This window comes from Battus philenor, unplaced genomic scaffold (assembly GCF_028537555.1).
Source record: "Battus philenor isolate CCGP_79_NKW_IND1 unplaced genomic scaffold, ilBatPhil1.0.hap1 SCAF_29, whole genome shotgun sequence".
Taxonomy (NCBI): domain Eukaryota; kingdom Metazoa; phylum Arthropoda; class Insecta; order Lepidoptera; family Papilionidae; genus Battus; species Battus philenor.
This window is the reverse complement of record NW_027181692.1, coordinates 7,249,685-7,321,773: the sequence shown is the minus strand read 5'-3', so window position 1 is coordinate 7,321,773 and position 72,089 is coordinate 7,249,685. Positions and strand designations below refer to the sequence as shown.

The 72,089-nt window shown below is 35.0% G+C and overlaps 3 protein-coding genes and 1 long non-coding RNA gene across 4 annotated transcripts in view; 3 read left to right on the top strand and 1 right to left on the bottom strand.

Annotated features, from left to right (window-relative positions):
- Positions 1-7,939, top strand: part of LOC137926320 (serine hydrolase-like protein) — an 8,585-nt gene extending 646 nt beyond the window's left edge. Inside the window, exons 2-7 of the mRNA XM_068769922.1 lie at positions 2,526-2,642; positions 3,681-3,833; positions 4,935-5,037; positions 5,864-5,951; positions 7,387-7,484; positions 7,576-7,939. Coding sequence (XP_068626023.1) covers positions 2,526-2,642; positions 3,681-3,833; positions 4,935-5,037; positions 5,864-5,951; positions 7,387-7,484; positions 7,576-7,885 — 869 coding nt within the window. The 3' untranslated portion in view covers positions 7,886-7,939. The remainder of the gene's footprint in view (positions 1-2,525; positions 2,643-3,680; positions 3,834-4,934; positions 5,038-5,863; positions 5,952-7,386; positions 7,485-7,575) is intronic.
- Positions 7,940-16,573: 8,634 nt separating this feature from the next.
- LOC137926397 (uncharacterized) lies at positions 16,574-21,225 on the top strand. Its single transcript, XR_011107708.1, has 3 exons — positions 16,574-16,658; positions 17,978-18,203; positions 21,111-21,225. It is a non-coding gene; the product is annotated as an uncharacterized lncRNA (long non-coding RNA).
- A 12,205-nt stretch (positions 21,226-33,430) lies between these two features.
- LOC137926138 (putative beta-carotene-binding protein) lies at positions 33,431-37,702 on the top strand. Its single transcript, XM_068769667.1, has 5 exons — positions 33,431-33,440; positions 33,793-34,018; positions 35,382-35,515; positions 36,378-36,527; positions 37,554-37,702. The coding sequence occupies exons 1-5, from the start codon at positions 33,431-33,433 to the stop codon at positions 37,700-37,702; spliced, it is 669 nt and encodes a 222-aa protein (XP_068625768.1).
- Positions 37,703-39,830: 2,128 nt separating this feature from the next.
- LOC137926181 (UDP-glucosyltransferase 2-like) lies at positions 39,831-69,742 on the bottom strand. The gene is made up of 10 exons (XM_068769745.1): positions 69,647-69,742; positions 56,762-56,921; positions 55,734-55,821; positions 53,545-53,710; positions 49,307-49,501; positions 47,896-48,115; positions 45,645-45,864; positions 42,904-43,123; positions 40,620-40,723; positions 39,831-40,043 (listed from the first exon to the last, which is right to left on the bottom strand). Exons 2-10 carry the CDS (start codon positions 56,912-56,914, stop codon positions 39,856-39,858), a joined length of 1,554 nt encoding a protein of 517 aa, XP_068625846.1. The 5' UTR covers positions 56,915-56,921; positions 69,647-69,742; the 3' UTR covers positions 39,831-39,855.
- Between the last annotated feature and the right edge of the window lie 2,347 nt (positions 69,743-72,089).

Below are 72,089 nucleotides of genomic sequence, written 5' to 3'. Positions count from 1 at the left end.
ATACCATTGACTTTTAAGACCCAAGGATGCCAACAGAAAAAAACTGAACAAGCGTTTGAAAATTAAGAAATTACCTAAACATTCACATACAAATGATTACTTTGCGTTTAAAATTGATGCCACTTTTTTTTAATTCTGATGTATCTCTACAGATACATTATAACGAAAAGGGTTAAAATATTAGGGGAGCGAAAGTAATTTCACTTTTTTAAGTTGAATTCACATGACTACATCTTTAACAAGTTTTTATTTCTGATCAATAGTATATGCACCTTTGTTATCAATAACCTTTTGTTATCTAGTATACAAATTTTCAATGCCGGAGCGATAAATATAAATTGGTTTTTCTGTAAAATATGTTGATAGAAACAACATTACTTTCTGGTCCTTCTAATATAAAATAATATTCAAGTCTGTATAGATTTATGGGATTGGCCAGTTGGCACAGGCGATTGGCCAGTTACTCCAAATATCTTTATTAACAAGGCATACAGAACATAATGCTTAGAATAATATTCTCCACAAACATCTAAAGATGGCAACAGTCAAAGAGATCAGAGCATTGACTAAGTCCTATTGACTACGGCTTGTTAAACATCAAAGTCAGTAAGGTGTTTAAATTCTTAAATTCGCAAATTATGGCAAACACATTCCTCATATGCTATTTTACATGTTTTATTTTTTTAATGTTTACTTCTAATATGATCCGTTTTCTTGGTGACTTACTCGACCTGTATTAAATTTATTAATTTTCATGACATTCTTCATTATACTTCTGCACAACTTGGTGAACACTGGCTTGTCATTGTTCTCTCACATTAGTAAGGCGTTCATCACTTACCTTTTTAGGCATTTGGAGTCTTATCAAATTCCTGACGGTCTTTATTTAGGTGGTGGTGACAAAGGAATAGGTGGATGTGGGCAATGATCAGTTATCATAGTGACTTTTGGAGGAACCTTATGTCTTACAGTGGTCATATATTACCTGATATGAAGAAGTCTTCTCTATAGATTTTTCTATATAGATCTCTATAGATCTTTTGTGTAAGCACAGTAAGAAGTATATATTGCATTAAATTGAATCATCACTACTCCATGTAAATAGATTGGTTAAGGAATGTGTATAATTGCCTTTTACTGCTTCGTCATAGAACATATAAACATCCTTCTTATTATCATTCCATTTCTTTGTTTGAAAAAGTTGAATTTTAATGATATATGGTCTTGAAACTAAGTTATGCAATATAAGTAATTTAAAAATATTATGACATTGAACTAAAGGTTATTTAAGTAAGGCTTTTATGGTGTAATATTGCTATATAAGTGAGTTGAAACACCTAGAAAAAGGTGATGTGAAGAAAAAATAACATTATGCAGTTGATATATGGTTATAGTGAGTAAGCTAAATGCTTTAAAGTATTTACAACTTATTTCAATCATCCTGTATTAAATTGATCTTTGAATATGTTAAATATTTTTTTTTTTAAATTGAAATGCGACTGGCCAGTCATATCTGTTAGTACAAAGTCTGCGAGGATAGATAGTAAACAAAAATAATTTTAATATGTAGTAATGTGATTTTTTAAAACGCTTTTCCTATGATATAATTATGTTATTTATTATTTTTTGAATCATTGATTTTTAAACGGTTTTATTAAGTTCGACCCGTACGGAATTTATTTGTTTATTTATTTGGGTCAAAATTAGAAATTGAAATTTAAGTACCTTCCCGTTGTCAGATTGATCTGAAATTTGGTACACACATTTAATTTAGATGACAATACAATATAATAAAACCAATAACATTATAAATCTAAGATGGCCGCCGATACAAAATGATGAATTACATATTTTTCCTTAACCCCCTCAATTGCTACCCATTTAAATGAAAGGGCTACACTAGTAAAAGACGATGATTATGTCAAAATTTAAAATTCAAGATGGACGCCGTTCCAATATGGCGGACTAGGTACATATTTTTCCACAACCACCACAATATGTGTATCAAATAAAACCGTTTAAAAAACCGTTTCACTTAAAAGTTTTTTTACCGATTTTTATTGTATAGCACATAATACTTTAGTTGAATTATAATAAGGTATACATTCACCTCTTCAGGAATTTTGTATATATTATTTTTAATAGTATTTGACGATACTATAGTAGACCAACATGTGTTATTGAATAATCTTACTTTAACATGAACTATGAATTCAATTGCAGATGAATGTAAAATAGCTTCGGACATTTTAAAAATATTAGGTTGTCCTGAAAGTAATGTCGCTTTCTCAAGTTAAATTCACAGAACTACATTTTTAAGTTTTTATTTCTAATCATTAGTATATTCACCTTCGTTATCAATTACCTTTTGCCTATATATATCTAGTATAGTAGTAGCATATATAAGTTTTTCTGTAAAACATAAACAGAAAAAACTTTACTTTCCGGTCACATTAATATATGTCGTCCCAAAAAACAAATCCGCAATAGATTAAAATGTTTTTAATTATTTTTAATTCCACCAGTTGTAGCCTGGGGAAACTGCTTGGATCCTCCTGTTCTACTTTGCCATGGGAACATAGATTCCGCGGCCAGCTTCCGGCCCCTCATATCTCTTCTGCCGAAGAACTTCTATTATGTTTGTAAGTATTTATTTAACTATTCTTGAGTTATGATGATATGGCTTATTTGCTGTAAATTAATGTATAGTGCACCCTATCCAAAAATCTATATTTTTTATATTTTTTTTATCAGTGATTACTTTATGTATCCTAAAACATACATAGTAGCATTGAATTATTATCTATATCATATTTAATGACTTGATAAAAAGTATCGATATATTTTATCTTTGTGTTATTTGACCTGGATTTAAAAATACATTATGAGCTATGAAGAAGGTTATGCTTGGGTATTGCAATGATCGCTTTGATCAATGTGTGTTGATGGTGATGACACATGGATTCATGACGTGGTTATTTACGATGGGGGTCTTAAGGTTCAAGGTGACCCAGAGAGCAATGGAGGGCTATGCTCGGAGTTTCACAGAAATGAGGAGTTCCGCAGAGGAACCTAGATCACTGACGTAGTTTGAAGAATTGCCAGTTTAAAGTGGCAGTATGCGGAGCACATCGTACAACCGATGGCTATTGGAGCTTAAAGGTTATCTCCCTAAGTGGGTCCCCACACTCGGATCTCCACACTCGGGTGCCCCAATTGGGTCCCCCACCGGTGTCCCACACACGTGTCCCCCACCTGTGTCCCCCACCTGTGTCCCACACTCGGGTCCCCCAACTGCGTCCCATACTCGGGTCCCCCATTCTGCGTCCTACATTCGGGCTCCCCACCTGCGTTCCACACTCGGGTCTCCCACCTGATTCCCACACTTAGGTTCCCCACCTGCGTCCCACACTCGGGTCCCCCACCTGCATCCCATACTCGGGACCCCCACTTAGGTCACCCACTTGAGTTGTTAAGGTTCTGGAATTGGGACCACGAACCACCAACCGCAGCGTGGAACGTCCACACTTGACTGACGATCTTGTTTATGTCATAAATCAGGATGCAAACCCATTCCATCCGTTCCTTTTTCAAATCTATGGAGAAGCCCATTTCCAGCAGTGGAAATAGGCTTCTCCATAGATTTCCTAGAATATGATGACAGTTAAATAAATTTTCAGGTATGGAGTTGCCAGGAAATGGTAAATCGGATCGGTTCCCTCCTGGAATGATGATCAATACATATGACATGGCATATTGTATTGTGGTCATAGTGAGACATTTCCGATGGGAGAATTTCATCTATATAGGACATTCTTTAGGCGCATGTATTGGTAAGTCGAACTTTAGTACGTATATTCCTTAGTCGTTTGGATGCTATTGGGAGAATGTCCTTAAGGTCGTACATTGGAGTATGTGCCTCTGTGAGACACTTCTATGAGCATGGGCATAGTGAGAATCTTTTTAGGTCTACCGTCTGTCACTATTTCACTGTGTAGATACGAACTCTCTAAGAATGACTGTACATGTTGGAATGTTGTTTCGTCGCCGATATATGGCGCTCGTAGTTGATTGTCTTACGCTATTATTTGACGTGGGTAGTTGCATATAAGAGCACTGAATCCTGTACCAAATTTGTTGAATATACTGTCCCCAAATTTCCCAACCGTTAGATTATGGTACAGATATGGGTACAGTACCTGCCCGAGGGCAAAGACCTATTTATGGCAGGTCTTGTCTCCTTCGTCTCTGACAGGAGTACTTTCTAATATGATTGTCCCGTGCGCGTACGCAATACCTGACTCTTCAAGCAGGTGTGATGGAGTTGTAAGGTTGTCTCCGCAATCAATTCCCGTACGTCACCAAGAAGTCACTAACGATTGGATCCTTGTTCGGACGTCAAGTAAGCTGACTTCTATAATGTCCGGATATACCGGAATTGTTAGCACTAACTCCTCGATTGTCACATGATCTAGCTTAAACTTCCCCCGGCTGCAGTGGGTATTATAGTATATACCTTTTGTTGAGCAGGCAAGTACCTGACCTGAGGTAACTTGCTGGTTGCCAGCCAGCAAGTTACAGCTAACAGTCCAGCGGATTGACTGGTTGAAGTGGTAGGGAACAAGTGTCAAGGTCCGGAGAACGGATGGCTACTGGTGCCGTAAGGTTCTGGAGTGGAGACCATGAAACAAAAGCGCAGCATGTCCACAAGGTTGACAACCTTACCAAGCTCTTCGGAAGATTGGATGTAAATGGCTTTCAGCAGGTCTATTAGAAGGAGGAAGCTCCAGTTCACCAGTGAAGATCCTACTGCTGAATGATGATGAAATCGAGAAAAGATGGTCACTAAGAACTGGAAGAACACACTGGTCACATACCTTCAAGTGTCATTTCACGTGAGTGTTGCCAGATGTTGATGATTCATATGTTTTCAGGAAAAATCCATGCGATAACATTCCCGAATAGGATTTCCAAGTTGATCGAATTGGATCCCGTCACAGTTGATACCGTCCACGAGCCGGGAGACTTCTCGAGATGGTAACATTTATATTTTATTTATTTTATATGTCTGTATGTTCACGCCTTATTGTGGTCTTGCCATTGGGGTCTTCAAGACAAAAGGTTTCTTCTAGGTAAGCATGTACAATAAGTAAGAAAAAGACCAATATTTAGCCACTTCCGCACATGCAGTGGTAGTCGTGCAACAAAGTGCACCGCCCGCCAGCCCGCTGATAAATGCGCATGCGGCGAACAATGCGAATCACACAACCGCCGCCTCCAAATTACTCAACACGTGTTTCACCCCTCCACGGGGCATCATCAGGAGTTATGTTACACCGATTAGTGCCAAACATAGAGTTGGCAGTGCACCAAATTGCACGACTACCACTGTATGTGCGGAAGTGGCTAAATATTTTTCCTTTTCTTACTTAGGATGGACTTCCGCGAGGTAACGCCTGATTCCATTAAATATTTAAGCATGTACAATAGTAGACCTCGTCATTGCTTCAGATCAGAGGTAGAAGTCAAATGCTTGAAATAAAAAAGAATAAAAAAACTGGAACAGATGGCTGTTAGGGTATAAAGTTTCTCGAGGTCTCCCACTGGGTGGATGACATAGTTGAAGTAGCTGGATGCTGTTGAGTCGCTGGATGCGGGCAGTGCAAGACCGGTCATGGTGGAGACCTCTGCGGGAGGACCTGTTCCCTCCAGTAGGTGTATAGGATGTAAAGGAGAAGAAGAATAAAGAGACATGACAAGGGGGATTGTGGTCACCGTGCACATATGACCACGAAATAGTTATTTATGAATATTATCTATGGAATCTATGTTTTTTTTTAAAATGGAATCTGTATATTTCCAGGTACAAAAGGTCGTATTACGAATTCGCCGTTAACTACGACAAGTATAGCCAGCCAAAAGAAGAAGGACCCAAATATAAATTTGACGTGGTGAGTTCATATCCCTTGTATATCATTCAACCTTAGGATCTCCACTGAATTAGGTCTTCCCCGTTTTCCAATAAGACCAGAAGCAATTTACAATCGCCAACTTTCGATGACCGAGGAACTGCATTGCGTCATCGTCAGCGCCTCGGAAAGGGGAATCCCACAGAAATATAACCGTGCGAAAGAGAGCGCAATACAATGCTTATTGCCTTGTGATTGGCTGACGATTTTTACTGGTCGAACATTGTTTTGAGAGTTTTATTTCGGTATAAATATGGGTGAAGCTTGATGAATATACACTTCTTCTTCGGAATTCATGTTGATATTACATCTAAGACCTACTGACCCTGGGAAGAATCTTACAACTTTAAAATCATACGTGAAATCCTGTGTTGCTGTTCCGCGGTTTGCATTCCAGAACCTTGAGGCTCCAGCTGCCATAAGTTCTAGTATGTGACTTGCCAACTGCCACTTTGACTCGCCACTTTGGCTATGTCGGTTATTTTCATTTCATCTAATCTTTAGAGCTCAAGGTTACCCAAAATATATTAGAGAGATATGCTATGACCTTCGTTGTCAGATTGAATAACAAATAGTTCGAAGAATTGCTCTTACTGAAGTGGCAGCGGGTACATAGCTCGTATGATAAAGAAAATCATGAGCCAGTGGACGCTGTGTAGGTAGGAGAATGTCACCAGGTCCACGGCATAGTAAATCACTGGATACGGGTAGCACAATGCCCCTCATCTTTGGAGAGCTTATGCCATGCAGTGGACGTCTATCAGCTGTAAAGAGGAAAAATGCCATATTTAAAAATATCTGACCAGAACACCGCTGGAGCCCTAAAATTCTGGAGTTAAGTTCACCCACAATGTGGACTATATATTATATTTGGTAGGGTGTATCATACCAATCCTTTGGATATGGATAAGGTATCCTCTGCCTGTCGTAAGAGGCATCGTATTCTTGGGTGTTGATGGTGAAAGCCTTCATAGTCCAATGCCAACCCGAGAAGAGGATCAACGTGAAGTGTTCTCGTGTTGCTGCGGTACAACGAGGATCCTACCGAAATGTGTCTTGGCTTAGTACTTGGGGGGGCAGCTGCGATTTCCGTAGAATATCTGGTAGCCCTTCCATAGGTACCAAGGGGGTTTTAGTGTGGGGGAGGGTTAGTGGTTAGACATTCCACATAATCCTGTCCTACTCCCAGAGGGCAAGATATCTGGGGTCCATTCAGAAGATTTCCCTGCCAAAAAATGGGTATACCATGGATTAATTGACATAAAACAAGCTATATATTCACCACTTTTACATCTTTAACTGAATACCTTTTATGTTTCCATGATCCTCGTGTGTGTGTGTGTGTGTGTATATATATATATATGTGTCCACGCGTACAATAAAGGGTATTAAATAAATTAGCATCTGGTACTTTTAGGCAGTTGAGAAATTGGTGAAGAATAGAAGATTGACGAAGGAAGCTGCTGAAGCTACCCTAGCGCGGTGGACGGAGCCATGTGGTGATGGTCTCATCAGGTAAATAATGGTAGTCTTGCAGGTCTTGCATATATATTTGATTACTACCCATATTTTAGTGTATTAGTAACATATATCGAACTACCCCCAGATTTACATTCGATCAGCGACTCAAACTCGTATCTCACTTGCGTATTCCGGCCGACATCACCGAGCAGTTGCACACACGTGTGACTACACCGACTTTAGCCTTGCTCGCTGAGGAATCCATCGCTAGTGGGTATTACAAGAAAACAAATTTCGTGTTCGACGAAAAAGCATTTCCGGCGGGGAACTACCGAGTCAGGGTAATCCCCGGGCATCACGATGTTCATTTGGTGCGACCAGAAGTAGCGGCGCCGTATATAACTAATTTTCTACTTTTCGGACTGGCAGGATTGGACGGTGTTGCCAAGTTATAACCTTTTTTTTTTGCCTGGTGCAATATTTTATATATATATACATTTTTATACGTAATTTATGTCGGGGAAAAAGTTTTTTTTTTGCATTTTATTAAAGACTGAATTTTTCAAAAATGAATGGATTGAGAAATAATATAGTTTAGCGATGTCGATTCGAAATTCGAATTGCTACATATTAAAATTAATTATTGTTTATTATCTGTCCCTGAAGATTCTACTGACCGATATTGGCCAGTCGCATTTCAATAAAAGAAATAATGTAACATAATAGGTGGGAGAAGAAAATTCCTTTCCATTTTATATGAAAATTGAAGCCGTATTTTTTACAGTTTATTAACGTTTAACTATGGTATATAGATGATATTTATTTCGACGACTTTTACAGTCATGAAGTATTTTTGAAATTAATATTTTTAAAGGTCTTAACAATTAACTCAGTGTTCCTTTTTAAATGTAACCATTTTAATTTCATCTAAACCAGCCAGATACGAAAAAGATTTCATATGAAGTTTATACATGTAAAAAAATTAGTTTCGTTAACAATTATATTTCATATTGTGCCGAGCCGATTTAGTGTCTGTAAAGCAATGGCTGCTTAACCTTGGCAGTGTATAGATGGCGCTGTTAACAATATTGTTATGATGGCGCCCGTTGCGGTCGCCGGTCGGTAAAGATGTTGATATCTGTGCAGAATAAACTTTTAAAAGGAATCGACATTTTAAATAATAACTTAACCCTTTCCACTCCAAGGCTGTTATGTAGTGTTATGCATCGATAAAATTTAATTGAATTATATTAACTTGCAATTCTAGAATATGTTTCATTCATTCGTGATTCAAACATTTTAGTAACAAAAATCTTTCCTGTTTTAAAATTTTCCGCAATAAGAAGTACATATTACACCATGTCGAGTATCACTCGACAGTGGAGCTTGTGGAACAAAATCAGTGTCGAGTGACACTCGACATTGGAGTGGAAAGGGTTAAAATGTCGTTTCTTTGTTCTAATATATCTATAAAGTCAAGAGAAATTGTCTTATACATGTATATATATATATCTGTGAAAATACTTTTTCTCCGAACTAATATATACGTTTTTAATATTAAATTATTTATCTATGTCACTAAGTTATTGACACATATGAATTGTTTTGACATTTATGACAGCTTCAAAAAAGGCGGGAAAGTTTGACGTTTCTTAACGTCATAATTTTGACGTCTTGCAAATATTATATGTAATTTATGTGATAAAAACTAAAGAACAGTCCAGATGGTTTGGACTTTAATATTATATTTGGTGATAGATGAAAATGATGAATATGTACTTAATTATAATATTGCGTCCACCAATTTGATTGGCGATTGAAATTAAATATAGACGGCATATATATATTAAATATGTTTCAGGTGTTGTATAAGTATACAGGTTGATTGTTTATAGGCGTATAGATTCAAAGGGGTGAAATAAATGGCTTATTTATTTTCAATTTGTAATAATATTGCTATATAAAAAGCCGCCATATGTGAAAGTAATTATTTGAAAATTACAGCTCTGGTAGTTATATAACTTGGCCAAAATATTTTTATTACATATTAATTATTTATATATTGTAATAATATTGCTACATAAAAAGCCGCCATATGTGAAAGTTCCCGCGGACGTCGTCACAACGCTTAACCTTTTGTTCGTCTCGCCCACTCGTCTCGCTCACTCGCACGGCGTGCACTATACGCGCTCTCGCTTGCGCTCTTGGCAGGGAGCCAAGACGCAGCACGTGAGCCGGCGGCCGTTGGAGTTCTCAGAGTCGGATTTGAGCCATGGTTCGATGCGCAACCGCGCTTAGGCGAATTATTCATTTTCCGCCCACAAATTGTTTTGATAAATAAATAAACGTTTTTCCACATCACAAATTAATATATCTTACATCCTATATAAAAATCAATGTTTTTAGAAATAAAAACTTAATGACTTACTATTATAGTAAAAAAAGAGTTTTTTAATTTTTTTTACTTAATTATTGTTCACTTTATTCTTGTAGACTGACAGAAGCTATTGTATGTATTTATGGTATGTCTCATTACATATTCCAGAGTTATTAATTTATACAGGATGATTAAAAATATTCACAACTATTTTTGGCAGCTTTATGGTTTTTTGCAGATAAATGTGGTATATATTCACTTTTAAAACATTCTGAACACAATCGAGCACCATGTATATAATATGAATTTTGAAAATTAAAATTAATTATTGTTTATTGTCCTCGCAGATTTTGTAGATAGAAGCCATTAGCCTGTATTGCAATATAAAAAATAAAGTAACATATTTTAGAGTGATAATTTAAAATAGAAATGGAATATGCTTTAAAAATACACCAATCACCCTGTATATAGGTTGTAGATAAAATGTTATACACTGTATAACATGGTTGCACAGACTTATTAAGACTAGGGGCCACTCGGGCAAATCATGAACTGATGGCGGGCCGGCCGCCAGAAGTATAGGTAATTAAATGTTTTTGGTTTTATTCTGGAATAGAATTTTCCATTCCAAACATTTTCCGAATGTACGAGAGTATTATTTTTGCTGACAGCGGGCCACCAGTATTCGACCAGCGGGCCGCGGTCTGTGCATCCATGCTGTGTAACGTATTTATTTTATTATTTTAAAAAATGGTAAAAACTTTTATGTACTTTAATAAATCAGAAGTGTTGGCTTATATTTGTCTTGTAATATTTTTAAGACTAAAATAAAATCACGATATGTTTTGTACATATATCCTTTGCTTAGGAAAAAAAAATCGAGCATAGCAAAACTGAAAATTTGTCAAATATGCAATGACAACTAATTCTCTATATATCTACGTCGTAAACGTCAAATGGCACTGACATTTGGCGCCATTTTAAAAATATTAAGGTGCGTTCAAATTATGACATTACTATTGTGCCACGTGTTGTATGGATGTTTTTGTCACACGGTTGAAATAATGCATATTTTAAATACATATACATTGTGCCGTTTTAAAGAAAAATAATTAAAAATGAAAGGGTAACAGGAGAAGAATATATATGTTTAATGAAAATGGGTAGTGAATGTTGGCAACAAAAAGGCACACAAAGAAAAATATATATGTATTTAATTAATTAAGGGTAGTGGGCAGAAGGCCTGGTCTAATTTTGCACCGCAGTTCGGTACTCCCCTGATGGTGGTGGTAGGCAGCTGCACGATCTCCCAGGACTGGTCAGGCGGCAGCAAGTCGAGAGCAGGGAGCGCCGGTAGGTTGCAGTATGTGTCGGTTCCGGTGCACGGTGAAATAATTTCAACGGTGTAACATTTGCAGTGTAAACTTGCAGTCTAAGACTCGCAGTGTAAAACTTGCAGTGTAAAGATAGCAGTATAAACTTTGCAGTATAAGACTCGCACCTGTGAATAAATGTCACAGTTACGATATACATATATAAATATATGTACATTTTGCTCCGCTGACAGTAAACCCCGAGATGGCTTGCGATGAAGGAAGGAAAGAAGCCGAAAGCAGTTGATGTGATTGTTTCCTGTCAGAACGGAGTTACAAAATGCAAAGCATGTAAAACAAGAATAGGAGAGATAAACAAATAAACAAATTGAAAAGTAATAATGAATACATAATGATGGAACTATGGACACAGACAAAATGTTGAGCTCTAACTTATAGATAAACGCTACTTAATAATGATGTCTTCATAATATTTGTTCAACACTTACCCCTTGGGGTGCGAGACGATGTAAAGGTTGTGGCGTGAACTAAATGATGCCCGGAGAATGAATAGGACCAAGGCGTGAATTTATAACGTAAATTCTTATTGGCCCCGGCGCGTGAGAAGACACGTAGCTGGTGAACGCAACCGACACAAAGAGTGTGCGTCGGTGCGTGAGACGACACCTAGCTAGTGAACGCGACCGAGGCCTGGATCCTTCTCCCGAGCACTGTGTAAACTCTGTGTGCTGGTGCGCGGGCGCATTGGAATTTTTGTTATAAAAACAAAGATCCGTTAAACCAATAGCATGCTCCCACGACCCCACGCCACTTGAGACGTACCGTTACCCGCTAAGGGTTGAACAATTTTTTGCCGTATTGCGATTTATGAGACGTTTCTCGTGATTATATTTTTTTTGGTTAAAATTTTAACTAAGATTTATGGGACGTTAACTTGCAACGTTACAACATATATATATAAGATTGTCTTCGTTAATAGAATTAACAGGTAGACCAAATAAGATGTGAACCTTTGTCTTAAAAAATCAAATGTGAATATGGGTTGGTATAATCTGTGGGATTTTTAATCATGGTGGAAATGTTACGAAATAGTTTTTATATGTATTTATTTTAGGTGGTGTATAAATAAATGGATTTTGAATTGTGTGTTCGTTTTATTTATTCCAAACAACAAAACGAAGTTTACATTAGTTTAATATAATTGTACGAATGTCTGCCTATTGTACATATGCACAGTTCTTGCTATAATTAAGTTAGAATATATCTAAAAATAAATTATTAAAAAATAAAAATTAAAGGAAATATAGTCGACGACATATATTCGTGCCTTTTATACAATTACATTTAATTATTCCATAATTTTGTTTTTATTTTGTTTACGTTTTTGTATATTACAGTTTTTACTTAGTCACCCAAACTACCAGCTTTACTGACTTAAACTGTGAACTATTTAAAACAAAGTGAAGTCAGTTAATTATGATTTAAATCATTCGCGTGTTGTTTGCATTTAACGATCCTCGGTGTAACATAACTCCTGAAGATGCCCCGTGGAGGGGTGAAAGACGTGTTGAGTGATTTGACGGTGGCAGTTGTGTGATTCGCATTGTTTGCCGCATACGCATTTATCAGCGGGCTGGCGGGCGGTGCACTTTGTTGCACGACTACCATTGCATGTGCGGAAGTGGCTGAATATTGGTCCTTTTCTTACTTAGGATGGACTTCCGCAAGGTAACGCCTGATTCCATTAAATAACGATCCTCTAACAATAAATATTTTTTTAATATTACTAAATTTTACGTAATTTTTTGAGTAGGCTTTTCACGAGGTAGATTGATAAGACAGTCAAGGTTGTGGGAAAACCTTTGAAGATGGCGTATGCCTTGTATATCTGATGATAGCGAGATGGCTGAGATGGCGTATATCGGCTGACATAATGATGATAAAACCCTTGTAATTAAATACTTGACTACTACACCAATACCTCGCTTTGCGTTTTTTTCGAAGTTGCGTCGCTGCTTAATTAGTACTAATTTTCACTGTGCGTCGTTAGATTTTTGAGGTTGCGTTGTAAGGAATGAATTGTAATGTTTTAATCAACTCATCGCTGGTTCTTATGCGTTCTCAACCCTGTTCCCTTACTTTCATGAAATTTCGAAGATAAACATATTTAAATAAATACAATATTTGTTTATTTCCATTCTCTTCGGTATTCAGTATTTTTCTTTCGTATGGTGTGAAGCAAAACAGTCTCCAAGATGCAACGTTGAATTCGCCTTGAAAATATTTCACTATCTTCCGACGATTCTGCTCCACTTTCACTTTTTTCATCTCCAATGTCTTCTTCCGAATCGGTCAAATCGTCCGGAACGTCAGACAAGACGTCCGCGCATTCATCATAAATGATCGTGTCGTCTATTTCGTCTGCCATGATGGAAGGGCACAAGCGCTTATAAAGACAAAAAACTTTTTGACGTGTGTAACTTATTGTTACCCAAACAAAACACCAACAGAACTCAGAGATACTATTTATAACTACAGTAATACCCCGCTTTACGCGACTCCGTTATACGCGGTTTTACTATAACGCGAATTGCAAATTTCGCGCTAAAAATGCCTCGAATTACGCGAAAGAGTGCGTATAAATATAATGCAGTCATCAACTTCTCTATGGTGTTTGACCATCTGTCAAACAATTAAAAACAGTGTTGGGTGTTATGAACGTATTTTACAAGAACGTAAACAAAACGTTACCCAAAAGACAATAGATGTATTTTTCCGTAAAAAATAAGAGTATGTGTTACATAGTGTTCCTAGAATTAAAGTGATTGATTAAAATGATTTGTATTTTTTTGTAATAATTTTTGACTATGTTTAATCATAAACCTCGTTATACGCGAATTTCAGTTAACGCGATTTTTTTGGAACGTATCCCTCGCGTAAAGCGGGGTATTACTATATTTTGCGCGCGACACCATTGTGGTGTCGCCGGACGGCATAGAAATTAATTTCCTGCACTATTATAATTTTAAAAGATGCAGAAACACAGTCACGGGTGTAAATGCCAACCGGTATTATAGGAAATTTATAGGAGAGGTGTATGCCCAGCTGTGGACTTTCAACGGCTGTAGTGATGATGATCTATGGTTTGTCTGTCAGAGTCTTTACTTATGTGATGTTTTTTCCTTTTTATTTACTTACTTTCTTACTTTCATTCTTTCTATACAATGCCTCATTACTTTCACGTTGTCTCTAGAAGTCTTCAATGTTTATTATTTGTTTAACAATTTTATATATAACATATATTATATATAACATATAACATATGACATTTTTTTTTTATAACATTTATTATATATAACATATAACATTATTATTTCTTATTTATTTTCTTACTATCTATATCGCATTTAATTTACATTTCTATTATCAGCTATTTTATAACTGTTTTTTTTATTTTTAATTTATCAATTGCTTTTCCAGGACTCCAAAAAGGTTTGATATACAGAAAATGTGAACAGTTGTAAAAGCCATAAAGAATTCTGCTGAAAATAAGCAAATACATTCACAACTTTATACTTTTTACATCAGTAGCTTAATAACTGTGTATATTGTTTCCCAGCGTTGGGCCAACGCCAAATAGGAAGGGAAAATACTGATTTATATAATCACATTATTATTTATCTCGCATGCAGGATGAAGATTATTAAAACATTAATTGGTTTATAAATGACAGCTCACGTGTACTTGCACGATTTTTTTGTAAAAATTTTCGCGTGCATATATCATAATAAATTATAAGAAGAACAGGAAACGAAAAAAAGTTAACATAACCGAATACAATAAAATATACGAAGGCAAAAATAATTTGAAAAGTTTTAATGTTTTAGGGTTCATTTTAATTTTAGATACAGTTGAATATAAGCGTCCGCCATATGGCGTGGACTTCCATGCAGATCTGTGATACTCCGTTCAGAAATTTAACCCTTAAATGCATAATGATGTAATACTGCAACATACCACTTAAACGTAAAATGAGAGAGTAAATGCATAGTGTTATATATATGCAACATAAGGTTTTTTAAAAAAGTAAGTTTAAAAAATATTATATACATTTTTATTTTGCCCTGCATTTTAATGTACTTATCTGCAAGATAAATATTTTTTTTAAAAGTATAAATAAATGTCATGCATTTAAGGGTTAACATACCAGCGGCCACTTGTTCAGTCCGCTATTTGGCTTGCCTACTACGACTTCAATATATCAATCCGGTGAGCGATGTTCCTTATTTACTTTCGTATATCTCCACGTTTCGTATTGGATGTGTATAGAAATCTTGGACATAGCTCCCTTCGTTCTTCCAGGTCTAGATGTACAGTTTATCACACCTAAATTGCTCGTCGAAATTTCTAGAGTGTTTCATACCGTTCAGTTGTTTTAATTTCAAATAAGTGTCCGTGGAAACTATTGTGAAAACTTAAACTAAACTAAATCATGTATACACACACACAAACACACACACACACACACACACACACAACGCCCACTTGTCTTATTCTACTAGGAAGAATTGTAAGAGCTCTGTTCCCCACGCAACCAAAATCCTCCTTTCAACTAGGGATTGTGGATCCGAATGAGATCCCCCCTATTACCGAGAGTAAACCTTAACAAAACCAGCCTTAAAAAACACACACACTCACATACACACATACACCTACACACACACATATATATAATGTATAAATATGTATATATATATACCGGCGTCATTTTTTCCAAACAAAAGTGAATAGGTTTCTTCTAGACAAGCATGTACCGTCGTAGACCTCATAAAGCCATTTACACATATATATATATCTAATATATAAAATTCTCGTGTCACGGTGTTCGAACTTGAACTCCTCTGAAACGGCTTGACCGATTTTTACCAAATTTTATATGCATATTCAGTAGGTCTGAGAATCGGCTACTATCTATTTTTCATACCCCTAAGTGATAAGGGTTGTTCACCCTTAAAACGAAACAAAAACGAATTTTTTTGTTTTTATTTTTTTATGATACAACATACAAAAATACATACAACCCTAAATTTTCACCCCTCTACGATCAACCCTTATTTTTAAATTGAAAAATAAAAATTTTTTTTTGCAAAACAACGTTTGCGGGATCAGCTAGTATATATATATATATATATATAGGTTCTTCCACTACTTGGATATTTGCACTATAAAAGTATTAGAAAAAATTCTAACTGTTTTAATCATAAATGGGTTGAAGAATTTTAGAAAGACTGAAAAGAATGCCGTCAAAAAAATAATAATTTAAAATCACTATTTCATATTTATGCGACGGAACCCCCTGCAATATAAGTTTCGCACTTGACCCTTTATGTTTATATAAAAAGTACACAGGATTCGTCTATCCGAAGTCAGATCTCGGAACTAAAGAATAAAGCATGTTGCTCTGGATTATATTTTACATACAACTGTCTTGTACAGTCGGTGCCTTGTTTGGTTCAAGTAAGTAGTTTTATTACTTTTGTATATAATTCAATATGACTTTATTCGAGTATTTTAAGACTACACAGCTACCTACCATTGACTAGGAATGGTCGTTTGACAAGAGACGGAGATAAGTAAGAAAAGGACCAATATTTAGCCACTTCCGCACATGCAGTGGTAGTCGTGCAACAAAGTGTACCGCCCGCAGAGTCTTAGATTCTGTGTTTGGCACTAATCGGTGTAACATAACTCCTGAAGATGCCCCGTGGAGGGGTGAAACACTTATTGAGTGAATTAACGGTGGTAGTTGTGTAATTCGCATTGTTTGCCGCACGCGCATTTATAAGCAGCCTGGCGGGCGGTGCACTATATATAATATATATATATATTATATATATTATATATATTATTATGTGTGTTTATATGTGTATATATACATATATGTTATTATACTATATTAAGATTTAATATCACATAAATAAATCTCAGGTATGATTCTTTCCATGGCTCTATGACCAACTATAAGCTCACATGTTGGGTATTATTTTGATGCGTTCATTTAAGAACGCTTTATACGACTGGCCATTGCGGCCACAATTCTTTTTTTAAATTCCTCGCGTTCGAATTCCAAATTCGAACGAGGATTTGAATTCGAACGCCGATAGCTACGTCGTGTTTGAATTTAACCCTTAATAGCCTGATTTACGAAAGTGATTTTTTTTAATATTACTGTGTTTGCTTGAGGGTCTAGATGAAAGGAAAAATAGATTTTTTTTTTAATTTCGTTGGAAAGAATATTATACAACAGTAAAATTCGTAGAACGAACCTATAAAAAAAACTAATAGTAATGTAAACATTCGGTTCAAAAGATTGGTATCAAAATTGAAACTCTAGGCTATTAAGGGTTAAATTGCAATCAGACGGTAAATGGATCACACATATGATATCAGGATTGACAGAGTAATTCTATTTAAGTCTCTTGAAGTCTACTAGTGGACATACTTTGCTTAACACGTTCACTGCGGTCCCAATTTTGAAGAACTTTCAGCTGCTGCGGCTGAGGTCGAATCAGCCACAAGCTGAACTTCCTAGTAGTGCGGTTGAGGCCTTTTCTGCCTCATGTTTCAATCATTTTTTTACAATATTGAGTCAATGCTTCGCAGACATAAAGAAAGCTATATTTGTCTTTGTCATATCTCATACGGTTGAGTGTAAACAGCCGCCGCACTAGAGAGAAAACACGAGTTTTACGCGCCGCACCAGTGCAAAGTCTACCATGAGGCTGAATCGACCTCAAGCCGCAGTGAACGTGTTAACAAATAAATATATTTTTCAGATGTGAACTCAATAATTGTACCGTGCAAAAGACACGACTTCGATTGTATGGTACAATCAGCTAACAATGTCGTACCAATTATTGCGACCGGCGTACCAGGTCTAAATGTCGGCGCGTTTGATCCTTTGGAAGTAAAGGAAGTCCAGGCCGAGGTGTCAAAGTTTGCTTTCAATTTAACTGACAACGTGATTACAGGATACAAGAACTGCGTTGTAAAGAATATTGAGTATGTTTTTATTTTTTTAATATCTCTCTTATAAAACGTATAATTAATTTTTTTAGTTCATAAACTATATACAATTATGCTTTTTATTAACTTTCTGCACTCGTAATATGTCAAATCGTGTACTTCATGTATATACAGGTTGATTGTTTATATATAAAAACTTTAAAGATATGAATGTATATTTTATAATATATATATATAGATAGAATTTTATCGCATTTTTGTTGACGTGCTACACCAATCACCCTGTATAAAGTGATCATTTTAATTTATATATTAAATTTTGTATACGCTTTTTTTAAACTATGTTATCATTATGTTATTTATTATTCCTCTCTTAGCTTTTCTAACATTTTTACGCCCCCCTATGTAACAAGAAGAACGGGTTAAACGTCGTATCGAATCCACTTTTGCATGCCCACATAAAAAATCAAATTGCCCACCTGTAGAGCGTGGGCTATGTTAGAAAACACTAGGATAGAGTATTCCATATATTATTCACTCAATTAAAAGTTTTACAACTGCTATATGCTATATGCTAATCAAATAATTTGAAAGCTATTTTGAATCAGCTTATAACAGAAAATTTAGCATGTTGTTAGATTACGAAGGGAAATGGTTATAAATTTTAGTAAATAGTAGTTTATTTGTAAGGTTTTTGGTTATTTTGAACGCGAAACTTTTTTATGTAGTTTCTATTAATCGCTTAAAAACAGTTTATTATAGAAAATTTTAGCCGCATACATACAACATCAACACTAGATAGCTCTACTGGGGTAGAGCGATTTACTTGCGAATGTCATCGTACAACTGAACTACTAATAAATATATTTAAAAAACTTTTAAGTTAAACGGTTTTTTGATACCCATATTGTGGTGGTTGTGGAAAAATATGTACCTAGTCCGCCATATTGAAACGGCGTTCATCTAGAATTTTAAATTTTGACATAATCATCGTGTTTTACTAGTGTAGCCCTTTCATTTGATACCCATATTGAGGGGGTTAAGGAAAAATACGTAATCCGCCATTTTGTATCGGCGGCCATCTTAGATTTATAATGTTATTGATTTTATTATATTGTATTGTCATCTAAATTAAATGTGTGTACCAAATTTCAGATCAATCTGACAACGGAAAGGTGCTTAAATTTCAATTTCTAATTTTGACCCAAATAAACAAATTCCGTACGGTTCGAACTAAATAAAACCGTTCAAAAATTACTATAATACGCTATCCACTTACATAGACATTATACAGGGTGTTCAATTAAGTTCTCTGTTAATCATACAATTTATATGAAGTACAGTTTACAAACACACAGCACCAGCGATCACTTCATCTTCGACACTCCGCACAGGACCTCGTGTCATTCATAATAGAACAAAACACTACTCATCACAACACAACACCTGTTCTTAGGGGGTGACTGCCCATTCCCTAACCGCGACCAGCTTGGACGAACCGAGGTTGGATCCGGATCCATCGTCGGCTCGCCTGCGGTCCACGCTGCCGCACCAAGCCGCATACACAACATCAACACTGCACAGCTCTACTCGGGTAGAGCGGTTCACTTGCGAACGTCATCGTACAACTGGAACGCGTCTGTCCAGCTTCTGTTTTATTTTTAAGTTCACGGACCCTTCCGCTCCGTGAATTCAGTTCTGATGAAGCCGTAAAAGCCTTCGGGCTAACAGCATCAATTGCCTGCTCATTCTACTATATTTATAATAAATCTGACTATCGTCGCTGTCAGGCTATGGAATGAGCTATTAGAACAATAAGATACGCTAAACCGCTGTCAGCATTTAAAAAGACGGTAAAAGAGCAATTCATTGACCTCTTAAATAGGATATTGTGCAGAATTTGTTATTTATACGTATGTATGTACCTTTTCCACGTAAACACACACATACACACATATTTATATACAAATATATATAACCTAACCTAACCTAACCTAACTTTTTTCTTCAGTAAAATAGGCAATTAACTTTTAACGCTTTATAGTTTTACAATCTACCATTTAAATATAAATTTGATGTTCTAATTACGAATCTAAATAAAATGAGGTCATTTACACAGAATTTTTTGTATTAAGATCTATATTCAACAGACATTAGCGTCGGTTCCTTTGTTTTTTTTTTTACTTTTAAGTAATTACTATTAATATTAAAACTTTTTTGTTCAAGTTTTTGCCATGAAAAACTCGAAAAAGATATATATGTATCTTTATCTATTTACTAACTTTAATCGTAAATTATTTAAAACATTTATTTATATATATATATATATAATTATATATATATATATATATATTTAATAATATTATATATATATATATATATATATATATATATATATATATATATATATATATATATATATATTATTTTTATATTACTGTGAAAGGATTAAACTCGAATGTCGAATCCACTTTCAAATTGCTCCCTCTTGGCGCGTGGGGAAAGTTGGGAGCCCTGCTGTGAGGCATTAAATCACTGCATTGTACCTAAATTAATAAATATAATATATTTAATAGATTCAGGCGTTATTTTGCGGAAGTCCATCCTAAGTAAGAAAAGGAACAATATATAACTACTTCCGTCATGCAGCAGTAGTCGTGCAATAAAGTGCACCGCTATCACTCAACACGTGTTTCACCCCTCCACGGGGCATCCTTAGGAGTAATGTTACACCGATTAGTGCCAAAAACAGAGTCCACTCTGTGTTTGGCACTTATCGGTGTAACTGAGTGATTTAACGGTGGTAGTTGTGTTTCGCATTGTTTGCCGCATGCGCATTTATCAGCGGGCTGGCGGGCGGTGCACTTTATTGCACGACTACTGCTGCATGACGGAAGTAGCTATATATTGGTCCATTTCTTACTTATAATATATTTGTTTCAGTTTAAATTTGGAAACGGGAAAGTTGATATTAAATGTAACAGGTCCTTCGATAGACATGAGAGGTCATCTTGTAATGTCCGGAGAACTCCTCGGTGTTCCTGTTGAAGGGGACGACGCCTATAATATTATTGCAGGTGAGTCCTAAAAAACATGCGATGTTGTGGATCCTAGTAGTGACACATAATGGCTGCAGTTCAATATCTTTCTCTTAGATCTAATTATTTCACAGGTAACTATACCAGTGTAGTATAGATTCAGAGCTTTTGTACCTTCAGACTTCATGATTACTGTTATTTAATTCATAGGGTCAGTTCATGGTGAGGAGACTAGAATTTCATTGATCATGGGTGTTCTCCAAGGTTCTATTTTGCGATTCTTTTATATATAAACGATTTACCTACTTCTTCATATACTTTTCAGGCGGTGGACGCCCTGAAAAGGTTTTATAACCTAATAAGCCTTCCTTAAAAATCGCCACGATGAAGAATCTTGCGTTAACTTTACCCTAAGTAAGAAAAAGACCAATATTTAGCCACTTCCGCACACTTCCGACTCTGTGTTTGGCACTAATCGGTGTAACATAACTCCTGAAGATGCCCCGTGGAGGGGTGAAACACGTGTTGAGTAATTTGGCGATGGCGGTTGTGTGATTCGCATTGTTTGCCGCATACGCATTTATCAGCGGGCTGGCGGGCGGTGCACTTTATTGCATGACTACCACTGCATGTGCGGAAGTGGATAAATATTGGTCCTTTTCTTACTTAGGAGATTCTTCTTTCTTCCGCGAGGTAACGCCTGATTCCAATAAATATTTAACTTTACCCACCTAGTGGGCAGTTTACCCACCCTGCGTCTACCTGTTTGTGGTCGTTGCTATAGCACCTTTGAGCCACATCAATGATCTTGGTTCCTCTTTGGACTTCATTTCTGATACGACCTCGCTTGGAAACTTCGTGCATAGCCCTTTACATTAATGTCTAGGTGACCTGGAGCCTTCATTGACGATATATCTTATATGTTACAGAATAAATACAGTATCGTTTGTTAAATTCGTGTTAATAATCCTCCTTCAATTGGTTCTTATCAGTACAAGTCTATACCACCCCCATGTTCAATAGGAATTATTACAATCGGTCTACGTTCAGTGTATTCCGACGTCATCTGTCTACCTAGTGACTGGAAATTCTACGTTGTTAGTCTAGAATATTAAGGCTCCAGTGGTAACTTGGCGTTTTAACTGGTCTTTCATTGCCACTACTTGGTAATCCTCTGGACCAGAGTTTCCTAAACTTTTTGTGTCGTAGACCCCTTGCCATGTTTTTCCGTGTTGGGTAGACCCCCTACTTACCTGATATCGATTTCCTGTAAATTTCTAACTGTAGTGAAGTTTAGTGCTAAAAACTTAAAGTAAAAACACATGTCAATTTATACATTTATGCTGCGACTCTCAGGTTTTTACAAGTTCAAAATGTATTGCGACCACAAAGCGAATACCAACATCCTGCAACTTACACAATTTTATAAACATATATAATTTTTTTTTACTTCATAGGTACTTTTGTGAATAATGTAAATGTTTTGATATTATAAGACAGTATGATGTAAGTAAATAGTTACTATCAGTGTATGTGTTGAGATCCACTATCGTGGACCCCATTTTTATTTCATGGACCCCCAAATTTTTTTTCGCTGACGTAGACCTATTGCAGGTTGTCATAGACCCCTAGGGGGTCGGTGTAGACTACTTTGGGAATCACTGCTCTGGACTATGACGGTTGCTTTAGTTCGTTTACTAATCTCCTCTTCTTTAATTCGATCTTGTTAATATATCACGAGCATGACCTTTTATTTATTCGTACAGTGACGTGGATTTTACCGTTGATTTCAGAAGCGATAATATGCGCCATAGGTCAAAATCGGTGACTCATTGATAGACTTTCGTATTTCCTCCTATTCATCTTTTCAGTCTGTGGACTTCCTGTTAGGTATAGGACTCCTCTGAAGATCCTGATGACTGGTTCTCCGGCGCCTGCATTCAGTTACTTCCTACGATCTTAACCATGTCGCAAGTCCACTTAATAGGGTGTCTATCTGATCGTGGTTGTATTTTTTTATGGCCCCCGCTATTGGAGGCCTCTCGTACCCCTAATTAGTTGGGATCAGGGTCTTTGTTTACAAATAAGTTTTTCAGATTTTTTATCTTCATTCTTCACTCACTGTCATACTTCTCAATTTCTTTTCCTATTACCTTATTTCCATCACAATATCTTTCATTTTGTTCTTTCATTACTTCTTGCTTTCATCGTCTTCCTTTCATCATCTTATTACTCTTAGGTGGCAAGGTACATTTTTCTTTATTCTTTGTTTTATTATTCGATCGTGGTCTTCACCCAAGAACCTTTCATCCCCAATGGTTATAGTCATAATGGCAGACACCATGGAGGACCTGGGTACAATGATCTCAGTAGAGCTAGGACAAATAGGTTTTAAATAAACATGGATCAGACGAAGATGATGATATTCATGCCGATTCAAGACAGTGACAAATCGTTCAGCTTGGAAACGTCCCAATTCAAAAAGAGATCTTCCGCCTAATTCAACTCGAGTAGCTCCGTAACCTTCCCGTCTAAACTGCCGAAATATTTGAAAACGAAGGTCCTTTACCAGTGTGTGTTACCGGTGATGATATATGGATCCGAGATGTGATCACTAACGCGCCCATGAAGGCATAAGATCCTGAAGCCATGGAAAGGGCTATGCTAGAAGTTTTGCTGTGAGATCGAATCAGAAATAACTGCAGTTCTATAGTTGCAGTGTGCGTGACAAATCGCTTATGCAGAATGGTCGTTTCGTATTTAATAATTATTAAATATATGTTTCTTTCAGATGACTTTCAAATAAATGTTGATGCAAATGTAGAAAAGAGGAAAGGAAGCGACGGGGAGATGCATTTGGCCATCACCAAGTTCAACGCTCTGGGTATACCGCTCGGACCAATACGATTCATGTACAACATTAAACCGAATTTCACAAAGGAGCTTTCACGTAAGTAATGTCAAAATTATATATTGTTTCATGTTACGTACATTAGATGCTGTAAACTAAAGAGTGATAAAGGACGTTTTATTAAACACCCTGTAGTGACCGCAGCGTTTTATTGAACGAATGGAATATCTAGAAATTTCGATCCGTTTTATGAATTGACCAATCAGCAAACGGCGTACATAGAAACTTCTGGAACATTTTTGTTTCGACCAATAGCAGCTTTTTAATTTCGTAAGCAATTCCGGACGTCGTGACAATAGATCTTAATGCTTTTAAAGTAAGGTCGGAAATATATATATATATATATATATATATATATTTATGTATATACATATTTGTTGTCAATTAATGTATTGTATCAGTTCCCCAAACTTTTTTGTGTCGTAGACCCCTTGTCATGTTTTTCCATGTTGGGTAGACCCCCTACTTACCTGATATTGATTTCCTGTAAATTTCTAACTGTAGTGGAGTTTAGTGTTAAAAACCTAAAGTAAAAACACATGTTAATTTATACATTTATGCTGCGACTCTCAGGTTTTTACAAGTTCAAAATGTATTGCGACCACAAAGCGAATACCGACACCCTACAACTTACACAATTTTATAAACATATATAATATTTTTTTTTACTTCATAGGTACTTTTATAAATAACGTATATGTTTTGATATTATAAGATAGTATGATGTAAGTAAATAGGTACTATGTATGTGTATGTGTTGAGATCCACTATCGTGGACCCCCAATTTCATTTCATGGACCCCCAAATTTTTTTTCGCTGACGTAGACCCCTTGCAGGTTGTCATAGACCCCTAGGGGTCGATATAGACTATTTTGGGAATCACTGTTTCAGAGTATTCATTTATTCTAGAAATTGATGATATACCATACATAAATGTATAATATCTATTATTTTGTATATTTAATATATATTATTCTGTTTTAGCTGAAGCGGTGGCGATTTTTAAGAAGAACTGGTACCTCAAAGCCTGCCAGATTGGTTCACCGTATATGTTAAAAGAAAAATTGAATATTATTTTCAAAGTAGTCAATAAATTTCTCGCAACTATACCATTTGATGATTTATTTATCGATTAAAACGACTACATTTTGTTTTTATGTACTATTATATTGTTTATTTTCATTTAATAAATTATATGATGTCTTTTGACTTGTTTTCCTTTTTTTGTTTCTTCCATTCAGCAAAAGGTCGCCATGATAAGTGGTCGAGCGCTGCATCTAGCGAATTCCTGCGATCAACTATGTCAGTCTACTTAGTAAGGTATTTAATGGAATCAGACGTTACCATGCGGAAGTCCATCCTAAATAAGAAAAGGACCAATATTTAGCCACTTCCTGATAGTGAGATCCACAGATACTACATTACTTTCCGGTTCGCCTATAAGAAACATGTATTAATTTTAATTTTTATTACTAATTATGTAAACAAGAAAGAAAAGGATCAATATTTAGCCACTTTCGCACACGCAGTGTTGAGTGATTTGACGGTGGCAGTTGTGTAATTCGCATTGTTTGCCGCATACGCATTTATCAGCGGACTGGCGGGCGGTGCACTTTGTTGCACGACTACCACTGCATGTGCGGAAGTGGCTAAATATTGGTCCTTTTCTTACCTAGTAGTCAAACTATGCCGCATCTTCCGGTTCGTGATCACTACTCCAGAAACTTTATGCCCCTCTGGCCATTGGCACGCGACATGTCCCCTGCCTACTGCTATTAATACGAGCAATTCTTCGAGCATCAGTGATCTTGGGTCCTCTGCGAAACTCACAGCATAACCCTCACAATTGATGATCGCCTCACTTCCTCAACCTATTACGTAAGATAGACAAAACGTAGAACAATGTGTATTTTAAAATTAAATTCGTCTATCGAATTTACAAATAACTTCGGAGGCATTGGAACGTCAAATTTAAAAGCCACAGATTCAAAATCAAAACTTACATTCATTCATATAGATACAATTTATTTTATTAAAATATTAAAAATATCATATAAACCGCTACATCTTCCTGAGTATTCTTTACCTTCAGTATTTACATCACTTCAGCTATAAGTCCAAAGTTGGACATAAGCCTCTGTTGATTTCCAATAATACCGATTGAAAGCGACCTTTATCTAACGTCTTCGAATCACCTCAAGGTCTTCTCATCACCTGTAGTGTTCATCTGTTCCGTTCGCTATAGTCTGTCCACTAACCTGTATATATATATAAATATAAATATATAAATATAAATGTATAAACAGTACCACAGAGATAATTACGGATCACAATAGAAAGAGGGTCGGCAACGCGGGGTCGCATACCACACGCGGATACATATATATATATATATATATATATATATATATATATATATATATATATATATATATATTTATATATAAACTAGCTGATCCCGCAAACGTTATTTTGCAAAAAAAAAATAAAGTTTTTAATTAACAAATGTAAGATAAGGGTTGATCGTAGAGGGGTGAAAATTTAGGTTTGTATGTATTTTTGTATGTTGTATCATAATAAAATAAAAACCAAAAAAATTGTCTAAAAAATTAAAAATAAAATTTAAGGGTGGACCACCCTTATCACTTAGGGGTATGGAAAATAGATAGTAGCCGATTCTCAGACATACTGAATACGCATGTATTATTTGGTAAAAATCAATCGGTCAAGTCGTTTCGGAGGAGTTCAAGTTCGAACACCGTGACACGAGAATTTTATATATATATATATATATATATATATATATATATATATCAATAGAATCATAATAGCCGTATTAAACAAACTAAGTGCTGATGATACCAGCAAATAGTATCACAATACCTCGAAAGTGCAACGTTGTCTGAACGGAACATACCAAAGAAGTACCAAAATGACACCATCTAAACTACTTTTCGGAGTTAAAATACTCGTAACAGACCAAGACGAAGGACTTCAGAAAATAATAGATCAGGAAGACGTAGTACATTGCGATAACAAAACAAAGGAGCTGAGATAGAAAGCCGAAGAGGCCATGCAAGACACAAGATGAAAACACCTGAACTTATAATAAGCATAGAAAAGTAGCTAATAACTACAATACTGGTGATTTAGTAGCAATAAAGTAGACTCAGTTTTCACCTTTAGTAACAATAAAGTAGACTCAGTGTTCACATTTAGTAGCAATAAGGTGGACTCAGTTTTCACATTTAGCAGCAATAAAGTACTCAGTTTTCACATTTAGTAGCAATAAAGTAGACTCAGTGTTCACATTTAGTAGCAATAAAGTAGACTCAGTGTTCACATTTAGTAGCAATAAGGTGGACTCAGTTTTCACATTTAGCAGCAATAAAGTACTCAGTTTTCACATTTAGTAGCAATAAAGTAGACTCAGTGTTCACATTTAGTAGCAATAAGGTGGACTCAGTTTTCACATTTAGCAGCAATAAAGTACTCAGTTTTCACATTTAGTAGCAATAAAGTAGACTCAGTTTTCACATTTAGCAGCAATAAAGTACTCAGTTTTCACATTTAGTAGCAATAAAGTACTCAGTTTTCACATTTAGTAGCAATAAAGTACTCAGTTTTCACATTTAGTAGCAATAAAGTAGACTCAGTTTTCACATTTAGCAGCAATAAAGTACTCAGTTTTCACATTTAGCAGCAATAAAGTACTCAGTTTTCACATTTAGTAGCAATAAAGTAGACTCAGTGTTCACATTTAGTAGCAATAAGGTGGACTCAGTTTTCACATTTAGCAGCAATAAAGTACTCAGTTTTCACATTTAGTAGCAATAAAGTAGACTCAGTTTTCACATTTAGTAGCAATAAAGTAGACTCAGTTTTCACATTTAGTAGCAATAAAGTAGACTCAGTGTTCACATTTAGTAGCAATAAAGTAGACTCAGTTTTCACATTTAATAGCAATAAAGTAGACTCAGTTTTCACATTTAGTAGCAATAAAGTAGACTCAGTTTTCACATTTAGTAGCAATAAAGTAGACTCAGTTTTCACATTTAGTAGCAATAAAGTAGACTCAGTTTTCACATTTAGTAGCAATAAAGTAGACTCAGTTTTCACATTTAGTAGCAATAAAGTAGACTCAGTGTTCACATTTAGTAGCAATAAAGTAGACTCAGTTTTCACATTTAGTAGCAATAAAGTAGACTCAGTTTTCACATTTAGTAGCAATAAAGTAAACTCAGTTTTCACATTTAGTAGCAATAAAGTAGACTCAGTTTTCACATTTAGTAGCAATACAGTAGACTCAGTTTTCACAAGGAAGTTAATTGTTTCCGAAATATTTAGGAGCATACGAGATAACAAAATGTAATCGAAAATCGAAATAAAAATAAAATTTACAACATTGAAGGGCCAATTACCACGAGAGTTGATTATATGAAGCCCTGGATTTCACCTGAAGATGATTCATCTAAGTCAGATGAATGAACAGGATAGCCGTGTGGGAATATTTAAGTTTATAGTTAATTATTTTGTAATAGATTAGTTAGATTTATTTTTACGAGAGTGGTATCTTTACGACTGCTAAAAAACGATGTACATCAGATGAGGTGTATGCGCGGTGTGATGAAGGGCAGATGTCATGTTATTTGTAAGAAGAAAATAAAGTATTTTCCGTTGTTAAAGATTGTGTTTTGCTTCAATTTGAGCCCCATTCCCATATACAGGGTGTCCGGTAATGAATGGATCACCTTGAAATGTCTTATAGTACAACTTATGTCCGTTTTGAAAAAAAATACGAAACATAATATATCACAAGTAGTACCTTTGATATATATTTTTTAAAGAAAAGTCAATTTTTTTCTATCTTATTTTACTGTCTTGAACACTATGACCAAAAATGAATGATTTCTATTGGTTTTTTGTTATTTTATTATTATAAACTAACTGTGCTAATAGATAAAAAGTAAACATTATGAGACATTTCAAGGTTATCCATTCATTACCGGACACCCTGTATATATACATATGTATACTTATACATACATGCATATGTACATATACATACATACATATATATACATATGTAGTGAAAAAAGACATTTTATTTATGGATAAACATAATTTTATCGCATGAAACTATTTACAATAGTTTTTGTATATCAAAAATCTTAATACACATATGCACTATTTATTGATGAAATGTTTTAAATTATGATGGATTCAAGTTAATTAATATTTCTCGTGTTAATTACCAAGATTTATATATATAACAGCCTCAACAATCTTTGAGATATTCATTTATTGTTAAACATTCACGATGTCAACGTGTGAAATGTTCCGGTTTGTTTCTCTGCAAACTTTTTGTGTGATAGGCGTCTTGACCAGCCCTGGTGAGTGGTGTTATATGTTATATATTGTTCCGTATTCATTTAGTCTACTACAATGTTCCCTTTATATAAAAAACATCAAGACATTGTCACAAAGATGTTCACTGTTGGACATAGGCCACCCCATTAACAATAGCATGTAGTTCTATGATTCTATGCGCTTGCCGATCTGTGGTCTATATTCTAGAGCAGTGATTCCCAAAGTGGTCTATATCGACCCCTAGGGTCTATGACAACCTGCTAGGGGTCTACGTCAGCGAAAAAAAATTTAGAGGTCCATGAAATAAAAATGAGGGTCCACGATAGTGGATCTCAACACATACACTGATAGTACCTATTTACTTACATCATACTATCTTATAATATCAAAAAAGATTGAATTATTTATAAAAGTATCTATAAAGTAAAAAAATTATTATACATGTTTATAAAATTGTGTAAGTTGTAGGATGTTGGTATTCGCTTTGTGGTCGCAATACATTTTGAACTTGTAAAAACCTGAGAGTCACAGTCTCAGAGCTTCGCTACCTTGCACTGACTTGTTCAATTCGTCACTCTATAAATACGAATGTGGGACAAATACTTTTATTCGTTTCCTGAATCTTAAAAAGGAAAGTGCTTAGAAAATATTTAAAAAAATATAAACAGATAGTATATCACACAAATTATAGTGAGTCAGTGTTATTTTGTTTGAGAGTGCCGGAGAAGTTAGAAATTTACAGGAAATCATTATCAGGTAAGTAGGGGGTCTACCCAACACAGAAAAACATGGCAAGGGGTCTACGACACAAAAAAGTTTGTGGAAACTCTGTTCTAAAACCTTAAAGCACCATTTGGCATCTGTACTGCTATGTGGGCGATCCGCTGCCACTTCGACCTGCAAATACCTTGCGTTATATTGGTTACTATACTACTTCTACGGATTCTCTCATTTCTAATAGAAACTCATTGAGAATATACACTTATATATATATACCTTAGTACTACTGTATGTTTGTTCGTCCACAATATGAACAGATCTTGTTAAGTTGATCATAAGATGATGGATGCAAGCTGAATGGAGACATATATCCAACGGTCGTCTGGTGATGATAAATTGAAAATAGGATATAGTTAATATGAATAGAAAATCTATTCTCGTTCAAAATATCGCAATGTTTGTAGAGTTTCCTCTTCTTCTTTGACTAATGTGTGTTGAGGATGATGGATGTATTCGAGGCGTGGTCACATACGACAGGCTGCATAAGACTATAGGTCATCCAGAGAGTAATGGAGATCACAGGCATAGCTTGAAGAATTGTTCGTATGAAGGATGCAGTTGGGCGACCATGAACCAGCGTTGGGCAACGCAGGGCCGGACATCGTGGCGAATTCTGGGGTAGTGTTATGCCTTTGCCTGCCTTTTTGACCTCTGCTATTGGTGACCTCTGCTTCCACTCCTATTTATGTGGGAACAGGGATTTTTATTTATGTTTTATTAATTTTTCCACATTTCAATTTTATTACCGTACTCTCCTTCCATATATCACATTATCCATCTTTCTGTTCTTTCACTCTACAATTATATCTATATTTCTATTCTATTCTAAGTAAGAAAAGATCTAATATTTAGCCACTTCCGCACATGCAGTAGTAGTCGTGCAACAAAGTGCACCGCCCGCTAGCTCGCTGATAAATGCGTATGCGGCAATTGCGTAAACGTACACCGATTAGTGCCAGACACTCTGTGTTTGGCACTAATCGGTGTAACATAACCCCTGAAGATGCCCCTTGGAGGGGTGAAACACGTGTTGAGTGATTTGACGGTGGCGGTTGTGTGATTCGCATTGTTTGCGGTGCACTTTGTTGCACGACTACCACTACATCTGCGGAAGTGGCTAAATATTGGTCCTTTTCTTACTTAGGATGGACTTCTGCAAGGTAACGCCTGATTCCATTAAATAACTATTCTATTCCATTTATCCATTTTCATCGCTGCAGTTTTGTCTATTTTATAACAATTTATCACAGATTTTTATTTAATATTTCTCTTATAGGTATATTTATCACAGTTTTTATATATCAAAGTTGTTTGTTTACACTTTATTTCTATTTATTGCATTGTTTTCCACAAACTTACAGAACCCGAGGAAGGGATATTTGCCTTTTTTTTCAGATAAAATGGAGGCGATAGTGACTTTCTCTATTCTTCTCTTTATCCCAGGCCTATGCATTGTAATGGAAGTTAATAGGCTGAAAAGAGAGAAAGAAAATATCAATATAATATCCATTTGCAAATATGATAATTTATTGCGTTTTAAAAACAAAGCGTGCATCAGTTTAAAATTTCCCATAATTAAGTCGAAGTTATTTATATATCTGCTGAACAATAAACATTATAAATGTATAATTATATTTAAATCATTCGCATTAATTTTATATTGCACTTTAGCATTATTAACATAAAAAATTGTTTTAAAATGTAAATTGTTATTAATATAATTTTATATAAACATCACTCGGATCCGAGTAGTCGGCACACAGGATGCCTGGGTGTTAGATATTAAGATCCAAGTGCTAGGTATAGCAATGGTTCATACACTAATATCATAGATATGTATTTAATGGAATTAGGCGTTACCTCGCGGAAGTCCATCCTAAGTAAGAAAAGGATCAATATTTAGCCACTTCCGCACATGCAGTGGTAGTCGTGCCTTAATTCTGTGTTTTTTTGACTCTGTGTTTGGCACTAATCGGTGTAACATAGCTCCTGAAGATGCCCCGTGGAGGGGTGAAACACGTGTTGAGTAATATGGCGGTGGCGGTTGTGTGATTCGCATTGTTTGCCGCACGCGCATTTGTCAGCGGGCTGGCGGACGGTGCACTTTATTGCACGACTACCACTGCATGTGCGGAAGTGGCTAAATATTGGTACTTTTCTTAATCATAGATATGTATTCCGCGAATGAGTTTTTGCATTTAAAACTAACATTTCTGTTAAATTCTCGTTGATAAGCTCGACCTAGTACCAAATCTTTTAACTTTGGAGATGGTATATCATACGTACATGGAATATCAACTCCCATAAAGCCTTCACTAAGCGAAGGATACTACATAAGAACACATAAACAAACAACTGCACTATTAAAAATGAGTCCAATATTAATTTTTGTAAATTTTTATCATTAGAGAAGACACGCAAAACAATGCTCACTTGTCTCCAATGCCGGAGCGTTTTTATTACTATTAAATCTACACTCGAAACCGAGTGGTAAGCACTGCTACTATGAAATTGTTTTACTTGTATCCGAGTGATGAGCATGTTAAAATAAGAACTTGTGACCACAGTATAATTTCTTACTGAATATTCCTTTATAGAATTCACATCGTGTACATCTGAGAATATGAATGATCACTCTAATTGTCAAAACGATGTTCAAATGACAAAAGTATGTGACATCGAGCGCCAATATACAAGCCCTGGACTGACACATGGAATGTGCAACACTTATAATAAATTTGATGTTCCGATAAACGTGGATGATACAGACTCTGGTAATAATTTCAGTAGATAATATTTTTCCTTTGCAATAATGTATTTCGATTATTACATTTTGTTTAGGCTATATATTTAGCCACTTCCGCACATGCAGTGGTAGTCGTGCAACAAAGTGCACCGCCCGCCATCCCGCTGATAAATGCGCATGCGGCAAACAATGCGAATTACAAAACTACCACCGTTAAATCACTCAACACGTGTTTAACCTTCCACGGGGCATCTTCAGGAGTTATGTTACACCGATTAGTGCCAAAAACAGAGTGACTCTGTTTGTCAATTTATGCGAAAATCTTTATTACACTTGCACAATGACGGATTTTATTCCACATAGATATTATCTGTGCTTCTCCATATGTATCATCATCATTTATTCCTATGTCCCCAAGATGGGGCAGAGTGCGTCCACAGTACGTCGCCATCCCGAGCGGTCTTGACCCTCATGCTTTACTTCGCTCCGCGTCATTCCAACTGCCTTCACTTCTGCAGTGATCGTCAGGTTTGCTTTGGGCGACCACGTCTTCGCTTTCCTTGAGGAATCCATTCTAAGGCTTGCGTCGATATGTGATCAGGGTCCCTTCGGAGCGTGTGGCCTATCCAGTTCCACTTGCGTTTGATCTGCTGGTCAATCGGCCTCTCACCGCAGCATTTCCAGAGATCTTATAAACGTGCTTGCTTGCTGTAAAATACTTAAAATCTTTTACACCAATAATCAATCATTCTGTATTTACACGAACTCTACTTATTTTAGATCCAGGTTCAATAATAAAGCCTTGCAGAAGGAACGACGAAGCCTGTATGATTGAATCAGCCAACAAGGTAATACCGATCATCGCAACCGGTGTCCCGTCGCTGAACGTGGATCCTATCGACCCTTTCCATCTGAAGGAGTTCCAGCTCAACGCCCCCAAGTTCTTCGTGAACGCGACGAATAATGAAGTCGCGGGATATAAGAGCTGCGTGTTCCAGAGTGTTAAGTGAGTATGTTATGTATGATATCCTTCAGTGTGTTAAGACGAAAGTCTACCGATGTGTGTTACCGGTGATGACTTGTACAACGTGGTAATCACTCTGAGTTTCACTGGCTACAGAGAGAACAGTTTATAACTTATAGGCTGGAAATTTCCTGAGAGTGTAATTTTTAAAATAAATCTTCTAAGAAATATGTATTTAATAATTTATTATTTATACGCTTAAAATTAAATACATTAAAGTAGGGAAGAGTCGCGGGATCTTTCTAGAGTGCGGAAGGGTAATAGGAAAGACCATTAAAAAGAATAAATAGACAAAAAAAGAAGATCATAATACTAGTGAAGACTAAAATCTGTGATAAATGTAAAGAAAATACGATTGTCAACATTAAATTATAAACGAATGTAAATGTAAAAATGAAGCAAATAAAGAAATATAAATAAAGCAAAACGAAACAATGTGTAAACTTGTAGTATTTCTGGAAGGCGACGAAAGTGAGGTGACGAATGAAAGGATTCGTGCAGAATAATAAATGATTGAACAAATGTAAAGAGGAAGTATAAAAGTTGAGATATCAAATAATAAAATCTGTGATTTTTTTTAAAATTCGTCTCCGCGTACCCAAGACAAAGTACGAAAAGCGCCCAAAAACAAAGGTCAATAAAAAAGAACTTATTGTAGTCTTTCTCACTAAATATCCCAAATATGTCCTTTTATTTTATATTTTCTTTTTTCAAATAAAGTGATATTATATCACTTTATTTGAAACTAACTCAAAATATCTCTATTTAAGCACACCAATATCTCGCTTTGCGTTTTTTTCGAAGTTGCGTCGCTGCTTAATTAGTACTAATTTTCACTGTGCGTCGTTAGATTTTCGAGGTTGCGTTGTTTTGGGTTCGAGTCTTTAATTTTTTTGAAATTTTCTTTTTTTTCTTCTAAAAGATGGCAACACTTTTGTTTCTAATTGCACCATGCCATCATGCCACAAAACTCGGGGATTCCATTTCTAACTAAAAACAACGCAATTTGAATACAGTTTTATTTTCACTTTCTTTTGCTAATTTTAGAGTTCAGTTTCAATTACGTAGTGTGTTGTGCTTTTAAGAGAATAATAAATTTATATGCATTATTTCTGGTTACAAAAAATGTAAATATTATTCCAATTTATTTATTGGCAGAGTTATATTATTTTTGTTTATTAAATGTTTACTTTGTTCAATTTTTTTTTAAAAAGTATTGTTTTCGTGACCCTGGAACCTATATTCGATCGTTACATGGTTTGCTATAGAAAATCTTAATTCAATTTGCATCGTGTTTTTTTTTTGAAACTTAACTACTATAGTAATTACATTCAAATTGTTTTAGATTCAATTGGGAGGTTTCATCGTTGAAACTTGAACTAATCTGCCCTTCAATAACGATTAGCGGCCATCTTGAAATCTCCGGAGAATTGCCGGGATTCCCCGTCGAGAGAAATAATGAATTCAAATTAACTTCCGGTTTGTGTTGATATATAGTTAACAGATAAAAATAGTATATTTATTGCACGTAATAGGATAAATGTACAAGATACAAATGAAACAGAAAGAGCTAAATAACAAACAGAAGACGTAGCTCGAAGAATTGCTCGTATTAGTGGCAGTTGGAGGAGCAGGACGCTCGTCCACCCGTCAGCTGTCGGAGCTGTAAAGTTCTGGAATGGAGACAGCAAGCTGGTAGACGTGGCGTGGGTAACTCCTTGTTAGGTTGAAATATGACATAGAAGAAAGGATAGGAACTCACTGTATGCGGGCAGCGAAAGTCCTATGCCTTGCTGTGGCCGTTCATCACCTGCTATGATGAAGAAAGGAGTAAAAAACAATGTGTATGTGATGTTGGTCGGATTATGTGTCGCTTCAAGCACGTCTAGAACGTTGTCTTTAAAGAATTTCCCAAAACTTTGCCGACCAATGTACTGTATGAGAATTGTTGATATCTCTTTACAATATCCTCGTAAATTATTCTAATATAAAACGCAAGATTAACACGTTCACTGCGGCTTGAGGTCGATTCAGCCTCATGGTAGACTTTGCACTGGTGCGGCGCGTAAAACTCGTGTTTTCTAACTAGTGCGGCGGCTGTTTACACACTACCGTATGAGGTATGACAAAGACAAATATAGCTTTCTTTATGTCTGCGAAGCATTGACTCAATATTGTAAAAAAATATTGATGAACATGAGGCAGAAAAGGCCTCAACCGCACTACTAGGAAGTTCAGCTTGAGGCCGATTCGACCTCAGCCGCACCAGCTGAAAGTTCTTCAAAATTGGGCCCGCAGTGAACGTGTTAAGCAATACTAATGACACTCTTATTAAACACAGGAGAATATTCACTAACTTTGAGTTGTAAGTTTGAAAAAGTCAAAGGCGCAGATGGTAAAACGCACATGAGAATAACAGACGTGGAGAACTCCAGCGAGCTGCGTGGGGGCGTCGATCTCGATTATGAAGGCTTCAAACCAAAGACGGAACGTGAGTTGACTTCTTTTAAAGTTACAAAACAACCTGGGCCATTATTTCATAGCTCTTATATTTTATGAATAAAGTATGATATTATTTTTAATACATTTTTTATTTTTGTTTTGCTATGGATATATTGATCGGGCCGAAAGTTTGACACCCCTGGACTGCACTGACCATATTCAAGAATTTTCGATTGATCGAAACGCGTGGTTTTTACACATATTTACAAGGTTGTTATTATAATGTAAATATCATAATTGTATTAAAAAATGACAATTGTTCAGTTTCAATAATACATTGCTTTCTTTATATAACGTACATATCATTTTTTCATAGATTATTTCATAGATAAAAAGATATGTATACATGTAGCATTTAATGGAATCAGGCGTTACTTCGCGGAAGACCATCCTAAGTAAAAAAAGGACCAATATTTAACCACTTCCGCACATGCAGTGGTAGTCATGCAGTAAAGTGACTCTGTGTTTGGCACTAATCGGTGTAACATAATTCCTGAAGATGTCCCGTGGAGGGGTGAAACACGTGTTGAGTAATTTAGCGGTGGCGGTTGTGTGATTCGCATCGTTTGCCGCATACGCATTTATCAGCGGGCTGGCGGGCGGTGCACTTTATTGCACGACTACCGCTGCATGTGCGGAAGTGGCTAAATATTGGTCCTTTTCTTACTTATACGTGTAGCGTTCATGTGAGAAAATAAATTAAAATGTAAAGAATATTGTGGACGTAGAAGACAGTAGCCCGGAGCGTTTTCACGTGAACACTTCACAGGCATAACATGAGTGATATCATAAGACGTTTACTGCTGAACAGAGTCTCTCCAATAGGTGAAATTGGACCTGTTGAACAAAACCTGCATTCAGTTTCATTCGACGACCAGCGCTGCATGTTAGATGGTTTCTAAATATAATGCATCTATTCTATCCAAAAATACATATAATCCAGTGTTACAATATTGAAATATTAAATTTCATTTGCAATAAAATAAATTAAAAGCCGTAATGTTTTCTGTTTCAGCTGAGGCGGTGGAATTTAAGAAAAATTACGCAGAAACATTATACGAGCTGGCAAGACCAAGTTTTGCAAAACTGAAATACGAATACATTTTTAAAAACGTTAACAAATTACTTGAGAGTGTGCCGTTCGATGATATGTTCCTTGATTAGAGCATCATCAACACAATGTCGTATTAATATATTTCATTTTTAAACATCAAAGTATAATAATATATGACAGGTATATTCAATTAAATATAATATATTTTACATGGAATGTATTTAATTTAAATCTCAGTTGACAGATGTCACTCAGTGCGTGTCCGCCATCTTGTTTCAATGCTATTTAAACGATTTTATTTAGTTCGATCCGTACGGAATTTATTTGGATCAAAATTAGAAATTGAAATTTAAGCACCTTCCCGTTGTCAGATTGATCTGAAATTTGGTACACACATTTAATTTAGATGACAATACAATATAATAAAATCAATAACATTATAAATCTAAGATGGCCGCCGATACTAAATGGCGGATTACGTATTTTTCCTTAACCCCCTCTATATGGGTATCAAATGAAAGGGCTGCACTAGTAAAACACGATGATTATGTCAAAATTTAAAATTCAAGATGGGCGCTGTTCCAATATGGCGGAATAGGTACATAATTTTCCACAACCACCACAACATGGGTATCGAAAAACCGTTTAACTTAAAAGTTTTTTTATTGTATTTATTATTCAGACGAACTTCGCACAGCCAGCAGTTGTTGTCCTGTCGCGGTGCAATATAAAACATTAAATATAGATTCATATTATTATTACGTTGTCAGACAATATCAAACATGGCCGCCGTCAGTCACAGCTGTCAGACAATCAAGAATTGTATGTTTTTTTACTTAATATAAATTTTAATCTCTGGTGGTAATAATCACTCAGTGTCTATGACCAGTGTGTGTTACCGGTGATATGTTGAATTTCTGTAAAGGATGATATCCAATAGAAAAGCGAAAGATATACAGTACTGGGTGATAATAATCGGCTAATTTTGGCTTTGTAGATCATTATCTCTGTCCCACACTACCTATGTGACGTTTTATCAGTCGTATTTCGTGCGACAGAGATAACGCTCTACGAAGCCGAAATTAGCCGATCGTCTCTTTCCAAACGTCGATGAGCAATATTTATCGTAAGATATAGATTCCTAATATGTACTTTATATTAATTATATATTTACTCTCATATTTTTTTATCTTATAATACGCATTGTTACTACCGTATTAATTTTTACAAAAGTAAACAATGATTATTGAATTGCTATATTGAAAGAATTATTCCATTCAAAGGAAATAAAATTAAATTACATTTGACATATTGTGTATAGCGCCATCTTGTAGCGGTCAATTGAAACGTTATTGTTTTTAATTCTACGTAATATGTATTATTAATTTTAAAATCAACGTTAAAGTAAATTTTATTTCGATCACATTTCAATAAGAATAATTTTGCAAAAATAACAAATTGTTAACAGCGCCATCTTACGGTGATTAACTGTAACATTGTCAGTTTACTGACATTGACATATTCCGCTGGTTTGATGCAGCAGCGCACAGATGGCGCTTTTACTTATTTTAATAGTGAAACTGTAGCTCTGCTCAGGCCTCTATTTTATTACTTTATTGCCGAATTAAGAGACTGCAGAGTTCTTAGATGACTCGGAAGAATCGCTCCATGGAGTAATCAAGCGTACGAATCCTAGAGAAGGTACCAGTTGGAGGTACTGCATTCAGCATCTTCCGACAAGGTTTATACATCTTGTGAGCAGATGTCATACACCAGCTGGTCCGTGGTTCTCAGTTCTAAAACCTTAGCGTCAATCTGACGTATCATGGTCTTTTTGGCCAGCCACCGTCAGTTAAACTTACAAATCCGATAGGCAACTGACGTTCGTTTACAGATTCGTAGAGAAATCCCAAGCACAGCCCTCTTCACTCATTGACCAACTGTAAGTTTTCAACAGAGAGCAAAAATGGGCGTTTCTATACCGGAGATCACCACTGAACATTGGATTACGGATATTAGTAAAAACGAGCATAAATAAAATAAACCCATCTGTGTTTGTCATGAGCTTTCTCCGATCACGACGTGTTTGGAACCCTCGCAGTTTCAAATTGAAGTAAGCCTAATAAAGGAGTTTGGTATGAATCTATCTTCTACATTAAATTTGTATCCTCTGACATTCTTACGACGTTCACAAGTGGCGATGAAATCAATAAATAAATATAAAAATAAAAATCCATACACTTAAACAGTAATTTATTTTACATCAATGCGATTTATTCTTCTTCTCCTTCTTTTTATCTACTTTTACAGACCTCCTCGTCAGCGACCTTAAGGTCAATTTGACGAGACAATATAGAAGGTAGAGAGCAGCTAAGACCACCGCCACTTGGTCCAACATCCACAGTTGATACCACTTGTACAGCTGGCTTTTAGACCGCAGGTGATATGCTCCTGGAATAAAACCTTTTATTAACACAAGCTGTCCATCATCTTCGAACTTAATGAACACCCTTTAACCTCCATTGTGAGAAGAATTTTGTAAAATCCGTTCTTAGCTGAACTTTAATTGGTAAAGTAAATATTCTTCCCAAATTTCAAGTCTCTTAACTTCATGATTCCAAAAATATCGTGATGAGTCAATACATACATAGAAATAAAAAAAAATCAATATATTACATAATATAGAGAAATAAAGAAAGTTACTATAAGAGGAAAGAGTGGTCAATAAAAATTTATAACAATACTTATTCGATATATCCGATATACCGCCCGCGGGACATTTTTAGGAGTTATGTTACACCGATTAGTGCCAAACAGAGTCTCTGAAGATGCCCTGTGGAGGGGTGAAACACGTGTTGAGTGATTTAACGGTGACAGTTGTGTAATTCGCATTGTTTGCCGCATGCGCATTTATCAGCGGGCTGGCGGGCGGTGCACTTTGTTGCACGACTACCACTGCATGTGCGGAAGTGGTTAAATATTGGTACTTTTCTTAAAAAAAATATGAAGCTATATGCATTTGTTCACCTTTGCTATCTATAGCAAGTTCCACATAATGGGAGACGAGCTTCCGTTGACTCACGGGCCTATTGTTGAACAGTTTTGACAGCGCCTTTGACTTCTTGTAATAGCTGAAATAAAAAAATATACAATAATGGTTTACAAGAAAGAGACAATCGGCTAATTTCGGCTTCGTAGAGCGTTATCTCTGTCGCACGTCTGACAAAATGTCACATAGGCCGATGTAAGTTAAATATAGAATTATTGAATTTTGAATTTGAATTTCGAATGGCAGGCGTATGTCAAAAAGTTGTCCACAGCTATAGGAGTGTTGCCTGATCTTGAATCTTGTACAATATAGACTTTAGTGTAGCGGTAAGTTCAAGCGGTCCTATTAGATATCTATGATTTAGATCAGAGTTCCCCAAACTTTTTTGTGTCGTAGACCCCTTGCCATGTTATTCCGTGTTGGGTAGACCCCCTACTTACCTGATATTGATTTCCTGTAAATTTCTAACTATAGTGAAGTTTAGTGTTAAAAACTTAAAGTAGAAATAATTTATACATTTATTCATTGAATTTAAATTAAAACTACTCAAAATAAAATTTTGTATCTGTTATGTAAAATATACGTAACATTAAATAAACTATAATTAAAATAACATAAGCAATAAGCCAATATTTTTAGTGAGAAGGATGAACCTGATGCTTTAATAATTAATTATCAACATTTGGCGTCAAGTTTGTAAGGGTTGATCTTAAATGTCCTCGGCTAATGATGTCCAGTCTGTGGACCCCCATTTTCATTTCATGGACCCCCAAATTTTTTTTGCTGACGTAGACCCCTTGCAGGTTGTCATAGACCCCTAGGGGTCGATATAGACCACTTTGGGAATCACTGTTTTAGATCTATGTCCACTAGTGGGCAACCTATGCCTAATCGATATATCCGATCGATCATGCTCTGATACATTTCTGTTCTCTTATACAGTTCAAATTAAAAAACTAAAATTATAAGTTGTATTTGTTGCTTCAGTAGCTTCTCTTTTGAATTTGAATTTAAACACATTCGACGAAGATGCAGCATTTTTTTACACATTAAGAGCTCTTTGGTTGTCAAAATATAAAGCCATATATATTGAGTACGAGTGATAACACAAGCCGAGGTGGTCAAGTGGGGTACCTTGGAACATCTACCAAGCTGATGTAAGAGAAAGAGTGCGAAATGGAAGAAGTAAGGTGAGAAGTGACACCATCATCATGGGCGACATATAACTCAGTCATATAGTATATCTTCTTAAGATATTATCACAGAATTATAAAGGATGTGATGGACAAAAAGATAAAGGTAACAAAACAAAAATAAGGATAAGTATAGAAACAAAATGTAACCAACTGTCAATAATTGAAAGAATGTAAGAAATTGTGAAGTTTGAAATAGGATAAAGGATAAAGTAATGTCGCTTTCTTAAGTTAAATTCACACGACTACATTTTTAACAAGTATTTATATATTTAATGGAATCTGGTGTTATTTTGCGGAAGTCCATCCTAAGTAAGAAAAGGACCAATATTTAGCCACTTCCGCACATGCAGTGTGACTGTGTGTTTGGCACTAATCGGTGTAACACAACTCCTGTAGATGCCCCGTGGAGGGGTGAAACACGTGTTGTGCGATTTAACGGTGGCAGTTGTGTAATTCGCATTGTTTGCCGCATACGCATTTATCGGCGGGCTGGCGGGCGGTGCACTTTGTTGCACGACTACCACTGCTTGTGCGGAAGTGTCTAAATATTGGCCCTTTTCTTACCTAAGTATTTATTTCTGATCAACAATATATTCACCTTCGTCGTCAACTTTTTGCCGTCTAGTATACAAACCAATGCCGGAGCGGTAACAGATCAATCGGTTTTTCTGTATGTCAACAGAGACGACATTACTTTCCAAATAGTTTCAATAAGATAGGGAAACTACAATGGAAGGAGAGACCACAAATGGAGTCGGCTGCCTCACAATCTGGTGAAATAATAATATGTACGAGCTAAGGATGCCATGGAAGCCTTAAAAAAAGTTAGTTAGAATAAGCTCACAACGGCCACCCGCGAAGCCTGCATTTACCATTTGAGGAGCAACGAGAGACCGGTCCAAAAAACCCGCGCAACCTCCTTAGCATTCATATTTGAGTTAATTTTTTTATAAAGTAACACAGAAGACTTTATATATATACGGAAACTTTTAAATCATTTTTAACTCACACATATTGCCGGTGTAAGTGAATAAATAGATAAATAATTTGAATATGGAATACATACCTGTCGTTTTCAAGCATCTCACGCAGTTCAACTTCGAGTTGCGCCGTCATGTGAGGTGAGAAAGGCACCATACGAGCATACCCAGCACGAACAGCCCGCGCCGCGTTCCCCGGCTGATCACCGAATACAGGCACGGCCAGTAGTGGGATCCCATACCGCAATGACTCCAGAGTACTCAGAAGTCCACCGTGCGTGATGAACAGTTTTACATTGCGATGGGCTGAAAGACAATGTATCATTTTTTTTTTGGACCCCCGCTATTGGGGACCTTTCCACTCCCTATTTAATTGGGAACAGGGTTTTGTATTGCTTAACACGTTCACTGCGGGCCCAATTTTGAAGAACTTTCAGCTTGTGCGACTGAGGTCGAATCAGCCTCAAGCTGAACTTCCTAGTAGTGCGGTTGAGGCCTTTTCTGCCTCATGTTCATCAATATTTTTTTACAATATTGAGTCAATGCTTCGCAGACATAAAGAAAGCTATATTTGTCTTTGTCATACCTCATACGGTTGAGTGTAAACAGCCGCCGCACTAGAGAGAAAACACGAGTTTTACGCGCCGCACCAGTGCAAAGTCTACCATGAGGCTGAATCGACCTCATGCCGCAGTGAACGTGTTAATATTTTTTTTTTCAATGAGTATCAAATTGTCGCAATCATATCTATCATGGAACGTCTACTACTGTGTTTAGAACTATCCATAGTTTCCAATAGCGGCAATTACAACTCGCCTGTTGGATGCATCTTCTTTCGAACTTAAAAATGCCGTCTGCCCGTCTTGGTGAACCAATCAGGTTTTCATTCCTATTTTACAGTTTACATCACCACAATGTCAGCAGACAGATGTTTTCCACCAGTCTCCATCAAAGTTATTTATGATGACCGGCTTCTTACAGCGCTGAATGTTGGCTTTGTAGTTTTTTTTATGGCCCCCGCTATTGGATCTCGTACCCCTAATTAGTTGGGATCAGGGTCTTTGTTTACAAATAAGTTTTTAATAAATTTATCTTTATTCTTCACTCTCTCTCATAATTTTCAATTTCTTTTATTCTTACCTTCTTCCTTCACAATATCTTTCATTTTGTTCTTTCATTCCTTCTTGCTTTCATCGCCTTCCTTCCATCATCTTATTACTCTTAGGTGGCTAGGTACATTATTTATTCTTTATTTTATTACTTATCCTATTTTTTATATCACAGTCTTCTTTTTTTTTTTGCAGGCTTGTATTGCCAGAAGTTATTGGCTTGATGCATTACAATAAAAATCATAATTAATCAAAAATATTTCAGAGTGATCTATATACAGGGCGAATTAGGAAATTGATGTAAAAGGTTTGAAAGTGAAATATGAACCATTCGCTCCTTCAATGCTTTTCTACATATAATACAAATCACCATGTATATTTTCTAATACATTATCTATATAAATAAAAATAAATGTTAGTCTGTATGTACTTTATAGAATGGTAAACTATATATTTGATCATGTGGTAATCTTTAGCAAAGTTGTCTATTGTTTCTCAAGATGTTAATGCTGTTAGCCCTAAGGCTTTTACAGCTTCATCGGTACTGAGTTCACGGAGCGGAAGGGTCCGTGAACTAGATTTAAACTAGAAACTAAAAGCTGGTGGGGCGCCTACCAGTTGCACGGGGACGCTCGCACGTTGTTAAGGCTCTTTGCGGTAGAGCTTTGACGGGGCGTGTTGCTGGAGTGTGCTTGCGGGCTAGTACGGCAGCGTGGACCTCAGGCGAGCCGAAGAGGGATCCGGATCCAACCACGGTTCGCCCACGCTGTTCGCGGTTAGGGAGTGGTCGGCTGCTCAGTAAAAACGGGTGTTGTGATGTGGTGGGTGATGTTTTGTTTTGTTATGTACAATGCGATTAAAATAAGAATAGGACGGGCTCTCGGCTAACTTCACTCATATAAGTACGGTCAGCATTAAATATATAAAATAAAAAAATAATAATAATTGTTTTTGTTGATTGTTTAATTTGTTCTACAATGAGCAAAAGAGGTAGTGTTTTACATCGTCGAGCTCGAGAGATTATCAGCAATGTTGATAAGTACTTCGAGGAAGAGAAAAAACGTGCCATTATGTTGTTGGACCAGTTAAAACAAGCAAGAATTGTACCAGGGCCAGATGGCAATATTCATACATCGCGTGATGTATTTGGAAGTTTCATTAAGCATTTGAAAACTGCTTCGAAGGTAACCGAGCGAGTGACTTTAGTCACTGGTATTATTTTTTAACATTGCTTTTTTTGCACACTATACCAAGTTCCCGTTGTGACGTCACAACATGGCGCTAGGCCGGTCCTATTCTTATTTTAATCGCATTGTAGAACGCGACGACCTGTGTAAAGTGTTGTAGGTGCAGTGGTTGAAGATGCCGAGTGGTGCAAAGTTGTTGTGAATGAACTCGCAAAAGTTTCTAAGTTAGTGTGACTAATTTTCAACAGATGGCGCTAATATCATTCCAATAAATTTCATATGCCGCCGCGACAGTTCGTGCTGATTTGCATTGAAACGAAAACAGAGTACGAATGATGGCGTTTCGAGTTGTGAGTGATGAAAGAATTTAATGGTAATGGTGCTATTAATATCCGGATCACATAGTTAAAATAAATATGAAAAAAAAATGTTATCCTTTGTTAAATAACAAAGTTAGTTTTAAATATATTAAGGATCTCTTTAATATTATCTATGTGTTAAAAAATAACCAATTTTGTCGAGAAAACTCACCCAGAATACTGGCCTGCGGCATCCAAGGCCTGATGTGAACGTTTTTAGGTAGACCCTCCAGTTTCTCTTCGAACTTCCAGAGCACGGTATAGGGGAGGTCGCCGAGGAGTTTGATCAGATCCCGCTTGGTTGACTCCGGTAGCGCAGCGGATTTCACAACAGATCCCATGCTGAAGTACACTACACCTTGCGTTGAGGAGTCCAGGAGGTCTTGGAGATCCTAGTGAATATAAAGGTTAGGTGATATGGTTGAATATGTTATCATTTTAGTAATAGGATATCAACTAGACGAAAGCATCCCCTATACCAGGGATGAGCAACCCTCGAGGCAAGAAAATTTTAATTTATTTTTGTAATTTAAAAAAAAATATAGGCTAGAATTAAGGCTTTAAAGATAAAAAAAATTGTCTAATTATTTGTAAATCGGTTGATTACGAACATAAGTTACGTTTAGAACATAGTTTGAACCTTAAATATATACTTTATTTTTTTTCATGGTCCACTGTTTTTGAAACTGCGACCCTTCGACCAAAAAAGGTTGCTCACCCCTGTCCTATAGATTCGTCGTACAATTATCTTAACAGGATACTCTGTACACCTTTTGTACCCCCTACTCTTGCCGGCCCGTGGTGTCTTATCCAGAACCTCAAAGCCCCAGCTGCAGTCCTGCCATATTATCACTTCAACTTATCATTCCGCTGATCTATGTCTATTTCTTCAGTTCGTATATAGATTTCCCATTCCCCATTTCTGATTCAAGAAACCCCGAGAACAGCTCCTTCATGACTCGGTAAGGGCATGTCAATGAGCTTAGGAGTAAGATATCACTTTTCATTGCTTTAAGTCAGTAATTCCCAAAGTGGTCTATATCGACCCCTAGGGGTCTATGACAACGTGCGAGGGGTCTACGTCAGCGAAAAAAAAATGGGGGTCCACGATAGTGGATCTCAACACATACACTGATAGTACCTATTTACTTACATCATACTATCTTATAATATTAAAACATTTACATTATTTATAAAAGTACCTATGAAGTAAAAAATTATTATATATGTTTATAAAATTGTGTAAGTTGTAGGATGTTGGTATTCGATTTGTGGTCGCAATACATTTTGAACTTGTAAAAACCTGAGAGTCGCAGCATAAATGTATAAATTAACATATGTTTTTACTTTAAGTTTTTAACACTGAACTTCACTACAGTTAGAAATTTACAGGAAATCAATATCAGGTAAGTAGGGGGTCTACCTAACACGGAAAAATATGGCGAGGGGTCTACGACACAAAAAAGGTTTGGGGAACTATGCTTTAAGTGATGTAACGCCATAGATTTCAAACATGAACCAGGAACTGGTCTGCATCTAGTGTCTTCTGACCGCCTTAACAAAGTCTTCATGCTTTTTTATGATCTCCACTCCGGAAATTTAAGACTCCATGAAGACAGCAAGACGTGACATCTCAGAAATTGTTCATCCCTGCTCTAGAAGATGCTCTTCAAGTTCATGGAACTGGAACGGGTTCACCATCAACGCGAGTACATCATCCACCTTCGGTTTGCTGATACCATGGAGGAACTGGGTATAATGCTCGATGAACTCATAGAGCCTCTATGGAAGTAGGCCTTGAATATGGACAGGACTAAGTTGATATATAATTTCCATGAGGAGTTGGAGGTGCTACCCTGGAAGATGTAATCTGGAAAATGGAGCCTCCGGGGAAGTAGGACTTAAATATGGACAGGACTAAGTCGATATATAATTTCCACGAGGAGCTGGAGGTGTTACCCTGGAAGATGTAGCCTGGAAGATGGAGCCTCCGGGGAAGTAGGACTTAAATATGGACAGGACTAAGTCGATATATAATTTCCACGAGGAGTTGGAGGTGCTACCCTAGAAGATGTAGCCTGGAAGATGGAGCCTCCGGGGAAGTAGGACTCAAATATGGACAGGACTAAGTCGATATATAATTTCCACGATGATCGAGTAGTTGGAGGTGCTACTCAGGAAGATGTAGACGATTAGATTATGTATACCCGGGACAAGTTCAGATTGGTAAATATAACATTGAGATATCGTCCAAAATACTGCAATGTCTGTCAGCTTCTCGGTCTGTCTTTAACCAGCGAGTGTTTCCGGTGATAACTTACGCATCTGATACGTGATCATCCAGAGAGCATGATTGAAGTTTTGCTGCAAGATCAAACCAAGCTACCTGATGATGCACCAAGAATTTCTTGATTTAAACTCACTCTAGGCAGCGGTGGAGTGTTCTCGGCGATGTGATAGCCCGCGATATCGATCACGTTTGGTGGCAGGACCTGCGCCGGCGCAAACGACGGATGCGAGTTCACGAACATGATAGAGATGTTGTGCTTTGCTTCTGCGAACGCTGGTAGAGACACGCCTCTCGCGGCTGCGATTGGTCCGTAGTATTTGTCGTACGTTGACACTGCTCTTGATTCATCCAACCTTAAAGTATTTAATCATCATGTCAACTGATAGACGTCCAATGTATGTCCCCCCCCCCCCCAAAGATCGGCAAGATCACCACTCTTGCGCTGCTCGCATCTGGCAGCTTCTTACGTAGTCCACATAAATATACAATATTAGTACAATACCCGGCGATAAATATTGCAAATCGACCTTTGGAAAGAGACAATCGGCTAATTTCGGCTTAGTATAGCGTTATCTCTGTCGCACGAAATACAAACAGTCCGATATCTATAAGGAGCTGTTACAAAAAGTATCATTTGCTTCTTTTGATAATTATTTTTATTTTATTCTGCCGCAAGTTTGACAAAACATCACATAGGCAGTGTAGTACAGAGATAATGACGACTCTACGAAGCCGAAATTAACCGATTGTCTCTTTCCAAAAGTCGATGTGCAATATCTATCGTCGGGTACTGTAAAAATAAAATAATGTAGTGTGAAGGATTTCAAATGATAATAGATATTAGGATAAAATTTCTTTATCTATAATAAGGACATTGTAAAAGTGACCACAAAAAACCAATATCCGTGTTTGTTGTGAGCTATTTTACTGGAGTTTCATCAACTCTCTAGACATTGTGCACTTCTTCAACAATGGCTTCCACTTTATCTTCATCTGTGCGACCAGAAGGTGAAGCGCCTTTGACATAAAAATCACTGAATTGAAAGAGCTTAAATCAAGTTTGTGATATTGTTTTGATTTGAAATACTCTCAAATTATTTTCGTAGGTTTTTTTCGATTTTTGAAATACAATTTTCAAAATTACTTCTTCCGAATTACGTATTTTGAAAGAACGTAAAAACCAATTAAAAAAATATCCAAATTTTTTTTATGGAATGTAACTTTTTGAACATCGTTAAAACCAGCCAGTTGCAAATTGTACACGCAATATACGAAAGAGGTTTGATTAAAAAAATATGAATACTCTTTGCGACTTTTTCTCCTGATCTATTAGTAAACTAAATAATGTTAATTATCGATTAATATTTGATCTATTATCTGACTGAAGAGAGTAGTGAAGGATAGTCACTCGTGCGATAGGCAGACGATCCTTTTGAGGTCAACAGAAGAAGCAGGCCGCTACCAACCGGTCTTATTGGTCTTTGGTCTAGTCCTGGGTCCAACAGTGGACCCCACACGGCTGTAATTACTCGCTATATACTTACCAATTACCAACAAACAAGACTCCAAAACTGAAGGTGTTAGCCAGACGCTGCCAAAGATTCATTGGCACTGGGAAGTCGTTCATCATGAACGGCAGCACCGGAAGGTTCCTCACCGAGTCCACTAAGTACTCCATGTAAGGATGCATCACGACGCCGTTGAGAACAATCCAAGGCACCTGCTGAACTGCGGCATATCTGGATCAAGTCGAAGACATTACCCTGAGATATACAGGATGATTTGTGATATATATAAATTAAGAAAAGGACCAATATTTAGCCACTTCCGCTGTGCTTGCCTCTGTGTTTGGCACTAATCGGTGTAACATTATTCCTGAAGATGCCCCGTGGAGTGGTGTAACACGTGTTGAGTAATTTGGTGGTGGCGGTTGTGCGATTAGCATTGTTTGCCGCATACGCATTTATCAGCGGACTGGCGGGCGGTGCATTTCATTGCACGACTACCATTGCATGTGCGGAAGTGGCTAAATATTGGTCCTTTTCTTACTTAGGATGGACTTCCGCGAAGTAACGCCTGATTCCATTGATATATATATAAAAGCTATTAATTTGTGAATGCTTATATCATTTGACAGCAGAAATATTTAAATTTTTTAAAAATTTGTATATCAATCTTAAATGTTTTTTTTATTGGAATAAGATACGCCAATAACATCTGGCAGTATAAATTCTAAAGCGACAGATAATAAACAATAATTAATTTTAATATGTAGTAATATGAATTTATAAAACGCTTTTTCTTATTATATTATCATTAAGTTATATATATATATATATATATATATATAGGGTGTACCATACAGTAATCGACAACAAATGAGATATAAATTCATCTGTTGAATTTTTTTACAAATCACCATATATAATGGAGATGATACTTTGAAAACTGCTTGCTTGGTTTCGTTTGTTAATGCTGTCAGCCCGAAGGCTTTTACGGCTTCATCGGAACTGAGTTCACGGAGCGGAAGGTTGTATGAACTTGAAAATAAAACAGAAGCTGCACAGACGCGTTCCAGTTGTACGATGACGTTCGCAAGTGAACCGCTCTACCCGAGTAGAGCTGTGCAGTGTTGATGTTGTGTATGCGGCTTGGTGCGGCAGCGTGGACCGCAGGCGAGCCGAGGATGGATCCGGATCCAACCTCGGTTCGTCCACGCTGTTCGCGGTTAGGGAATGGGCAGTCGCCCCCTAAGAACAGGTGTTGTAGTGTGATGAGTAGTGTTTTGTTCTATTGTGAATGACGTGATGTCCTGTGCGAAGTGTCGAAGGTGAAGTGATCGCTGGTGTTGTGTGTTTGTAAACTGTGTTTCTTCTAAATTGTATGAATAACAGAGAACTTAATTAAACACCATGTATAATAATGGCTAATTTTTACAGCATCATGTTCTGTGGATTTTCTTTTTTTACTTAAACCCCGAATCGCCTTGTGAAACCTGTTTAAACAGGTCAACGTTCTTACAGTGGCCTCAAAATGTATTTATGATATTATTTAGTACGTTTACAATAATTGTAATAAATTCAAATAAATATGGGACATTCATAGTGTAAGCAAGGTACCGTGAAAAACTGCCTGTACCAAAGTTTCAACTGCAAAAAGTTTCTAGTTCATTTTCAAATAATATATCGTAAAATATTAAAAAAAAATCAAAACGCATATTAACCCTTTCAGGACCATAAGGTTACGGTACCTTATTTAATCAATTTAGCTAGATGTAATGAATTAATAGGCATCCTAAAAACATAATTTATACTAAAAATTCTAAATAGTTTTACATTTCTTTTGGAAATTTATGGGACTAATATGCCCCTATGGTCGCTAAGGGTTACTTTCTACTTAAACTCTAAATTTTGGTTTACTTATTGGTAAGTCTGTTTTGTTGTAAATAATGTACATTTGTTACTTACAGTACTTTTTTTTACTTGTTTATGAATAATATAAATATAATAGGGCAAATTTTTTTGTGGTACTCGGCGAAACAATTCCTGTTGTTAGATGATTGGTTATTGATTAGATGGATTGTTTTTTTGAGACGTTGAAGGTTCAGGTGATTCTTGCCGATGAAGAGTCGTCGTTTCTTCAACCTCGACATCAAATACCCCTTGGTCATCATCCTGTACTAGAACTCTTTGGTCTTCGTCATCAAGCACTAAGTCATCTTCCTCATCGCTATTGTCACCCACAAAAATTTGAAGAATTTTATTTCTTCGAAGTTCAAAAACTCCACGTCCCTTACGAAACATATTCTAAGAAAAATATGAATAAGAAAATGATAGTATTTTGGTATATCACCAGGCTAAAAGTTAAGAAATTCCGTATAAAAAGTATCCCTTTACGCCGACAGGGACATCCGTGTCCCATAATCTTTATAACGATTTATCACAGAATACAACATAAATACATTACTACTGAATATTTAGAATAACAATTTACTTAACAGGTAATGATAATTTGACACTGTAAAAACTTGAAAAGCACTTTTACAATATCAATTATTTATTCCAAACAGCAGATCATTCGCGCCAAAAGAACTCTAACGTTCCGATGACGATAAACAATAAACGGTGTTAGTTATCCTATATTGCCAGTAAAAAATAATAAAAAGATACTTTCCGAAATATTAAAACAAAAAAATAATTTAGAATGGTTACGTAAATATTTAATTAATCCATGATTTTTGCTTGGGACACCGGCGTCCCCGTGGTCGTGAAAGGGTTAAAAGTAAATTGAAGTAAAAGGTTTATTATTCAATAAACGAATATTTAAATGACAATAATCTTTGACAATGATGTCGCCTGAGTGTTTTGATTTCATTTGGGATATATCTGATAAAGTGTATATGTATACATCTGTGTTAAACTTTATTAAAACATGTGTCGTTGTGGAGTTTCTTTCTGATTCTTCTCCACAATTATAACACCTTGAGAAGCAGGTATAAAAATAAAATAGATAATAAGTTGACAAGTTCTGTTAAAAGTTCCTATGTTGAATAAACCAATTTTATCTTTTATCTTATCTGACATTTTTCTGAGATAATTTTACCCAGGATTATTGGTAACATGAAAAGGCTTTTATATCCAAATGAGTTATACATTCAATTCGTTAAAAGCTTTCGCACCTATAATCATTCCCGCATATGACTTTCTGGAATTAAAGGCATATTATTTAGCAATATATGTAGTGTGTCAATAAGTAATCTAATATATAAAATTCTCGTGTCACGGTGTTCGAACTTGAACTCCCCTGAAACGGCTTGACTGATTTTTACCAAATTTAATATGCGTATTCAGTAGGTCTGAGAATCGGCTACTATCTATTTTCTATACCCCTAAGTGATAAAGGTTGTTCACACTTAAAAATTTTTTTATTTTTTTAACGAATTTTTTTGTTTAATTTTTTTTATGATACAGCATACAAGAATACATACAACCATAAATTTTCACCCCTCTACGATCAAGCCTTATTTTTTATTTGTAAATTAAAATATCAATTTTTTTTTCAAAACAACGTTTGCGGGATCAGCTAGTATTATTATAAATATAACAGTTATTAAAAGTTGCAATGTTGAATAAACATTTTTTATCTTATCTTTATATCTATATATACTATTTATATAAATATAATAAACAATTAAGTTCAGCTTGTCAAGCGACAGCTGTGGAGCCTTCGCTTTGAATGCGGAACGAGTCCTGATAATTCTGACATCGAGGGGGAGCGCATTACAGAGTAGAATAGGTTATATTGCGAAGGAGTTAGTAAAGTCAGTATGAGAGGGACTTTAACTAGACGATTGCTAGAGGAGCAGTGTTTTTTTTAATAAAAAGGCAGATAAAGAGAGAGATAAAAGAGAAAAGCGTAGTAAGTGCAGAAATAGAAGTAAGAAGATACATGTTATTATTTGCGGAGATTTAAATTAAGTCTAATGAAGTTATTTATTCTAATTTGCGGAGATTGAAATTAATGAAGTTATTTAGAAGGGTATGAGAGGTACATTTAACTAGAGGAGCGAAGCGTTTTCTTTTTTAATAAAACGGCAGATAAAGGGGGAGGGGATAAAAGAGAATTTAGTGCACGATATGAAGTAAGAAGATATATATTCTAATTTGCAACGATTTAAATTAAATCTTAAGTTATTTAGGTATTCCAGTTTATTGAGTAAGTCTACATTCAGATCAAAGTTACTGCATCGGGTATAAACTTAAAAAAGAGAAAGCCTCCTCACCCAGCTTCCAAATCCGAGAAGAACCATTCGCTGACCACGGCGTCGTATTTCTCCTTCACCAGAGCAGACTGAAGTTCCACCGAGTTGAGAGCCGCCAAGGATATGTTCCTAGCGAACTCGCGTATCATTGCCATCGTCATCTTTTGATGGGTGGTAACATTCATCGCTGAAATATACAGGGTGATCGGTTACTATATATCAGTGATTCCCAAAATGGTCTGTATCGACCCCTAGGGGTCTATAACAACCTGCAAGGGGTCTACGTCAGCGAAAAAAAATTTGGGGGTCCATGAAATAAAAATGGGGGTCCACGATAGTGGATCTCAACACATACACTGATAGTACCTATTTACTTACATCATACTATCTTATAATATCAAAAAATTTAATGTTACATATATTTTACATAACAGATACAAAATTTTATTTTGAGTAGTTTTAATTTAAATTCAATTAATAAATGTTACAAATTAACATTTGTTTTTACTTTAAGTTTTTAACACTAAACTTCACTACAGTTAGAAATTTAAAAGGAATCAATATCAGGTAAGTAGGAGGTCTACCCAACAGGGTATAATTTGGCTAGGGGTCTACGACACAAAAAAGTTTAAGGAACTCTGCTATATATGCTCTTCAAACTTGAAATTTTAAACGTTTCTTATGAACAAGAGATTTCTTCCAATAATAGCGGTATTATTTGTAATAATAAAACTAATAATAGGTGGCGCAAAAGTAATGACATAACGTGAACGCGCCTTAATTTTTACATAATGGCGCCAAATGTCACTGCGCTTTGATATATTTGACGTAAATATATAGCTAATTAGTCGTTTATAAGCAACAGAGTGTATCTGTATATTATTACATAGAAAAATATATAAATAAACTATAGTATTGATTTTAGTATTTAATTTATATTATGATTTGAGAAATTTCTTAAAATAATGGCAGTATTAGTTTATTCTAATAATAAAACTAATAATAGATGACGCAAAAGTAATGTCATAATGTGAACACGCCTTAATTTGTATAAAATGGCGCAAAATGTCACTCTGTTTTGTCATTTATGTCAAATATACCGAGAATTAGTTGTTATCAAGCAACAGAGTGTATCTGTATGTAAATACAAAGAAAAAATATACATAAACTACAGTATTGATTTTAGTACTTAATTTATATTACGATTTAAGAAATTTCTTAGAACAATGGCGGTATTAATTTTATCTAATAATAAAACTAATAATAGATGGCGCAAAAGTAATGTCATAATATGAACGCGCCTTAATTTGTACAAAATGGCGCCAAATGTCACTTTGTTTTGTCATTTATGACAAAAATATGGAGAATTAGTTGTTATCAAGCAACAGAGTGTATCTATATAAGAATATGATATGATTTAATTTAAGTTATTATTTAAGAAACTTATTCAAATAATGGCGGTATTAGTGTTTGTAATAATAAACCTAGTAATAGATGGCACAAAAATAGTGTCATAATATGAACGCGTCTTAATTTGTACAAAATGGCGCCAAATGTCACTGCGTTTTGACATTTATTAGGTAAATATTTATAAAAAATAGATTGAAATAAGCAATATAGTAATTAAAAAGTAAAATACAAAATGGGGGCACGTTCACATTATGATATTACTTTTGCACCAATTGTTAGTACACCCTATCCAAATATCTACGGTTTTATAATCAATTACGTAATGATAGTAAAAATCCTTATTTAATTCAAATTATCACATATTTATTTATTTTTTTATTATTATCTGTCTCTGCAGATTTTGTACTGATAGAAGTTATTCGCCTGTTGCATTACAACCATAAAAAAAATGTTACATGTTTCAAATCACCTACAGTGTGATCGAAAATAGGTGAAAAAAGGTGTATATATATATATATATATATATATATATATATACACACACCTTTTTTTCACCTATATATATAATGATTCTATTACATGTTCATTAGCAAGTGACAGATCGTTTAAAATTTACTACATGACATTATAAAAATAAAAAAATTAAATACAAAAAAAGGTCGCATGTAAGAGGAAACGTCTGTCTTTTTAATTTAGACAACCAAAGAGTTTTTAATGTGTAAATGATTCCTCCGAAACCTTCTTCAAGGAATGTGCTCAAAAATAAACATTTATACTCTGTGCTTTTGCGTAAAACTTACAATTACTCAGAGCTCTTGCATCTTCTACGTTGATCTGTTTCAAGTTCTTTACTGGATTCTTCTCCGGGAACGGCGTAACCCATGTAACCTGTGACAAATCCGTACATGAATAAAGATTTACCATTCCTATATTTTGTATTTGAATAATGCGCTATCAATTATGACTTGACCCATAGATTATAGGTCAACTGGAGAACAATGTAGGAGGCTATATATGAAGGCTCTCTGGGAGATTTATAAAGACATAAGAAAATTAATATACGAACAGAAACAAACATAGCCCAGTGTATTGGCAGGTTAAAGTTCAAGTGGAGACCATGGAGCAAGCACAACGTAAAACATACCCAGGATAAAAAGTCTGCCAGGTGGCTTGGTCCAGATGGCGATATAATAAAAAAAGTACGTAAAACAGATGCCTGCTTGGTCTTTTAGGTTCCAAAGGCCATGGACCAGGGACTCCGGCTCGAATTCGAGTGCCGATCTGGTGTTAAAATCAGGGAGGAGTCAATAGCCTCCCTGATAGGCGGAAAGGATACCAGGGAAGAATTCCTCTCATACTGCAAGGAAATAATTAAAAAAGTGATACAAAAAAATTAAAATTAAAGAAAATAAGAAAAATTTTACATAGACAATAAGAAAAAACGTGATAAAATGTAACTCAAAATGTGATAAAAATGTAAACGAAAAGAAATAAAGGTAAAATGTAACATGTAATGAGGGAGGAATGTAAGGTCACAGAGTAAAAGGTAAAGATAGCAGAAATGTGGCATGAAAGAATACATTGAAAGAATATGTGAAGAACGAAAAGAAAGAATGGAAATAATAAATAACTATGTGATAAAATAAATTGCCCGTAAAGTCCCTGTCCCACCAAAGATAGGGGTACAAGAGGCCCCCAATAGCGGGGGCCATAAAAAAAGGCCATGGACCTGCAATAGCGTCCAAGGTATATGGAACTATCTGGCGGTGAACATCATCCGTCTGGAATGATGATGATCCTTCTAGACATAGAATGTATATTTTCTTACCTGATGCCCTGCATCTAGGAGACTGTCAACAATGCCTTTGCCCAGGAGTGAGTGGCTCCGTGAGGGTGTGGGGAACACGCACAGTATATGGTGTCCAGATACCAGCGACACCCATGTAAGTGCCACCAGTGTGATGATCAAGCAACTCTTCATCTTGAAGCTATAATAAAATGATATATATTTATATATTTAATTGTATGTGCTATATGTTTGTAGTTTATCGTATAGTATTAGTTTCAATGTTACCTCCAGGTGTATCCGAAGGTTCGATAGATGTCTACATTGGTGTGACAAAAATATGTTCACAATTCAGAAGTTAGAGTCAATGAAATATTATATGATTTCAATAGTGAATAATTAGAATTAAGGCTTGATTTCACTTATTCATGTATACCAGTGATTCCCAAAGTGGTCTATATCGACCCCTAGGGGTCTATGACAACCTGCAAGGGGTCTACGTCAACGAAAAAAAAATTTGGGGATCCATGAAATGAAAATGGGGGTCCACGATAGTGGATCTCAACACATACACTGATAGTACCTATTTACTTACATCATACTATCTTATAATATCAAAACATTTATATTATTTATAAAAGTACCTATGAAGTAAAAAAAATATTATATATGTTTATAAAATTGTGTAAGTTGTAGGATGTTGGTATTCGCTTTGTGGTCGCAATACATTTTGAACTTGTAAAAACCTAATAAATGTATAAATTAACATGTGTTTTTACTTTAAGTTTTTAACACTAAACTTCACTACAGTTAGAAATTTACAAGAAATCGATATCAGGTAAGTAGGGGGTCTACTCAACACGGAAAAACATGGCAAGGTGTCTACGACACAAAAAAGTTTGGGGAACTCTGATCTAGTCGATGTCATACTGCAGGTTCATCGCGAGTTTTTTGACAAAAACTTGACTGATATCGTTCCGCTACAACCGCCTTCGCTTGATTTGATTCAATTTCACCAAAATTTACTAACGCGGGGACCCAATTTTGATACAATAAATACCGAATCGAAGATCTTGAAGGCTGTGCCGGAAAAAGACTTTTCCGACTGTTTTGAGGACTGGAAAAAGGCGTCTCAAAAGTGCGTTCTGTCTGACGGGTATCACTTTGAAGGTGATGCAATTTATTTGTAATAATAAATAAAAAAATTACATTTTATAAACAAATTCACACTCAAATTCCGTACGTTATTTATTAGTTTTCAATAAAACTATTTTATATCGTACGTTGTTACCATGCCTCTACTGTACAACCTGACTCAATATATCCTTACACAATAAAAAAAATACTTGACCACGCTGCGATCAGGGGCCATTGATCCTTGTAAAACCAGATATTGTTGTATCCGGTGCGTGATTCGCCCTGCATACCTGAGGCAACTAAATTAGAAACGAAAAAATCATACAATACCCGGCGATAAATATTACACATCGACTTTTGGAAAGAGACAATCGGCTGATTTCGGCTTCGTAGAGCGTTATCTCTGTCACACACTACCAATGTGACTTGTGTTTTGACGGTTGCGCAAAAAAAATTCTTGTAAATGTGCATTTATGTACTAGCAAATACTTGATTTAAACCATGAAATAAATGTACTGTCGTCAAAGAAACCAATATATATGATATATCTAATATTCATATATTATATCTTCCTATTTAAGTATATGTTTGTATAACCAATTAATTTTTTATAACATTTTGTCACCTGGTAGGTGATGTCTAAAGGTGATAAATCAATCGGTTTTTCTCATACATATATATATATATATATATATATATATATATATATATATATATATATATATATATATATATATATATATATGTTTTGTACATTATACTACTACTGTTTTCATACTATGGTTGTCTGTAAGAGATTGCTTGGTGTGATAAGACCGCCCTGAACTGAATATATATTATATATCTTTTATATATATATATATATATATAAAAGATAGTATAATATAGTGTTTGAAGTATGAAATGTAAACTATGTGTGTGTTATACAACATTGAAAATACTCGTTGTATTATTAGAGTACACATTGAGAGTACATTTCAAGGTAATAATGAACACACAGATGTCATATCACTCGTGGATTGTAAATGATCTAGGGCTATCACCGCCTTATACTAGATATATTGCTAAGTAATATGCCTTTAATTCCAGAAAGTCATATACAGTATTGACTGTAAATAGAAAAGCTTTGAAACAATTGAATATATTAGTCATTTGAATGTAAAAAGGTTTTATATGTTTCTAATAATCTAGGCTAAAATTATTTTTTAATTTTTATTTAATTGTGGAGAAGCAGGAAGAAACTCCACAACAACACATATTTTAACACAGATGTATAAATATACACTTTATATATAGCCTGAATGAAATCAAAACAACCAGGCGACATCACTGTCAAGGATTCTTCTCATTTAAATATTCATATCGAATAACAAGCCATTTCCGTTAGTTTATTTTTAGTATGAGTTTTGAATTTTTTAAAATATATTACGATATATAATTACAAATGAATTAGATACTTTTTGCAGTCGAAATTTTAGTACAGATAGTTTTTCATGGTGCCTTGTAAATACAGAGTGAACGACCTATAATTATTTTGAACATACAAAATATCATAAATATATTTTGAGGCCACTGTAAGAATATTGACCTCTTTAAACAGGTTTCACGTGGATATTCGCGGCCCTAAACCATATATATATATAGTTCGGACGTCTCTCTTTTGCGAAACAAATATATTTTCAATATCCCTAACAAAGACTCAATTCATAGGACATGATGCTGTAGAAATAACTAAAATACACTAAACTAGCAGTATATATATATATATATATACCTTTCCAGTTCGATACGCCTGTCTTATGACGAATGATTGATAAAAATTTTATTCATGACACGTTTTTACTAGCGATTGTAACTTCAATGTTTATTTACTTTCGAAGTAAAGTATTTGAAATGAAAACCACTCCTTGTAAAGTGTATAATATCAAAATTTTCTTAGCAAATGGTCTATAGACAGTTCGACAATAAGTTGTACATTTCATTTCTTATATCATTGATACAAGATTTATAAATATATCGTCTAGATAAATAAAAATCTATTTGTAGATCCGATAAATAACTCGAAGGCCGCGTTACAAATAAAAGCCTTTGAACCAGTTATTGAGAATTTTTAATTTTGAGATACCGAATGCCTTTGGCTGGTCGGTATTTTTTTATTGAATTTAAAAGTCTTTCGTGGGACACAAATATTTAATTTTAAAAAAAGAACTCCTAACGTAAACTGCGCACGCACCATCGTCGTTCAACCGTCGCCTGTCTCCCTTCCTCTCTCACACCTCTCGCTTGCACCATCTGACGTTCCTATTCACGCATGCTATTAATGCTATTACGTTCCATTGCACACAGATGTGTATATATATATATATATATATAAATTCTATTACATGTTCATTAAAAAGTGACAGATCATTTAAAATTACTTTATGGCATTATAAAAATAAAAATATTAAATACAAAAAGAGGTCGCATGTAAGAAGAAACGTCTGTCTTTGTAATTTAGATAACCAAAGAGTTTTTATTGTGAAAATGATTCCTCCGAAACCTTCAAGGAATGTGTTCAAAAATAATCAATTATACTCTGTGCTTTTGCGTATATATATATTATATATATATTACGATATAACATAGCCTGCAATGACATATTAAACAATAACGTGCGAGCAGCGCGAGACTGATCATCTTTTGTGAAGACATATACCTTGGAAGTTATTTTTGGAATCATTACAATATTTATTATTTCCTAAAATCTTTTTATTTTCGACAACCAAATACAAAAACCGGATTTAACATCTGATTAACATACAAGTTATAATTATCACAGAGATCGGCCGTTTAAACTATTTTTTTTTAATTTTTAAATTTCGAACAGCGAAAACCGCTTTATATAAGGCCAGTAACATTCACCAAATTTTTCGCGTAATTAAATCAATTGACTCTGTGATATTATCGACAATTACTAGGCGGTATATGTCTGTATTTCCCAATGTCCAACAGTGAGGCAATTTTAATGTAAGTGGGACAATTTGAAAGTTGACTCGACATGAGTTTATTCATTTTGCTTTGATATGTAAAAATATATAGGAGCGTAATGATATTAGAACAGCTAAGTTGGAGCATGACAAAGGTTAAAAAATAATCGCCTATATCACGTTCCATGGTAATCTGTTCAGGCCGCGTTTAATAAGGTCTTTTTAAACGCGGCCATTTTTTGAAGAAGCTAAATATTGGTCCTTTTCTTACTTAGGATGGACTTCCGCAAGATAACGCCTGATTCCATTAAATACGTAATCACATATAAAACTTTAAAATACATTTTTTTTAGAAATTACCGGATATTTTCTTTATAATAGAAGTTATAGACTAGATATTTATTTGGTATATTTTTACGTCACATAATTTTAAGTTTTACTGTGGTAATTATTTTGAAAAGAAATAAAAAAGTATATTTAAGATTGTCCATTTTATTAATTGATTTAATATATTAATATATATATATAATGGTGCTGTGTATTTGGTAGGATTGGTCGTGCGTTTTTTTATTACGAGTTTTGACAGTTGCACAGTACCATCGATTCTGACTTTCGTTAACAGGTGATATTAAAGAAAAAGAGAATTAATAGGTGTGTGTGATCTTTCATTATGTTAACCTTAGATCACACATTTTTGTGAGCAATAAATACATTTAAAACACTTTTAAGTTAAACGGTTATTTGATACCCATATTGTGGTGGTTGTGGAAAAATATGTACATAGTCCGCCATATTGAAAAGGCGTCCATCTTGAATTTTAAATTTTGACATAATCATCGTGTTTTACTAGTGTAGCCCTTTCATTTGATACCCATATTGAGGGGGTTAAGGAAAAATATGTAATCCGCCATTTTGTATCGGCGGCCATCTTAGATTTATAATGTTATTGATTTTATTATATTGTATTGTCATCTAAATTAATGTGTGTACCAAATTTCAGATCAATCTGACAACGGGAAGGTGCTTAAATTTCAATTTCTAATTTTGACCCAAACAAATTCGGTACGAGTCGAACTAAATAAAACCGTTTAAACATTAAGAGTGTTTGTCTGAGAGATAATGTATCCTTGATATTCAACAGAATCCCAGAAGACTTCATAATTATTAACACGGTGTAAGGATATCTTCGATAAAGTTACCAAATATTTGACTTGTTTTAATCGATCGAAATTCTCAGAAGGGTTTTGCTTCGAAGTGACAATACATCTGCCATTCACCTCTAATTTTGAAACTTGTAATTCTTTTTTTAATATTACCCTCGTTTTTAAAAACATCTTGTTTCAACCGTGTTTGGGTCACTTTATCGGGTAAATGACCTTCTAATATTTTAATTTTATTAATAATTCTATTTTCATACTTCTCAATTATATACTTTCCTACTGCTCTTCAAAATATCTTTCTTCACATATCTTTCATATCTTATATTACCTAGAATACAGATCATAACACGTATCACAGTTTATTTGACCAAAAGAGAACTGTCAAAATGACGCATCGCATTTTTTATCTGTTGTCCAAAAAAAAGTTAACGAACAAAATGACATATATATATTGTTAAATGTCACGTGTTTTCGAATATTTTTTACACTAATATATTTATTTAATGTTATTATTGTCTAATAATGTTTATTTGTAAAATTAAGCTTTTTATTTTCACTACGAGATACATTAAAAATGTAAATCAGATATTTATTCATTGTAATGCTTTATTGTAAATATTATTACCCTTTATTAGTACTTTCACCCTTTTCTATACTATGTTTGTCTGTAAGAGATTGCCTTGTGTGATAAGACCGCCCATTGTACTTTTTTGTATATTATTTTAAAACTTATTAAATGTATCTTAACGTGTACAATAAAGAATATTAAATAAATATTAAATATTTTTTTAGGTTATTCCATTTTAATATCATATAAATATTTAACAAAAAATCGTCGTGAAAAATTAGCAAAATAATAAATGTATATACAAGAAATTCGAAATTCAAATGTTAATGTTTTTCTTTTTCTACCGCTAAGCAGGTAAATGATTCTTTATAAATTGCCTTCGACGCAATAATTTTATTTTCAATAATAATATACTCAATGCATTAATTAGTTTTTATAGTCTGTGCATATATTATGCTACATTGAAAATAAAAAAACATGTGTTTTTGATTTTGAAGGTTACATTTTTGAGATAATCGAGTCAACATATTTATACGGTGTCCCATAAATCAACGTCAAAATAAAAATCACGTGACGCCACAGATAATGCAACATCTGAGATTATTTTTTTAATGCCACGTGGTTTTTTTAATTATGGCCAGTAGTACGTTTAAAAAGATATTAATTAGCATTAGCTTACTATATCTAATATATAAAATTCTCGTGTCACGGTGTTCGAACTTGAACTCCTCCGAAACGGCTTGACTGATTTTTACCAAATTTAATACGCGTATTCAGTAGGTCTGAGAATCGGCTACTATCTATTTTATATACCCCTAAGTGATAAAGGTTGTTCAAACATAAAACATTTTTTTTATTTTTTTAACGAAATTTTTTGTTTTTATTTTTTTATGATACAGCATACAAGAATACATACAACCATAAATTTTCACCCCTATACGATCAACCCTTATTTTTTATTTGTAAATTAAAATATTAATTTTTTTTTGCAAATAAACGTTTGCGGGATCAGCTAGTATAATGTAAAAATAATTCACTATTAACACATTCAATGCCATTGTCCCTTTAAAGTCTATCAAATACGGGATTTTGTTAAACGTACAAATGTGTCTGTACAATTTGAGTGTTTTTACTAGTTGTGATTATCTTAATATATATAAATCTCGTGTCACAATGTTTATACTCAATGGACTTCTAAACCACTTAACCGATTATAATAAAATTCGCACACCATGTGCAGTTCGATCTAACTTGAGAGATAGGATAGTTTAAATCTCAAATTATAGTCGCAATTTTAATTTATTGCTAATTATTGTCTGTTATTATTTGACAGTCACAATTATCTGTTAACTCCAAATGATTCTAACAGATGTCGATACCTTTCGACTGGGTTGAGTAAGTAATCAATAGATGGCGCTGCTATGGTAAATCTACGAACGTGTCATATAAGCTACATTTTAACAGCATAATTACCACGTGTTGTTGACGCTATAAAATTAATTAAATTTATTATGTAGTGAACGAAATACCGTATAATTCAATTATTTCCACTTTTTAAATTTTCACAGCAACGCGTGGCTGGGTCAGCTAGTATACTATATGTATTATGCGCATGTTTTGATAATTATTATATGGAAGCCATCTTTTGTTGAAAAAAAAGGAAAATCACAGCGTCGTGTATTTGGCATTAACCCTTAATTAGGCGCATGGGGTCAGGGCCGCTTGAAATTCAAAAAATAATGGCTTACAGTCTTCAGAGCGTACTAACGCTCTTTCTAGCTTCCTAACTCCCCGCGGGGTACGCAAATAAGTCACATCCAGAACATTAACTCTTGCCCACACTTCGCTGTCCTTTAGAGAGCTGACCCCATGCGCCCAGTTACGTTCCATTTTTTGGCAAAGGTAAGTTTTTACTTTTGTGATTTTTTTGTGTTTACATTAGTATATTGTATGATTTCTTTATGTATTTTTGAGTTTTTTTCTATGCTTTTTCTTTTTTTTTGAATTGAAATGCCTAACGACAAACAAATATTGCAATGGCTGAATGAAGTGCTTGATGAAGAGCAAGATGTTGCTGGTTCGGATTCGCAAGACGAAACTTTAAACGATGCTGTCATTGATAGTGCTCATAATTTAGAAAGCAAAATTAAGGAGTCTGAACATATCCAAGGCATCCCTGTATCAACGGAAGATAATTATTTTTTATCTCAGAGAAATGGCCCGAAAGTGAAATGGTGTAAAGTACCACCATCGAACGCAGTAAGGACCCGAGCCCAAAATATTATTTTACATTTACCTGCAGTATAAACATATCTGGAATCAACCCATTTGTCATACACAAAGCGAATACTGAGAAGACTTTGACTTATACAAGACGGATTTTCTCGAAGAAAATAGCTGCGGCACTTGTGGAGGATCACCAAAAACGTCGCATACAACTACGTGCTGTACCAGCGACAACAAAAAGACGGGTTCGTGAAGTTTATAATGTGAACAAGGCGGTTTATCAATCGACAGCTAAGCGCGGGCGCTGTTCATCATGTCCTAGAAAGGACGACAAAAAAGTGCCACCAAAATGTTTCAAGTGTCGTAAATTTATTTGTCAGCAACACTCAAGGATTTACTGCGTCTGATGCAGAACAGAAGATTCCGCTGATGAGGCTGAATAAACTTTATTTCTTAAGTTGATCTTGGCTATGCCAAAAAAATAAGTTTAAATAGAGGTTTACGGTTTTTGTTTTTTTTTTTTAATATTTTAATGTCATAGTAAGTATTTGTTTCTTAAAGTAAAGTATATTAAAGTACTTTATTAATTACTAAAGAAATCCATTAAGTTTTATTCCTTTTTGATATTTTTTTCTCAATATTTTTTTGGGGTCATTTAAGACCCCATGCGCCTAATTGAGTGATTTTCTTAATGCGCCTAATTAAGGGTTAAATGTGTTAAAAAGTAAATTTAACCCTTTCGTTACCAGCGCCGGAGTTAGACGGCATCCATCTTGTAATTTGTTTATGTGTAGATCACTGTTTTAAGATTTATCACAGACAAATAAATTACTAATAAATATCCTAACTTACATTTTATAATTGATATACCAGTAAAATATTTAAATATGTAACACAAATGAGAAAATTCGAATATCAGCCTACCGCCATGCAATGTTCACAGTTCGCAACGCGCTGCTATGTTCAGCAGCGTCACTTCGGCGGAAAGTACTGCGGTAAGGAAAGGGTTAAATGTATATTTGATATTTAATAGAATCAGGCGTTACCTCGCGGAAGTCCATCCTAAGTAAGAAAAGGACTAATATTTAGCCACTTCCGCACATGCAGTGGTAGTCGTGCAACAAATGCACCGCCCGCCAGCCCGCTGATAAATGCGTATGCGGCAAACAATGAATATCACACAACCGCCACCGCCAAATTACTCAACACGTGTTTCACCCCTCCACGGGGCATCTTCAGGAGTTACGTTTACATATATACATAACTCCTGTTTAGGGTGTCCTAGTTTAGGGTGGGGGCCCTAAACTCCCACTAGCTTCGGCGACTCTAAGGCGGACGATGGTTCGACGTGGTCTCGAACCATCGTGATAGCACCACGAGGGTTTCGAGGGTAGCGTATACACGCATATCCCGGGACGGGCTTTCTAAGATAGTACAGCGCGAGGGAAGACCGCGTGGCGATTCCTGATCGGGAGATACTGCAGTTCCCCCTATAGCGCAGAGGGCGATCACCGGGGTGATTTTAGTGGGTAGGAATCCCACATACCCCTGTCCTACCCCCAGAAGTGGGACATCTTGAAGATCCGGAAGATTCCCCCCTCCCCGAAACCAAAAAAAGTTCTATATCTAGCAGTGAGTGTCTTTTGTGACACAAAGCTGATGATGAATGTTGCAATTTTTTTATTTGTATTTCAAATGCGTCCAGAAATGAAACTGATGACGAGGAATCCGCTGCCATGGCCAGATATAACCTGATGCCGCCGAGATTCAGGCTGCATAGGGATGTGATATTTAGCCTCGAAGTTTTGTTCGGTTGGTTTCACGTTGTGTTCTTTAAGTGTTCAATGTTGCCAGAATATATAAATTTATTTTTAATTGTATCACCGAGTGAATATATTTTGGTTTTGTTAAAAAAAGATACTTTGAATTTGAGTCTTTATAAAGTCGCTGTTATGTATGTTAACAAGAAAAACGTGTGCATATATATCATATATCCAGTTCACGTTTAATGCATTTCAAATATTAATTTCATATAAATAGAACTAATATCATCAAATGTAATTCACCTATACACTGTTTAATAAAAACCTATCTGTTTCCTCCTTTGAACTCTGACCTGTAGAGATAATACAATGACATCATTCCTAAATAATTACAAATGATATAATAGCATATCTACCAACAGATATGACTGCGGAACTCAAATGAGATTTACTACGGGATCCATACTCTTACCATGAAGCTATGCTTTCTCTTTACCCTGATTCTCCTTTACCCTGACTCAATGATAACCTCACTTATTTTGGAATATATATATCTATATCTTATTTATAACACTTTTTGTATACCATAGACTATAAATAGATGGAAAAAATAGAAACAATTCATATGGTACAAGAGGCGGTCTTATCGCACTACCAGATAGCCTTTGGATGGAGATGAGAGACATGAAGAAAAGGGCAGTTTAGGAGGTACATACATACATAACTATATATATGTATATATATATATATATATATAGCTAGAAGAAGAGAGAAAACAGAGAAACAAATATTGTACAGTCAAGGACAATTTGTTGCGACATAATTCTTAACAAGACAATAAAACGTCTGCGCTAATAAAGTAACTTATAATTTTGATCACGCGGAATATGATCGCTAATTAATGGCATGAAAAATTTTATTATATAGTCTGTATTTGTAATGCTTTGAAAATTTTTAATCTGTTGTTTATCTTTTGTTTGATTCATTCACATATCATCTGTATATGTTATAATAACAAAAACAGTGTATTTGATAGAAAAAAATTATTTAACGGGAAGTATATATATATACATTGAATTAATTTGGAATTACTTATTCACATCCTGAAGAGAACCGGGTGATAATTCCTGGATAATCAACCAACATATATGGAAAGCGTGTGTGTGTATATATATATATATATATATATCTAATCTCCATCCAAAGGTTGTTGATCGCCTCGAGTGATAAGACCGCCTCTTGTACCATATGATCTGTTTTATTTCCAATATTTATTGTGTATAGTGTACAATAAAATGTTTATAAAAATAAATAAATAAAAATGTTTGTAAATAAAATGATTCAAACTACTACTGTAAGATGAATATATATATATATATATATATATATATATATATATATATATATACGTAATTATTCTTCTATGTATGATTGTATGTATCTGCCCTCTCTTTCATGTCTGAACTGTTTTATTTCCTTTATTTATTGTGTATAGAGTACAATAAAATGTTTATAAAAATAAATAAATAAAGATGTTTGTAAATAAAAAATATTTAAACTACTTTCTGATGTAATATATATATATATTGTATCTGTTGATGTTAATGCCGCTAGTCTGGAGGCTTTTGCAGGTTACAAAAGTGCGATATAAGTTGAAAGTTTGGACGACACGGCGATCAAAGTTCACATACGGATCCTGCCCTGGATCGCCCTCGCTGTGGGCGGGCGGCCGTCTCCAAAAACGAAGCACTTTGTAAGCTGCAAGCTGCTGGAATTGTGTCCATCGAACTCATGTTAGTCTTATATGTCATGGATAGAGTTTTATATGTTTTATATGTTACTATGTATATATTTAAACCTGTGGTGGGAATACACTGATTTTTTATTTGCGTCTTTTTAGTTTACCTTTGTTTGTTAGACATATGCATATAGCGCGAGTCATCTTCGATCTGAGTTCCAGAGGCTTTTATTTATTGTTGATGTAGTGATTTCAGAGTATACCTTCATCTTCTGATGATAAACTAGTATCTTGGAGAGCTTTGAAGGAACACCACCAGTGGCTTTCAGTCTTCAATTCTTCAAGCTGTTTGAATATATTTTATCCTTATGGATGTAGCTCTGAGCATTTATTTTAACCATTTTTAAAAACACTCCTTCTGTCACCGTTGTTTTGATATAAAAAGTGAGTTCGGTGTTGTGAGGTGTTCGCTTGCAGTGCCATGCGTGACTGAGGATGTGGTGTGATAAGTGGGTTGTGGAACCCTGATGGATGTTAGGACGTTATTATTACTCTTCTTCCTGGTGTCAGAGGAAGAAGGAGGGAAGAAGGAGGTGAAAGAGTATAACGTGATTAACTGTGAGGGGATTTGTGTGTGATTGGAGTTGATTGAACAGGTCTGGATAGTTCGAGGTCACTGATAAAGTCAATATCAAGTTGATTTCACTTCTTATCGCTAGTGATCCAGGTGAAGTAGTTTAAAAAAGATGTATAGATGTGTTATATAAATGTAAATATCTATTTGTTATAAAATACATTTGAAAAATTGCGTCCAAAAATCAATGTCAAATTTCCAAAAAAAAATCACAACACTACAGATTAATCACATCTCACCGCTAGCGATCCGGGTGAAGCAGTTTCAGAAAGATGTATAGATGTATTATATAAATGTACATCTCTATTTGCTAAAAAATACATTTGAAAAATTGCGTCCGAAAATCAATATCAAAAACTACGGAAAAAAAATCACAACACTACAGATTAATCAATTCTCACCGCTAGCGATCCAGGTGAAGCAGTTTTAGAAAGATGTATAGATGTAATAAATAAATGTACATCTCTATTTGTTAAAAAAAAAAATTGTAAAATTACGTCCAAAAATCAATGTCAAATATTACGAAAAAAAAATCACAACACTACAGATTAATCACTTCTTGCCGCTAGCGATCCGGGTGAACAGTTTCAGAAAGATGTATAAATGTATTATATAAATATATATCTCTATTTGTTATAAAAAACATTTGAAAAATTGCGTACAAAAATCAATGTCAAAAATTAAAAAAACATCACAACACTACAGATTAAATATATAAAAACATATACTTACAGATTATAAATGCACGATATCTTTTTAATTTTATCACGTAACTGGATGTCAAAAGCGAATAACTCTCACAGGCCTTCACAAGATAGTGTCACATACTATACTAGTGTAATATTGTTCGTGCAATGAAATCAGTTTGGAGGTGATACCAACATCAACGTATTAATTTACCCATTATTAAATTAAAATGTATTGATATTTAAATTGTGTACATACATATACACTTAAAACATATACAAATAAACTTTAAATAAAAACATATTGTTACGTACTGTGGGTTCTGACTCGGAATGAAACACCACTGGTTTACAAGGACTCCTTTATTCACAAATTAAATGGTCACCCTACTTCAACACAAAGTATACTTTCGCTTAGTCGAAATTACGCTTCCAAATCGCTCAAGAAATCACTGTCCAAATAACTTACCAAATAGTCACTTTGTATCACTGATCGTAGATCTTAATCTTATAACTAGAAAAACAACACTGAACTGTCGACATGGGGAAAACACTTATTTATACTACGGATAAGGTTCTAGTAAGTTCGAGATAGTACTCGGTTAGAATTTCCGAGAACCTTACGCAAATAAATAACTTCAAGGTCATGCGTGTTTACGGCACTTATTGATCCTAGGGTCCTATGTTTATTGTTTAAAAAATAACGCCTGAATCCATTAGATATAATATACCATAATCATCACGCTTTGAATGCGGATTGGAGACCGAAGTGTGTTTTTGTGGACCTCTCACTCTCGTTTCAGCTTAAAATATATTTTTTTATTCTTTCTCCTTTTTTTCCTCACAATTTATTTTTTCTCTTTCCCACCATCCTTTTCCCATTCCTTTTCAATCTCTTTTCATACGCCACCTCTGTACCCTTATCTACATTTCTGGTATCATTTCACTTTTTTTATTAATTTTGTTTTTATATATTTAAGTTTTACTTTTTTTGGGCTTTACTCTTATTGTTATATAATTCGCCAATGCCGTCAGAGTGCATGTACACTGCATCACCAACACTGTTCATAATTCCTCAGAACACGTCCGACCACGAGATGGTCAGACGAACTTGTTGTGGTCATCTTTCGACTGTGTTCCTGAGCTTGCCAATTGCACCAGGAATGGGAGACCACGAGTCACCAGCTTACTGGATTGTTACTTATCCTGTCATCATTATCATTTCAGCAATAGAACCTCCAACGGTGGACATAGGCCTTTCCGTGTATTTCTAGTAGAAAACTACCTGTATAAACATTTGCGTGTGTTACATTATTAAGAAATAAATATTGTTCATTTAATTTGCAATGACTGATAAATATTACCATTTTCATTAATAATATAATCTATTTTATAATAAAAAACATAATTTCTGATATAAAATAAATTTTAAAAATTTTCCCAATTTTTGGGTAAATTTTTGTGTGTTGGCAACACTAAATCACTGATTGGTTGTAGTCATGGTTAAGAAAAACGAGCCGTTAGTCATTCATTGCTACAATATGATTACTTTTTTATATTAACAAAGCGATTTATTTAATATCATTTCGAATAAAAATTCAATTTCATTCCCTGGAAAATTCCCCTTTTTTATTTCAATTTAATTATGTATTCAAAATGTAATTTATAATTAATTTTGTTATAGTTATTAACTTCGTGATATATTACTTTTGAAAGATATAAATAAATGTAATGTAATTCATATGTTAGCGATATTGATATATTCTCGTGCTCTCTCTTATCTTTTAAAAAACAATTTCGTTCCAAATTACTGAGTACATACAAGGCAATTTAAACCATAATATAAATACATAAACAAACATAATATAGATGTATAAACCGTAGTCTTTGATCCCTGTCTAGTAATGTTTTTATTTTTATTTGTTTTTTCATCGTTTGACGATAAATCATTATATGTTCTCAGTGAGGTAGTTATAAGGTAACAACTGTAACTGATTTTATATTTCTAAGCTTCTAAATTTGTACTTTCTTACTGCCTTTTGTCACTGTCTATCTCCAATAAAGTAAATAAATAAATATATGTAATAAAAATTTATCATTTATATTTTATAAAACGACAGTATTATAAATATATAATTATAATTGGATCGTCTGTTTGTAACATTAAAATAACCGCTTTTAACTACATGAACATACATATATATATATACACACACATAAGTAATAAGGAGTAACTTTATTTACATTCATTTTATAAAAAAATCTTAAACGAAAAAACATAAATAAAATGAATAGTTTCTTTTTGTTAAATTCTATGCAGACAAAGTCGCGGGCACAGCTAGTAAATGCTTGGTCTCGTGGTAAGATTTAGTAATTTAACATTTGGTTGTCTAAAATGTATTAAAATAATAAATAAAAAGTATTTTTTTCTCATTTTTGATAAATTATGACATCATCAAAATCGTCGTACAGGATCACTGTAAGGCGTA

What these genes read in the sequence shown, in the direction of transcription:
- LOC137926181 (XM_068769745.1), bottom strand. Translation starts at nt 56,914, where the DNA reads ATGAAGAGTTGCTTGATCATCACACTGGTGGCACTTACATGGGTGTCG. An exon ending in TGCAAGAGCTCTGAGTAATT is followed by an intron (nt 53,711 to 55,733) that starts GTAAGTTTTACG and finishes TGTATATTTCAG; the next exon opens with CGATGAATGTTACCACCCAT. An exon ending in GCCGCAGGCCAGTATTCTGG is followed by an intron (nt 43,124 to 45,644) that starts GTGAGTTTTCTC and finishes ATTGTCTTTCAG; the next exon opens with CCCATCGCAATGTAAAACTG.
- LOC137926138 (XM_068769667.1), top strand. An exon ending in TGAATTCAAATTAACTTCCG is followed by an intron (nt 35,516 to 36,377) that starts GTTTGTGTTGAT and finishes TATTAAACACAG; the next exon opens with GAGAATATTCACTAACTTTG. An exon ending in CTTCAAACCAAAGACGGAAC is followed by an intron (nt 36,528 to 37,553) that starts GTGAGTTGACTT and finishes TTTCTGTTTCAG; the next exon opens with CTGAGGCGGTGGAATTTAAG.